This window comes from Uloborus diversus, chromosome 9 (assembly GCF_026930045.1).
Source record: "Uloborus diversus isolate 005 chromosome 9, Udiv.v.3.1, whole genome shotgun sequence".
NCBI classification, from domain to species: domain Eukaryota; kingdom Metazoa; phylum Arthropoda; class Arachnida; order Araneae; family Uloboridae; genus Uloborus; species Uloborus diversus.
Genome location: NC_072739.1, coordinates 56497261 through 56550646, shown reverse-complemented (window position 1 = coordinate 56550646; position 53386 = coordinate 56497261). Strand labels below are relative to the sequence as shown.

The 53386-nt window shown below is 33.3% G+C and overlaps 1 protein-coding gene across 1 annotated transcript; it reads left to right on the top strand.

The window, feature by feature from the left end:
* The first annotated feature begins 31115 nt into the window (after positions 1-31115).
* On the top strand, positions 31116-42482 carry LOC129230232 (DEAD-box helicase Dbp80-like). Its single transcript, XM_054864633.1, has 2 exons — positions 31116-32177; positions 42390-42482. The coding sequence occupies exons 1-2, from the start codon at positions 31116-31118 to the stop codon at positions 42480-42482; spliced, it is 1155 nt and encodes a 384-aa protein (XP_054720608.1).
* The last annotated feature ends 10904 nt before the right edge of the window (positions 42483-53386 follow it).

The following is a 53386-nucleotide window of genomic DNA, read 5'->3' as shown; positions in this document are numbered from 1 at the left end:
ATGTTTAATTGGTAGTTTTTTGGCAATTAAATGGTCTAAATAATTTTTTTAGTGGTTTCAAGTTACATATAAGCCACCTGTAGACATCATTTGACGAGTATCGATAGATTTTACATGTGAATCGGGTTAAAATTCGGCAAAATATAGAATTATGTGGAATACAAGTGTGTTTTCTAGAGTTATACACTCTTCTTATTGTTATTTCTTTTTCGTTGGGGGGGGAGGGGGACAGGTCCGACATTTGAGAGGGTCAGGAGAGGTATTGCCCCTCTCATGCCTTTCGGAAAATAACTGTATTTCTATAAATTTGGCGTAATTTTTGCTGTTTTTCGACGCAACATACTCGTACATTGACTATTTCCTTTTTGCACGTACCCTTCTAGGAAATTTGAAATATCATGACTTGGGGGGGGAGGGGGGGGAGATTTTTCTTTTAAAGCTTAGAGCGAAATTTAATTATTGTTATTATTTTTTTTTTAGGAAGAGGAGTAGTTTTAATTGAATTGTATGCATTCTTTTCTTTAGAAGACGAGAGACCATGTCAGCCTAGTCAGCGATACCTGGAGGGGGGGGGGGGGAGAATTTTTCTGCATTTGTTCCAGTAATAATGCATATTTTAATGAAACTCCATTCCTTCGGGCTCTTTGGGGGAAAGGGAGAATTGCGTGTTTTCTTCAAATTGTCACGAGTATTTTAATCTTTTTTTTTTGTATTCCAAGGCGGGGATTTTTACTTTACTCTACTTGTTTTACATATTTTTTATATCAATATACATAAATATGCACTGAAAATTTCAGTTTGTTCTACTATTTGCAATTCATAGTTCAATTAAATTCTTTTTTTCTTCGGGGGGAGGGGATATTTCTTCTTGCTGCGCGTAGTTTTAAGTAATTGCTCTTTGGGGGGGGGGGACAAGGATATACATATTAGTTTTTTTTCTAGGTTCAATGGGAATTTTATCAATTTCTTCAAGCTAGTTTTTATTCCTATTCGGAATAGAGCTCAATTGGAGTTTAACTTAAATTACGTGTGTGTTCTCGCAGAAGAAAAAATTTAAACTAAAATATCCCAATCAAACTCGCATTAGAATAAGGACAATGTAACCTAACATCCCCCCCCCCCTTCCATTCGAAAAAAAAATGATTTCAATGCAAACAAGCATCACAATCGAGAAAAGTGAAAAATTCTCCTTCCCCAAACAAAAAATTACTTATACCATTAAAAAAAAAAAAAAAAAAAAAAAAAATCCCGCCCGAAGAAAATAATTATAATCAAATTCTTAGAAAGCTTTAAACAGGATTTAAAAAAATGTATCTCCCTCGTCCCATCATTTCAAATTTTTCTGCAAAGGGGGGGGGGTGGTTAAATCATATACAGTCAATGCATATTGCATCGAAAGACAAAAAATTGCGCAAAATTTATAGAAATACAGCAATTTTCCGAAAGCGGGGGAGGGGGGGGCAATGTCTTTCCAGACCCTCTCAAATGGCGGAGCTGTTCCCCTCCACCCAAAGAAAAAGGAATAACAATAAGAAGAGTGTATAACTCTAGAAAACACACTTGTATTCCACATAAGTCTATGTTTTGCCGAATTTTAACCCGATTCACATGTAAAAACTATCGATATTCGTCAAATGATGTCTACAGGTGGCTTATATGTAACTTGAAACCACTAAAAAAAATTATCTAAGCATTTAATTGGCAAGAAACCATCAATTAAACATCGCTCTAACCCTATTTGTTCGAAGATCCTATGTTGTTTCTTCCTTAGCAACGCGCATAGCAACGGCATGATTGGAAACTTCCCCGAGTTTCTGGCAACCCCTGACGTCACCACTAAACGTGTCTTGCAGAACCACGTGGTGTCAATACCCAATCGTAGCTTACCCGATATCCGAATGGTTAATTTGGTTGCTTAGGACATGCGCAGAAGCTATTTCTCGACCTCACCCCTGATGCAATAATGCAAGGCTGAAAAACGTGTTCATGGTCAAAGCAAAGCCAAAGCCTGTTGTTATTAGATTAGCGTAAAGACCAGAGAAGAAATCTTTCGTTAGAAGTCTGATTATTCTCTTACTATTTGATGAAAAAAAGGCACTTAGCAAGTTTTGCAAGGATTTGAGCTCTATTTTTGGAGTTTTCCAGTTGTGATTATTTGAATGAATAACTGCTGAGGTAAGTTTCTATATTTTAATTTTATGTTCTTATGTTCAGTTAGTAAAACTCTTGAATGCAGTGTTTCTCAACGTGGGGGTTTCCCCCACCTCCTTCCAGATCCAGGGGACATTTGCTTTTATCGGGGGGAAATCCAAGGATGAGTTATTAATTGTTTTACTTTCAGGGATTTTCTTGTTTCTTTGCCAACGTTTTCCTAAACTTGTTGTTCTAACATGTAACATGTTGTTAGAACGCTTTTTAAAAGTAAACTGTCCTTTAAGGTTTCGCTACTTGAAAATGCATCAGTTGATAATGGTTTCAGTAAAATGAATTATTTACACCATCGAGGCTTTCGCAGTTTAGGGGTGAGTCATTGTTGAAAAAAATTTTGGAACCACTGCTTTTGACGCTTTGTTTTTTTTGTTCAAGTTAATGAATTGATTTATTATTTACACCATTGTCCTATGAACCTATAATCCTATGATCTTAGTATGAAAGAGTCCTTTTTATCATTTGTGGTTGTAAATCTTAAAACATCCGTAGTACAATATTTTGCTTAATTTATTCAAATTAGAATTTAGAGAATTAAGTGAAATTTATCGTTCTTTATTACGCTGTTTTGATCCTTAACTGTAAGGTATTTATTTAATAATGCTAGAATAATTAGTGTTGCGTAACGAAAGTAAGCTTTTGAACTGTTATATGTAACAATTAATACGGAATCATATGGACTAAACGTTTTCTTACGATCAAATTTGTTTTTTAGCTGCGTAAAAGATAATCAATTTATATTTTGAACTAAAACTTCTCACTTACGAAGCATTTTAATCGTTAGAAATGTTGAAAAAACTTTGTGCAGAAAGGTAAGGAAAACAAAGTTTCCGAGAAGACTGAACTTATATATTTGTTACCACGACTTAGTGTTCTACAATGTCCATAGATGTTAACAAAATTTAGCGAAAAATCATTTGTGTATAAGTACGATTAAAATGTTTTTCGATAATTATCACTACAATTTATTAATCTGAATTTATTACAAAACTGCTTATTTTTTGCGCTTAGAAATAAATTCTTAAAATAAAAGTAACTGCAGGATGCTCAAATCAGTTTGTTGTTCATTTTCTTATATTACTAATATTAGGTTAAAATTACTGATTCTTTCATTATTTATCTATCTATACTATAATAAATTTATTTCATAGAAAAATTATCTTGTAATTTAATTTCTATCAGTGTTAGATACGTATACAAAGATTTATGTAATAGGAAATAGAAATTTATATGCTGTTATTACTAGGGCCTAACTATAGATATTGAGAGACCCTGCAACTTTTCGAGCCCGCCCCCCCCCCCACCCCCCGATGTCTAACCCTTCAATTTTAGCCATCTGGGAGCTAAAATTGAAGGGTTAGACATCGGGGGGTCGCAGGGGACCTAGACCACAACCTAATATTCAGTAATCAGGCCCTGGTTATTACTGTCCAACCACGGATTGTATGGAATTTTCAAGCGTCCAGATAAGACGAAAAGAAGCCAAAATGCCCCCTCATAACTTGTGTAAAGTTTGAGAAAAGTTTAGCCAAACTAAAAAATTTTATTAATAAAAATACACAGCATGACCCATTTCACCCCACCTGACCCTATTTTTATTCTGTGTTAATACATCATGAAAATAACTTATTTTATATTCTTAAAATTATTAGAAATGTAACAATTTTAATTCATATCAAAAGTGCCTAATTAAATAATAACTGTTGTTCTAAAAAAAAGAAAATATCTTATGACTGTGCAGCAACTAATGCATATTTTTTATTTCTGAATTATACAACTGCGAAAAAGTTGCTAACAAGAAAAATAAGGAAAATAGCTAATGCTTAAATTAACTCCATTAAAATGGATAAGAATGTTAAATGAAATATTATATACTAGTGGTACCCGCACGGCTTTGCCCGTAATAGAAAAATTAAAAGGTCTTTTGGTTCGCCTGTATATTTACAAATAGTGTATAGTGAATTTTCTCGCCAATTGGCTTTTACCCATGTTATGGTGTCCTCGTTATCATAATTTCGTATCTCGCCAATTGGCTTGTGCCGATGTTACGGTTTCACGTAATGATAATTTAGTTTTTTTCTCGTCCATCTTATGATATTTTTGTTCTTAAAATTGGAATAAAAAAAGAACCACATCGAATTTTCGAAAAATCGCTTCGAGGTGCACACCCCCATGCTACAAACTATCTTTGAGCCAAATTTCATGAAAATCGGCCGAATGATCTAGGCGCTATGCGCGTCACAGAGATCCAGACATTTTCCGGACATCCAGACAAAGAGACTTTCAGCTTTATTATTAGTAAAGAAAGATAAGTAATGAGAGAAACCTGAAATTTTTAGTCTACATATTGTGATAACAATATAGGACAATAAAGAGTGATTTGAGGTTGTATTTATTGTTTTAAAGACTTTAGTTTACTGATTGAAAACGTCGGATATATATCAAAATATCCTATATATATCAAAATATCAGATATTTTCGATACCTTCGAAAATATCATATTTTCGAACCCTGAGAGTTCTTATCTTTTTACTTTTATTGCTGTAATGATTTTTTATTTTTTCTTCAGTTCCATTTTACTTTACTTTACAACATTATGAATCATTCTTTTTTCTGATGGTAATATTTGTTTGTATATGTTTTTTTTTTCTAAGAGAAATACTCTGAACTTCATGCCCATCAGATTCTTTCTTCTGAATTTTTAAAATTTTAATCTTTAAAAATCACGATTTAAATTGCTCAACCCTGTTATAAAATGGTAGGTTCTTGTTATTAACATTTGAAATATTGATTGAGGCCTTCTAATATTCGGTTCAGTATTTATTTAATTATTATTAAGTTTATTTGTATTTAAATTTTTTTTTAAATTAGTCAAGTAATGCGGGGCAAAGTGAAATAGTTTATTTCGTTTATTCATTCAATTATTCACTAAATTACTACCGCAGTCATTCATTAATTCAGTTACATTCCTTCATATAGTAATTCACTTATTTATTCATTCATTCACTTATTATCTCTTTTATTTTTCTTCATTAATTAATTAATTAAATTATTCATTCAGTGTTTCACAATCTCTTCATTCATTCGTTCAACCTTTTATTTACTGATTCATTTGATCCAAAACATTTTTGTAATCCAATATAAAATATTTCATTTGATAAATATTTAATTTTTTTTATCTTTGCCCCATGAAAAATGTGCATTTTTTTTTGAAAGCGGAAATTTACTATCAAAAATTAAAAATACTGTTTAAATGAAAATTTTATAAAAGATAAAATTTATGTACTAAAATTTTGGAGATACATTTAGATATTTGTTTGTTCTGAAAAAGTCTTATCTATTTCACTCTTTGCCCCACATTCCCCTATATATTTCAATCTCGCCGGCTATTTCATCATCATTCTCTAGCTCTGAATTGCTGAAATATCAAAAAAGTAAACTAGAGATTAAAAAAATCCTAAAATGACTACCGAAAGTTATTCTAGTCTTACCATGAAAAAAACGGGCAAACTCGAAGTGCGCACCGAGCAACCTTAAAACAGGGTTGGCAAAAGAGAAAAGTTATCGCCAAGCATGCACTGCGCTCTTTCCTCCCCCCGAATGTCGAGCGATCTCGATTTCACCGGGGTTGACATATCTCTCGCTTTATCAGTAAAAGTTTTGTTGGCAAAAAGAAATGAAACATAAGTGGAATTTATTTTTAGCTCGTTATCTTGCAATACATGCACATAGGATGTCGTCTTAATTTTGAAAAAAATAAACAAATAAATAAAATACATGCATGTATATTGTTTCTGTAAAAAATAATTAATTGACTTTTATTGCTCTTTTTCCCCATTTTCTTGATTTTGTTCATTTATTTTGACATTTTTCGAAAAATTTAGGAATTTGCAACACTGATGCGTTTTCTTTAACAATTAACAAATTGTATCTCAAGATCAAATTATGTATGGGGGGGGGGTCTGTTCCCTGGACCCTCGAATACCCAGGGCACAAAAGTGACACATTTTGAAAATTAAAAAAAAAGTATTCTAATCATTCATTAAAATCTAAATTTAATGCTATTTTTTGCCACAAAATTCGCAAAGTGTCTGGTGACGTATAAACGGTATCAGCAGTGACACACTATTAAAATTTCGTAGTCTAGGAAAAGACTGTTTGTACTTTAACTATACACCATTAATTTAGACTAAAAAGAAAAAAAAACAGTAAATGCGCATATTTCAGTATTTGCGAATAAATCATTTAAAAGTAGCATTACGTACAACCTTGGTTTTCTCCTAAGCTGACCCCCCCCCCCCCCCTGTCAATTTTGTTTTCGGAAAGCGATATAAGTAAAAGTATGAATGTTTGTGTGCATAACATATAACATTTTTTCCCCCTTGATCTTCACAATATTGAAGGAACATGAAGTTGCTAATCCAGTTCTGAATAATAGAGCAAGGGACAAGCAAGTTGAACTAGAAACAATTATGATGGACCAGGTGAATCATCTAATTCCCCCCAATTCTTGTGTGAACATAAGTGGAATCTACCAAATGTGTTCTACCAAAAAAAAAAAATGCTTTATGCAAAATATTTAGACAATATATAATTAACCATTGAGTGCTGTTCAACTTAGTTTTTAGCCTACTTTCCCAGTAAAAGTTGAAAATAAGAAAAAAGACATGAAAGAAGGCTGGCTTATTTGCATCTGAAAAATATTGCGAAAAACAAAAAAAAAAAAAAAAAAAAAAAAAATTCAAAAATAAATAAGATAATTAAATAAATATTAAAAAATTAAAAATTGAAAAGTAGGGTACTGAGATGTGGGGAAATATCTGTCGGTCTGTCCGCCCCCCCCCCCCCCCCAATAACTTTTGAAGGAATCTGTCTCCCCTAATAACTTTTGAGGGAGTAGTCCGATTCAAACAAACAGATCTCGGCAAGGACACCTCTTTCCTATGTTTCATTTTGTGATTTGAAGTTTTTCGTTCAATTTTAAACAGTTCAAAAAAAATTAACATTAGCGCCTACGGGGAATTTCAAAGCAAATATAAATTCCGAACTTAGAGGCAAATTTGCTTCAAACAAACTTCGCAGGAAAAAGTTTTTGAGGAGCATGTATATAAAATATCTTTTTGATTTGAACAATTTTCCTTTCAATTTTGAACAGTTCAAATCCTTTTTCATAGCGCCCACGGCGAAACTAAAAGTTAATATACATTCCAAACTTAATTGCGGATTTGCTTCAAACAAATTTTGTTGGAAATAGATCTTGATGAACTACTCCCGACTCCGACTCCTAGAATTTTAGGGCAGTCGACTCCGAATCCGACTCCTACACTCGAAAATTAGTCGAGCTCTGACTCCACGACTCCAGCTCCGTGACTTTGGCAAAAATTTCTATACGGAGGGAAAATGACTGACTCCTAATTTCGAAAATTTAAAGTCTTCCTCATCGCCTCTTACTCCTTTATCAAAAAAAAAAAGTCAGACTCCACAAACAATGGCAGAGTTGCGGACTTTAAGGGAGAATGACCGATTCCGAGTCTTTGAATTGAAAACCTTCGACTGCCGAATCTGACTCTTTTACCCCAAAATGAGATTGACTCCGACTCCGCAGCCATGGTTTTTACTCTGAAATAATTATTATCGGTATGATTTGTTTTCATTTTCACGCGAAAGTTAAAAAGTGCTTGGTGGAGAAATTCGGAGTCCTTTATGTTTCTACATAAAAATATGCACAGACGATTTATTTATTTATTTATTGATTTTTTTTTGATAATGCAAATTATTTCTTTAAGCTGTCATTTTGTTGTTTTTATTTATTTATTTATTTTAAAAGTACATTTACTCATTTGTTTAAAAAAAAATTTTGGTAACAGGAGAAAAACAAACGATTTTTCTTTTTTTTTTTATTTGACATAATATATTTATTTTAATGTCGGCGTAATAATGCCGTTTTTATGTATTTATATGCATTAACGACAAAAAGAGTAAAAATGTGCGATTGCATATGCATATGCATTAACATATTATCCGTATTTCTAGTTTCGAATTATGACGAAGTAAAAAAAAAAAAACGAATATTACAGATGTAGGTTTATGTGTCTAATCTTTTATTGTAGGTAACAATAATGTGTGATTAATTAAATTTTACTCATACAAATAGGGAAAATTTCCAAGTACACCATTGTGTTACTTAATTGCCGTTGCTCACGGTAATGGCAATTTTGCATATAATACGAGCTTTTTTCTTCGGAGCATTGTCGTATATTGTAATAATTAGTACCAGATTTTGCTTACTATCAGTACATAATTGGTATCTTAAGTTTAGTTTACAATAATTTGTAAGAGAATGACGAGTACCAGTTATTGTAGTCATTGTCAGGTAAATAATGTTTTGAATATTTGTTTTTCAATCTTTAACGATGTATGTTTATAGAAGAAGACTTTCTTTGTTTTAGAAAATGTCGTACGCAATAGTTATTAATAATAATCCTGACATATATATATTCTTTTAGCTTCTATTATCATAAAATTGTTGAAACGAACATTTGTTACATTTTCTTATTCAAAAATGATATGTATGCTTTGTAGTGTCATATCAGTTTTATCTTCCTTTATTTTTTATCTTAATTTACAATTTTATTGATCGTTCTCCGCAAAACAAGAACACCATTAGAATCATTCGTTTTTTCAGCAATTCTAGAATATAAGTGTAGGCATCAATTTAATTTTAAATTTATGACTTTTATCCTTGGAAGTAAAACAAATAAGAAAAACGTAATACACTCCTACGAGATTTTGTCTTTAAAATAGCTCTTTTTTCGAACTGTCTCGCCAAAGTATTTAAATTTAAAAGTAATTTATAAATAAACATAAACAAACATTCTTTTATACTTTAAAGTAGCAAAATTAATTAAACGAGTTTTAAAAATATTGTATTTTGGCTGAACTAATTCTCAATCATATATTGGCAATTTTTTCTTTGTCCAAGTCATTCTGTTAAGAAATCCTCGCCAAAAAGGGAAAGGGTTACAAAAACGTTCCATGTAGATTTAAGCTTCGACGGGGGGAAACCAATTTTCTGCTTCGCTGATCTTGGTTAGGGAAGAGCTTCCTCCCCACTTTCTCCCCCACTGGTGCGCATCTCAGGTGAGCCCAAAAATACCACCCGCTTTATTGGAGTCTGTTCTCCTGTTCGTAAAATATTCTGCGAACTATCCTTTCAAAAACTGACTGCAACAGGACCATAGAAGAATGGAATGCAATGAATGGAAGAACAGAGCGTTTGATTGTTTAGTCTGTGGTATCGCTGGTTTGACTGTTGAAGACCACCCCTTGTCTTTCACCTCGCGTCTCTAGGAATCTTCTGCATTGAAAAAGGATTAGCACTTATTGCAGACTTGTGATTTTTCAGTATTTTTTGAGAAAGCAACATACTGAATGCATAAAAAAAGAAGAGGCACTGGAAGCAGGGGCGGATCTAGAGGGGGGCCATGGCCCCTCCCAAAGCCTTGTGTTTGTAAGAATTTTTTTAAGGAAAAAAAAGAAAAAAATATTATGAGAATATATATAATAAAATTTAACACATGTATTTTACTGAAAAAGAAGTATAGGTCTTAATTGGGAGATAAACTATATTCCTATCCTCAAAACAAAACTTTTATTTCCAAAATTTTTCTTCATCTTTTACATCATTTCTTGATTCTAACTACAGATACTTGGACCATCTCTAAATGCTTCTGTTCTCAGAGTTTACCTATTGTTCACAAGACCAAAGAGAGCCTAAATTTTCGTTTTTATGGCTTTAATTTCGAAACTAGGAGGAGAACCCCTTTTCCCATGCCCTTTCACAAATGCCGTGATATGTAGCAAAAAATTGCATTTTAAGTCTTTTATTTGGAAAAAATGTCAATTGAAACTAGCTTATCCAGCCCTTATTACTTAACTTGCTTAAAGGGAACTTAAATGATTTTTTTTGGGACTTTAATTACAAACGAGTTTTGATAGGACCCCCTCTCTCCCTATTTTATATCGTGATGATAGTTTTAAAAGGAGGTTTTTAGAAGAGCTCACGAATCTTCCATCCCTTTCTAAAATATGTATAAATATAGTTAAAAATCAAATTTTTGGAGCCTCAAAGGCAAAATACTTTCCGGAAGGAAGGATTCTAAGCACCTTCACACTTCCTTTAATGTAAGCAAACATTACCTAAAGGTGTATTTTTAGGCTGGACAGCTGAAGAGCTAGAAGAGAACCCCTCCTCTTCTAACTTCTCAATGTATAATAACAGAATATTTTGGTTTCTAAGCTTTATTTTCAAAAAGTATTTTGGGGCCAGCGCCCGAAACCTGACCTTTCTCCGTACATCATCAAAAATAGACAAAATGCGTTTTTAGTTTCCTAATTTTCAAAAATTGCTCGGAAATTTAAATTTTGAAACTTTTTTGAGGGACATTTCTAAATCCACCTCCTCACCTAATGTTTCGGTACCCCGAAAACTAAGTTTTTAAAACTTCATTTTAGTAAAATTTCTGGGGAGTTATCAGGGCCTAATTTCCTAATAGACAGAGTAGGCAGTTTCCTAGGGCGGCAAACTTTTCAGGGGCGGCAAATTTGCTATTAGAATACACATTTTTTGAATGTAAATTTCTTGAAAGTAAAATATTAGCATTCTTTCATTTTCCACAGAGACAATTTTTTCTTGTAATTTATTAATGATTACTTTCACACATCTTATGAAAGTCAAATGTTTTTCAATCATGGTATTTGCCGAATCGTCAGCAAAATTTGCCGAATAAAAATGTTCTTGGGAGATCACTGTGATCATTTCATCGGGGCGCCTCAGAATGTGAAACGCCATCATTTCTTCATAAGTTTGACAGTTTGAATCTGGGGAACACTTTTTTACGTTTTTTTGAGTCAAGGATATTTTTCTTCTTTGGGGGGGGGGGGGCAGATTTCAAATTTGCCTAGAGGCGGCATGGAGCTAAATTCGGCCCTGGGGAGTTTGTTCAAAAATTTCGGATGGCCCCTCCCAAAACAATCGGCTGGATCCGCCACTGACTGGAAGTTGAATTCAACATATTCCAGTTAATTTCATGCATCCAATGGACCTTATTCACGGTTTGGCAACGCTCCCATCAGCTGTCCGTCTGCGGGTATTTTGACCAATTACGTAGTGTCAGTAGTGCTAAAGAAACTCGTTTTATTTAAGGATTACTGGATTTCATGCGCATAATGAACATGTTTAGGGCTTAAAAAGACTTACGAATGCATGAAAAATGGCGAGAAACGGGGAAAATAAAAATAGAATTCGAGTTTTCACCATGTTTCTGATAAGGAATCAAAAAGAGGCTTAAACCCATGAAAATACGATAATAAAGAGAATATTTCGTATCAAATGAATCGTTCATCATTCTTTTACAACGTTTCTTAGTTAAAAACGTAAAAAACCTGCCATTTTTAAATAGAAAGAAGAGTTTATAAGCCACACAAAAGCAAGTGTTATTATACGCTGTAGTGCCGGATTTTCGTCTGCTACAGTTCCCACAATGCACTGCAGTGAGGGGTTTTGACCCGCAGTGACGTCAGGTGAATACTGTCCATTAAAATAGTCTACTTACTATATAGATACAAAAATACATAGGAGAGCTTTTAGTTGTAAAACATACTGACAGAGCTGTATTAGTTCACACAGCCAAGCAATTTCAGTATTTTTCATCCTGTTTGGGTCACATGTCTTGTTATTGTAAAAATTGCTTGCTTATAACTTGGCAGAAAAGCTTGGTTAATTTTCCCTCTTGATAACTTTAAAGTAGCTGATAAAAAAGATGCCGGTGCCCTGGGTGTTATTTCCTTCCCTTGTGTTGTAAATCTTTCCTGTACTTGTCCGGAGGCATGGCGCTTTGTGGCTTTGTATAGTCAATGTATGTTTGTGAAGTCGCATACAGCTCTATGTATGTGAAGCTGTTTAGCTTCTGTCACGGGCGGGAAAATTTCTTAGGTCATTGAGGTCAACGGTCTAGGACCCCTCTACACCTTACCAATGATCTAAAGGAATACTAGATTTTAATTTTTGTAATTGATACTGACTGCTATTGAGGTTACAAAGCAGATTTTTAGCGCGTACGGAAAATAGATGTGTGGGTGTGGGAAAACATATTTTTTTTTCTTTTGAAACTCAATTTAAACACAAAAATCCCATTGAAAAATGACAGGGAGTAGCTTTGGTCGACAATAGGGAAGTTTTCAATTTTATTTTTATATGATAGAGTAACATGTATGAACATCATAGGTGAAAAATTTTTGCGATACGATAAGTAGTTTTTTTAATTAATTTTTTAAAGTTCAAGCGCTTGTGACGTCAAATGGCATAGGAAGTGACGTCATGCGCTCTTCCGGTAGGGGAAAAGCCGAAGGTCACGCATTCGACTTCGAAGACGAAACGTAAAAGGCTTAGCTCGCATTTAACTCCTCGCGTTTCTGGAACATAAAATCTCTCATCCTCTCTGAAATATTCGAATATCATCATTGATGTTACATGAGGAAGATTATTTAGATTGTGCTTTAACGAATCCGGTGTCCATTGAATTTCTAAAAAATAAAAATATCAGCGCGCTCAAAATGTCCCTAGCGAAAACAAGGGATCTTCGGCGGAAGGCTGCCCATTCGCGCCCTGTGACGCAGGCTCGTGACGTTTCAGAAGAGCGCTTTTTTGCGTGTGGATTTTCAAAAATTCACTAAAAAGTTGAACAATAGTCTTACCTATTATACAATAACAATTAATAGTTGAACTATTAATTATAAAACAATGAAACACAGAAGGATTATAAAACAATTTGCTTACATTTTCATCAGAAAACTGAGGCCGATTCGCCTTCTTTACCTGGCAGGAAAGTCAACATCGATGTTTGACGTTGCCAGCCGAAGAAGGTCTAACACAATTTCTTTTTCGAAATCAATAAAGACTGTAGAATCAGTGGGGGGGGGGGGGTCTGTTTTTAACCAATTGCAGACAGGTTGTGCTTCTCTGAAATGTTTCTCTCTCCCCTCCCTGTCTCCGCCCACAACGCGAGGCAATACTATTTCTAGGAATTCGTTTGAACACCAGCGTGCAGGGTAGCAATGCTTTACCTTGACCTGTAGATGTCCTGTATCTTTTTCTCCCAAATACAATGAAAGGAGTAAAAGAGCGATCAAGAGGAAATTTCAGGGACCCCGTCTTAACCAAGAATGGTAGTCTCGAATGCTTCTTGATACCATAAAATATCGAAAAAAGAAATATGCTGATTAAGGAGAGAGTGAGCCGCACAATATGTGTTGGCGGGCCGCCAGTTGGATAGCCCTGAATTATAGCATAATTAATTTTGGTGTCAATATCTTAAGAGAAGCTAGCTCTTAACTCTTTGGATGCCCTAAAAATTTAGATGAAATTTGTCAAACAATTTAAAACTTTGTTTTCAGAAAATTTATCGTCAGTTTTTGTTGAAATAATCTTCAATAATAAAAGTGATGACATAATTTTTTTTGTATTAGGAGAAAGAAAATATTAAAGATTGTAGGAAGTCTTTCATCCTTTAAAGTGGCAATTTAACGTAAAGTTTTTGGTCAAAAAGCTATTTATAAAAGAAAAAAAAAGGGTCGTTCAATATGAAAAGAACCCCAGATTCAAGCCCCCGGGGCTGGAAGTAATTTTGTACGAAATTTAAAGAATGCTATGAGGTCTCTCAAATGCAATCCCGCCGCAGACAGAATTTCAAGGGCTCGCATGAAGTGCGCACCAGCGGGGTCGCATGAAGTGCGCACCAGCGGGGGAGGAAGTGGGGAGGAAGCTCTTCCCTAACCCTAGACCAGCAAAGCAAAAAATTTGTTTCCCCCCGTCGGAGCTTAAATCTGCATGGAACGTTTTGGTAACCCCATCTTTCTTTGGCAAGGATTTCTTGACCGAATGACTTGGACAGAGAAAAAGTTGCCAATATGATAGTGAATTAGTTCAGCCTAAATACAATATTTTAAAAATCATTTAATTAATTTTGCTAAAGTTAAAAAAAATTATATTTATTTAAAAAATTACTTTTAAATTTAAATATTTTGGTGAGACAGTTTAAAAAGAGCTATCTCAAAGATAAAATCTCGTAGGAGTTTATTAAGTTTTTCTTATTTTTTTACTTCCAAGGATAAAAGTCATAAATATAAAATTAAATTGATCCCTACACTTATATTTTTAAATTGATGAAAAAACGAATGATTTTAATGGTGGTCTTGTTTTGTGAAGAGAGGTCAATAAAATTGTAAATTAAGCTAAAAAATAAAGGAAGACAAAAATGATATGACACTACAAGCATACATATATTTTTTGAATGAGAAAATTTAACAAATGTTCGTTTCAATAATTTCATTATATTAGAAGATAAAAGAATATGTGTGTCAGGATTATGATTAATAACTATTGCATACGACATTTTCTAAAACAGAGAAAGTCTTTTTCTAGAAACGTACATCGTTAAAGATTAAAGTACAAATATTCAAAATATTATTTACCTGACAATGTGACTGGTCATTCTCATTGTAAACTAAACTTAAGATATTATTATATGCAAAATTGCCATTTCCGTGCGCAACGTAAATTAAGTAACACAATTGTTTACTTAGAAATATTCCCTATTTGTATGAGTAAATTTAATCAGACGTTGTTGTTGCCTACAATAAAATATTTGACACACAAACCTACATCTGTAATATTCGTTTTTTTTTTTACTTCGTCATAGTTCGAATGTCTTATGTGCATATGCAATCGCACATTTTTACTCTTTTTGTCGTTAATGCATAGAAATACATAAAAACGGCACATTTTAAAACAAATGCCTATTACTGCTTTTACCACTTTATTTTATTTATTTATTTATTCATTCATTTATTTATTTATTTATTTATTTATTTATTTGACTTAAATTTAAAAATTAACATTTTGTTCTTCACAAAAGAAAAATCAGATGACCATTAGAAAACTTTCAAAGAAATAAATTACTGATCCTACTGGAAACTAATGAGAAAAGAAAAAATCTTCATAAATCACATTAATTGATAAAGGTGATGCCTAATTAGAGAACATATTGAAGAACACATTGTGATTTATTGTACACTAGAGGTACCCGCACGGCTTTGCCCGTAATAGAAAAATTAAAAGGTCTTTTGGTTCGCCTGTATATTTACAAATAACGTATGGCGAATTTCCTCGCCAATTGGCTTGTACCCGTGTTACTGTTCCACGTTATGATAATTTCGTAATTTACTCGTCCATCTTATGATAATTTTGTTCTTAAAATTGGAATAGAAAAAGAACCACATCGAGTTTTTGAAAAATCGCTTCGAAGTGCACACGACTATGCTACAAACTAACTTTGCCAAATTCCATGAAAATTGTCCGAATTGTCTAGGCGCTATGAGCGTCACAGAGATCCAGTCACCTTACAGACATCCAGACAAGTGATGTTCCGGATATCCGAGGTAAAATAAAGATCCGTATTCGTTACTTTTTTTGACAGATCTTAAACGGATCATTTGTGTTGTATAAATTTTTTAATATTCGAATAAAAGTCTCTTAAATTCCGTTTAAATTAGGTTTTATTCCCCATTTAAATGTTAAGGTATCATTTCAGAAGCCAATTTGTATCCCCCCCCCATTGCAAAAAGGAAGGGGAAATAAGTTTTAAAAGTGGCATCGTAGCTCCTAAACAGATAAACCGATTTTGATAGTTCATTTTTTGTTCAAAAGGTGACTTGATCGAAAGTGTTCTTAGCTTGGCCTCGTTTTTGTAGAACTTTAATTACCGGAAATATTAATTAAAAACCGACTTAACGTTTTTCACAATTAGGGTAGTAAAAATTTACCCGTACGTTAAAAATGTTGACCCTAATTGAAAGAACGAAGTTTTCTGCGTTTGATATTTATTTGAAATTTCCAACTGATATACAGTAGGCGCTATAATCTTGTTAAGTAAATTTTAAATGCAATTCTAAGCCTTTATACGCGTGATTGATAGCGATTTCATAGTCGGAAGATAAGGAGAAAAAGCTCAATGATTTAAAATTTTTACCTGCTGTCAGTTCATATTTGTTAACAAATGTGTGTTCTGACCCGTGAAATTCATCTTAATATGGGGTCGGCTCTCTGAGACATGTTTTGTTTTGTTTTTTTTTTTTAATTTTCAATTTAATATTAGTTTTTGTTATTGATTTGGGGTTTCTGTTATTCTTCATTTTTGTTTTTCTCGGCATTCTTCCAAAAAAGTGAGACTAAATTCTCTATTGTATTTACTGTTTGTAAAGGTGTTCCCGGCTCTGTATTTCGTCGGTCGAACGTCGGAGTAAGTTTGGTGGAATGGGTCAGCGTTGCATTCATGCTGAAATAAAATGCGAAAAACTATTTCTAGTCTGTCAGTAGCAGCTTTACACTCTTGTTCCTGTATCCTACATCTACAGAGCAAGCTAGAAATATTTTTTCACATTCCATCTAAGCATTAATGCAGCGCTGGCCCATTCCTTCGTTTCCCCTCCCTCGATTTTAACGGAGATTTCTTTAAAGAGTAAATCATAGTCTTGATTATATTTTTGCCGCAGTTGACATTTTTTGAAGAAACTGCCATTATTCTGACGGAAATACCTTCCGTAACAAATTTTATACTTGGATAGTTGAATTGGGTAAAAAAAATTGAGATCCGTATCCGTATCCACATATCTTGACACGAATGATCCGTATTCGCGGATCTACTTTTTTAACGATCCGGCACATCACTAATCCAGACATCCTCCGGACATCCAGACAGAGAGACTTTCAGCTTTATTATTAGCAAAGAAAAAGCAATATATGTGCATATCATTTTATTTTTAAATAATAGATTTAATATATTTTTACTGCCTTCCTGACAAAATCTAGAAATAGAAAGGGCGATCATTTTTTACAAACATTGTTACAAGTTTTCCTATGTTGGTGAATAATTAAAAACAACGTGCGGGGGGGGGGGGACCTTCAAAATGCATATGACATAATTCTTGCTGATTCCTATGTAAAATAACCCCCTGAATCCAAATAGTGACATTATCAGCAAATGCAGTGAATATTGTTAATTTTAAAAACACATATGGTTTCCCGATGCTCAAAAATTATTTAACTATAGTTTGCACATCAAATCAATAATGTTAACTAAAAATTAAATTAATAACTTCAGTTAAAATCAATTTATAAATCTTCCCTTATATTAATTCGTTATGCTGTAAAAAGTTGCGGGTATTAAAACTGTTAAAACCAGTTTTCAAACTAGTTCTGTTTAAATTTTTTTATAACTGAAACAATATTAGTTTCAAGTAATTTTATCAACAAAAACCCCTTCTTTGCCAGGATTTATGTAATGTCTTTTTTCTTTTGAGTATAAGAAAAACTAAATTGATCAGCACTCAATGGTTATAAATTGTCTAATTATTTTGCATATTATCTGCTTTTTTTTTTTGGTAGTGGACGACAGGTAATTTTCGCTCCGGCGCTGAAGCGATAGGGATAGAAAGGTTTTAAGCTCAATTTAGACAAAAAAAGAAAAGAATCCAGCTCTTTTTCTTGACACTGATAATGATGTTTAGGGTGGTTTTGGTGTACCAGTGATCGACGTGCGACCTCTAAAAATTCAAAGGTCAGAAAAGTCGCCTATACTTTCACATTTTCAGCTGTTAACAAAGTAACCTTATCTTCTAAATTGTCATTCAAAAATATTCTTAAGACTTGTGAAAGAATGCTTCTTTTGTAAATGGGGGCCTTATCAATACCACCAAGGGGGAGGTAGCTTTATTCAATAGTATTGCTTAGAGATTAAGATGGGGAACGCTTCTAAAAGACAGATGCAAATGCATGAAACTCTTTGTAAAAACATTTCCAGGAAGCAACGTATAGTTTCAGAGTACAAAGGTTTTTGCAAGCAAGCTCTAAAAAAGTGAGGGTGTCATGTTTTCTTTCTTTTAACTGTCGGAACTGTGACAAAAAGCTTTGATTCTGTGATATTTGCAAGTTCCTAAACTTTTCCAAAAATGTCAAATTAAATAAACGAAATCAAGAAAAGGAAAAAATGAGGAAAACATAGCAATAAAAGTCAATTAATAAATTTTTACAGAAGTGATATACATTTTTTTTTTTTTTTTTTTTTCAAAATTAAGCCGACATCCAATATGCATGTATTGCATCGTAACGAGCTTAAAAGATATTCTACTTATGTTTAGGTTTGCTAGACTTCTATACTGTTCAACCGGGACACCGAAATCCCCCCCCCCCCCCCGGTGTTGCGAGTATTCAAAAGGATACCACCCCTGGCTGGCTTTTAGAATATTTTACAGGGCAGTTCGTTCTCAATGCCATGAGCAAATGATCACTAATTATGAACCTAAAACAATGGGTAATAAGAAATGACACTAGCAGAATAAATTAAAAAATTTTGCCCCTTGTATGTTAATATTTATAAGATACTAGGTGCGTTGCCCGGCTTTGCACGGCCTACCTTGAAAAGCACCATTGCGTCAAGTGAAGTATCTTCAATAACCAGGATTAAATGAAAGAAAAAACACCTTCATGCAAAATTTTCTCAACTAACAATGACGACAGATACTAAAATACTTTTAAGAAATTAAAATAAAATGAGAAAGATGGATCTAAAAGGTGGCGTCGCGTTTGTGGGCGATGGATATTTGACAGGTGTCAACCTCTCCAGATAAGCAGACGTCCTGGTGAGCTATGGGCAGGAGCACTGAGGGGAGGTATATGCATGTGGAATGGTTGCATATAGATACAAGTTTATTTCATATATCTGTCTCCCACCCCCAAATCTACTGTCAACTCCTCACGTTTTCCATTTATTTGTTGGAAGTTTGGAAGCGGAGGAAGGAATGCACTTCAAGTTTGTTCTGGTTCATTCTTAGAATTCTAAAGAAAGGGAAGGGATACTATATAAAAAAGAGAACATGTGACTAATCTCAACTAACGAACATATGTAGTTTAGCTATTTCTGTTTTATTTTTTTTTCTCAAGCAAGAGTAAAAATGTCTTAAAGTAAAAATGAAATAAATAAAATAAATGAACAAAAAAAAAAAAAAAAAAGATTAAAAGGAAAAAAAAAAAACAGATTTAAAAAAAAAAAACAGCAAAAAAATTCCAAAAAAAGAAAAAATGAATTTTTTTAAACACGCCAGCAGTAATGCTACGAAAACTGGTCTAGAACTGAATCCTACTTCTTTCCTGTTTACGAACTAGCGAACTAAACGAACTAAAGGAAATGTATACATCAATACATAAATTGTTTTAAGAAGCTTTTTAAAGCAATATTTGGAAATTCAAGCACTTTTCCTTCAATATGTAAGCGCACAAACCTAAAATAATCCTTACACTAAGATTCTGTATAACGTTAGGAATGGCAGAATCTCATCAATCTGCTGCATGTCCAAGTGTTAATCAGGTAGGTAATCTACCCGAATATTTGGAATGATCGAGTATCAATAAAATATTCAACAGGCGAAAAGTTCTAGGGTTCAAACATTGAATAACAAGCAAGCTTTATCTTACGTTGGGAATTCTATGAATTAAAATAAATAAATTAATTAAAATCCTTTATTGGCATTTCTCTTTCAGCGTATTCAAAATTTTATTAGCAGTTTCAGTATTTTTAATTTTCTTCAGTATCCTTTTATTTTCATGTAACATTTTTTCTATTTGATGTCCAAAACATTGAATAATATTAAAAAAAAAAACACACACACACACACACACATCACCTTAGGCCAAATTTATCATTTATCCATTGATGTTTTAGAGTCTTTTTTTAGGGAAGCTCGAAATACATTCAAATTTTCCAAACAATAATCATTTTTATCAACAAATTGTATTAAAAGTTTCCTATGCTATTGTTTCAAGTTGATTCTGTGGATAGTTGCAAATAACTGAGATGAAGTTTATTCTATAACCTTTACACATCAATGATCAAATTGTCAGGCATTATTGGGCTAATATAACAATAACAATAATAAAATTCTTTGTTATAATTTTCTTTTCGAGTCGAAACATTTTCATTAGTTTCATATCTGAAATTCAATATTTTGCACGAACACAATTCTTTCTTTTTTCATTATTTTTCTTTTATTTGCATGTACTTTCTTTTCCCCTTAATTATTTGATTTTTTTACTCTAACACCAAAAATTTTTAAGACAAATTTTGTCTGAACCTAACCACTCTTGCCAATCAAGAGTAGGACAAAATTAAATTAAAAAAGACGTTTCGAGAGAAATAATGTCGGGTCCAATAGTTATAAATGCTTCTAAGTTCAGAAATTACAGGAGAAAGAAACACCAAAATAAACGCACATTTTTCAATCTCTAATCATCACTTTCAATTTACTTATGGGAAACTCCGTAGAAAAGAGGAAAAAGTATCAAAATTGTAAATTAATTTTTTCCTCACAAATTTGTTATCAATGAAAAGATAATTGTCTAAAGTGCATGAAAATGACAAAAAATTGCAGCAAAACTCAAAATTAGAGTTGTTAGGCTTCAAATCATTTCGTTATAACCATATTCTTATGAGTAACTTTTTTATGCTACTTAAGAATAGCTGTTTGGTTTAACATTGTGGCACTTTTCAATTATTTTCTTAAATATGCTATTATGAGCTCTAGAAGATTTATATGGGTGATTTTCAAATGTATTGACACATTACGTTCGGTAAAATTTGAAACTTTTTGTTATAAACATTAGAACTTTCCTAGGATTAAATTAGTTATAGCTTTCTAGCTAGTTGATTATTAGTGAGTTAATTTGCTTAGATTCCAAAATTCTTTCTTAGATTCCAAAATAGAATTCCAAAAAACTTCTTGGCAAGTCACCGTTTTTCTCCTGTTACTTTATGAACCACTAGCTGCATTGCCCGGCTTTGCACGGTTAACCTCGAAAATAAAAGTTATGTCAAGTGACACATGTTCAACAATCAGACATCAATTAGAGAAGGGAAAAAAGTAATGTAAAATTTCCTGTCAAAATAATCATTCTTAAAGATACGAAACAGCAAATCAATAAATTAAGCGCAACTTCTCATAAATACAACTAAAGTTCTTGATTAGCTTCTAATGGCAGTACAAAAAAAAAAAAAAAAAAAAAAAATAAATAAATCGCCGAATAATAATCAAAAGTGGAAATTTTTACCTCCAAAACAAAAAACAAATTTTATTTAGTCATAGCCGAGAAAAGAAAAGTGGCAACGTTCTGAACGCTAATTTAAAATGAGATCGCGCAAATGATAGTTTTCCCGATATGAAATTCTGTTCCATTAAGCTTTAAAATGCTTTTAAATTTTTTCCCGGTGATTTTACAGTCTTTGTTTTTTTATGAAATGCGAAGAAATTATTTCAATTTCAAGGGTATTTTTTGTGGGGTTCGAATCGCGCCAAATGCGAACTGATCGGATAATTATTTCGGGTTAGAAAGAGCGCCATTTACGGGCCTTAAAATTAAAATTTGAACGGTTCGGGACTTTTTTGGCGTTCGACCCCCCCCCCCCTCCTCCCGTACGTTCCTTCTCGTGTGCCCAAGGACCTCACTGCCAAATTTGGTCGCTATCCGACGTAAACTGCATTTGTATAGGGAACATACATACACAGATACACACACATTTAATACATTCTCTGTCTCATTTATATACAACAAATGACCAAAAAGTGTTGGCTCCCAAAAGTGTTCGTATACACTTTAAAATTTTTTAGTAAAATCAAAATAACGCGAAACTGAATTCGAATATGAAGTTCAATATTTTTTTCACATCATTCCTATGTCATTCTAAACAAAATCCTGGAGATTTTTGAAAATATTGACGGATCTCCTTTTTGAAATGGGTCAAAAAACGAAGAGACAAAGAAATGATACGATACAAAAGTCATCGTACACTCAAATACATGATGGGGGTTTTTTTCTTTCATTTAATCCCAGTTATTGAAGATACTTCACTTGACGCAATAGTTTTTTTCAAGGTAGACCGGGCAAAGCCGGGCAACGCAGCTAGTCCTAAATAAAGGGTAAAGTTCGTGATAAAAGCATACTAAATCAAACAATAAACGTTTTCATTGCAATTACCACTGAACAGATAAAAAATGTCAATACTGAAACCACTCTTAAAAAGTTCATTAATACAGATTAAAGTGTACAATCTCAAGATTCTATAAGCTATTTTCAGACAGACAGACATATTTAGCGCGTCCAGATCGCGGTTAGCAAGATAAAGAGAGCATACTCCTTATTTTACGGCATGTGATAATAGTAATAAATATTGTTGGTCTTGACTCAATATCGTCGGGTCAACCTGCAATCGGTTGGGGACGCTTTTCAGAGTCGTATAGGTTTTTTTTAAATTTTACAAGAGTAATATTTGAGGTCTGACGTTGTATCATCAATAAGCTAAGGAGAATAGACCACTGGAGGGGTGTGCGAAGATTTTGCTTCAATTGGCGAATGATTCTAGCTTTCAATCTAGTGAATTGAAAATATTTAGAAATATGCATCATACAACAGACAGCTTAACAAATATTTTAACCACGTGTCTTCCCTTCGAGATATGCAAATTATTTTGAATTTTTGCAGGGGAGGGGGGAGATAAAGCGCGTGAACTAAATGAAATTTTATCGAAAAACCACAAAATCACGCCAACTTACATGTAAAAACCTTAGTTTTTTAAAGTAGGGGGGGGGGATTAAAAATTCGAAGTATTGTAGTGTATTAGGTATGTAGCCACTTTGTAATGTACCACTCGTATTTAATGCATTATGTATACAATTCTCCAAATTCAGGCCTCTTGCCAGAACAGAAAAAAATAACTCACAGGCTTGGAATTTTGCGCAGTAGTTTGTGTAAGGAAGTTACAAAACTACCGCACCAAAGCTTAAAGTTCAGCGGAATTAAAAATATTTCGTAAATTTTCTCTTTCTTTGATATTTTTCTAAAAATCTGAAAATTTCAAGTCACTCAGAGTCACGAAATTTTGCACAGTAATTAGTGTTAGGGGGGTCACAAATTTTCCGTACTAAGACTAAGTGCTTTGAAGAATTCCGATTTTTTCAGTCCACTCTAATGTATAAGTATTGAAAGAAAAGAAAGGGCCCAGTTCATCTATTTTAACTCGGAAAATTTTAAACTTTTATGGATAAATTTTGTGCAAATTCTACGTCTGACACCGCAGAATTGCCTCTAATTTAGTTTGATTTAGTATTTTTTTAAAGTTATTAATTAACTTTATTTTTATTGGAAAATAAGCTTATTTTAATTATTTTTTTCGATTAACTTTCTTAATTACTTCTACGGAAAGAAACTACTAGAAAAAAAGTGCTTGCATCATCGACTTCGACTTTCACTTGCTTCTTTTGAAAACTACAGAAACATGAACCTCCTTGACATACAAGTTCCAGGAAAAGAACAATGCTTACTTGCCTTGCCACCTGGTATTGCAATCTATACAAAGGGGTGTTTTGCTGCATAGTTAGATAAGGGGTTTATCACCTTTCCACTCTGTTTTTAAGGGGTTTAGGGTAATCTTACAGCCCATTCTACATGTATACACAGTCCCTAAACTCTTATCGGGGGAAAGACATCATGTGTCGGATTAGGGTATAACAACTCCGCCTCCTCAGAGTGATTGACCGCAATCGCTACTACTTCGTAGTAGCAATTGCGGTCCATCACTCCGAGGAGGCGGAGTTGTTATACTTTTAATCCGACACATGATGTCTTATACCCCAGATAATAGCTCAGGGACGTAGCTAAACTCAAATGGCGAGTAAATCAAGCAATTCGTCGCCCCTCTGGAAGGGACCAGCAGGAATTCAAGTAAACATAGAAGGCTGAATGTGGTATAAAATAAAATCCTGCTAAATATCCGTGTGACATTGCTTTCCGTTGTGCTTTCCCCTAAATTCAAGGAAACAGCAGATGTGCAGTTCGCTATTTTAGCACGTATTGTCATTGTCCAATGTCCATTCCTAATCCCCTTTCATTTACGGTGACAGGTCGCGAAAGATAAGGGACGAACAACGTATGGGTAGAACCTTTTCTTTTACTTCATCTTTATCAGTACTCAGCGTTCAATCACATTTGCTTGAAAATTGTTTGACTTGTTACCTTAAATGGCGTATCAAAAGCACCAAGGTGTTGTGTTGTTTAGCTTCTTGTTTGCTTTTAGTATATAAGGCAAAATAAGTGGGAGATAAAGTGATAGATGTCAACGTTGCTTCCATTTTTCGTCTTCTACCGTTTCGACCTCCAAGAAAAACAAAGTAGCGTCACTGGCCTAAACCCGACCGTTTACAATGGGGAATGCAGGTGTCTGGCATGGTTTTCCCACTAAACTATTAGTAAGGTGGAATGACTGCTGCAGATTCCCCCTTTTGTTAAAGACGCGGTCCAGTTTTGAAACGGGTTCTTGAAAGTACTTGAAAGGTGACAGCAGTGTAGACGGCAAAACATAGCGTCTCTATTCTATAGGAGCCATTCAAAACTTTTGCTGATTTCATCCGAATTAGTTTATAATTAATATGCTAGTTTAGTATTTTATGACGTGAAGCCTGATCCATTTTTTATGAAAAGAAAGAAGAATCGTCTGTAAAATTCGGTTTTTGAGGAGTGAAAAAGCCTCTTTTTCATTTTTTCTTAAGTTTAAGCATTGATTAAGTTTACGTTATTCTTCATGAAGACCTACTAGAATCAGCCTGTTTTTTTTTTCTGGGCTTCTAGTATGCATAGCTATATTCATTCCCTATTTTATTCACTCAACTATTTTTTCTCATATATTAATTAATTAATGTACTCATTTACTCGTATATTGTTTCATTTTCTTTTTATTTATTCATTCGTTCTTTTACCTACAGAAACATTTGATCGAAATTTTCTGTAATAATTAAATAAAGAATACTTTATTCGAAAAAAAATGTTATTTTTCACTTTGCCAAATGGAAAAAAAAAAGGTGAAAATTTCGCACCTTCTTTTGAAAATACAAATTTACTGCCAAAAATTAAAAAATCAAGTTTTAATGGAAGTTTTATTATAAAATATATTGTTCTTTCTTTATGTAGTGTAATTTTGGGAACAAATATTCAATCTGTTCATTTTGAAAACACCTCAGGCATCTTAACTATTTCACTTTGCCTCACATTCCCTTACTATGAAAGATGGAGAAAGTTATAGACACATAAAAAATGTGCATCATTGTGCATCATCGTATATAAGAATGTATACAATTTTTAATCAAATGATATTTGATAATAACTAATGTTTTGTTGAATCAAAAATAAATAATTCAAAGCCAAAGTTGAAAACTGTGTGATGTAATCATGTAAAGTTAGAAGGAATAGAAAAAAAAAACTGCAAAAAAAAAAAAAAATCATCAAAAGCTGAGGTGAGGCTACCCCCCCGTAACATAAACTTAGAACATGATCCTTTTCCATTTCATTCATTTTTACAAACTTTGTAAATTATTTGTTTTGTAAACTTTCACACTACATGTTAAAGTAACGTCATAGCAGAAAATTACATTTTGTAAAAACATTTTTTTTTTTTTTGTTAACAAATGATTTCATCATAGTTTCTTGTTGAAGGTATGCCTAAAAAAATCATTTTGAAGAATATTTTTTCCGCCGATTAATTGGCAGTACTTGGCCGTTATAAATAGTCGGCACATTGGCCGATTATTTGGCGCATCCCTAATATATGGTCAACCTGATTTTTCTCTGACATATCTTCACTCTACAGAATCCCAATTTAGTGTCCAAGTTTAATTTTTAAAATATTGTGAAATTTTAAGTGAAATCTTTTGAATGTCGAATAAATGTTTGTAATTTCTATCTTGTATATGAAAAATTAATTTTGTGGAAACAGAAAATTCGCTAATATTGTCCTTGGTGATACACTGAGATAGATGAATTTAAAAACTTTCTTTTGTGAATACCGCTATTCAATATTTGTTTCACTTATTGTTCAAGTATAAAAGTTCATTTTCACTATTACAGAGTATGTTACACATTTTTTTAACAACAGTGCATAAAATGCATAAAACATCATTTTCCTATTCTAAATATATTGAAAAATTTTAGAAAAAGATCGGACTTTTGATTAGTGCTTCGTATAAACTATTTTAGGACTCTATTTTAGTATTTTGAACTATATTGAAACAGTTTTAAAATGGCTTACTAAAAAGAAGTAAAATATTTTATTTCAGTTAAAACATAAACTTATTTTATGTTTATTTATCAAGCCAAACAGAATGAAAACTTTTTGACACTGTAAATAACTTGCCTTGTAATAATTCAACTAGTTTTACAAAACTCTTTCGGTAATATTTTCTGTAGATTCTTTCTTTCAAGGATTCTGAATTTTTCAGTCCGTTTTTTTTACAAACTTATTTTATAATTATGTATTTAAATATCTTCTCAAAACATAAACATGAAAACTTTATTAATGTTCCTCCCTTTTCATTTTTTATTTAAGGTGTTGAAATAATGATTCGAAAGGGAAAAAATGGAATAAATTGGTTCATTAAACAAATAGTTTGTTATGAAATCAAGATGCATTTTTGTGCGAACCTAAGAGGGATTTTATTTTAAATACTGGAGGTGTTCCATATTAATAAACTCCTCGGTATCTTGAGCAAAGCAGATTCCCCTTGTGGTCTAGACCCCTGTCAAACGGTGAGGAGGAATGAGAGCCTTTTTCGGACCGCGTTTTCTCCCTCGGCAGTCATTCCACCTTGCTTATAGTTCAATGGGTTTTCTAGAATTCAGAAAGAGAAGGGGATGTCAAATCAGTTTCCATAAAAATATATAATGCCTGTGACCACAACTCAAAATTATCTACTAACTAGGGTTTGGCGAGGTTTACCGTCCTGTTTAAAACCCAACTGTCCAAAACTTCATTTTTAGAGAAATTGTATTTTGTGAGAAAATATGTAAAAACAGAATAAAATGTGTCAAATTAATGTTTTGTTTTATTGAATATTTTTATTCAATGTGTCAAACATAAATATGTACGCAACATATTTATACAGCTGATTCTAATCTATTTACGAAGAAATTGAACTCTTTGTTAAAGATTTCAATTTGTACGCATGAGTTTTTTTTTCTTCATAATTGTAACCAAAATTTTCGGCCCGTGTTCAAATGAAAAATTTCAAAATATAGAGCTATAATTGACAATTTTTGAACTGAAACAAAAAAATATATACTTGAGAGTCTTTTACAGCTTTGTGTAGATTTTCTTCTCTTGCCTATGATAGCATTTCATAAAAGGGTTGTAGTTTTGGCCGGACAAAACTGATTTTATCCAAGCCACTGGCTAAAACCGGCCAAAACTGGATTTAACCACCATAGAACTGGCCAAAACGAAATTACGTGAAAATACACTTCTAATTTGTATGTATGTGAGAGATGTGTGTTTTACAACTAATAAATCTGTTAGTTGTAAGTTGTTTAATTAAGCATAACAATTTTAGTTAATTAAATATAATATTAGTGAAGTAATTTACATTATTATAACAATAGTAGTGAACAAATTTCAACTTTCTTCAAAATTAATAACTGAAATTGCTCACACTAAAACAAAAGACATAAGGAATACAAAACAGCCTGTAACGTAAATATAGTAACTCTTCAGTAGTGTTGCCTTTTAATTTTGAAAAGTTTTCCCCTTGCGCCTTTAGTTTTGTTTTTAAGAAATGCCTATATGTTTCTAAGAGAAGTTTTTTTTTTTCTCTCTCTCTCTCATTTATTCTTCAAAATTACTTGAAATACTTTGTACGCTTGTGTGTGAGAATTAAAACCTATCTATTCAGCTTAAAATGTTTCACTCTATTATTTTTTTAATGTTACTTCATATTTTTCATGTAAACCTTATTTTCTAAACATGCTGTAATTTCTACAAACTGTAAAACTTACTATTTAGATAATGAAAGGTGATTGATTATGGTTTGCTTTGCATTTCTTTTTAATAATTTATTATTTGGTTTTCATTTAAAATTTCATAATTATCTAAGTGGCCAAAACTGGATAAAACTGATTTTGTCCCTGCCGGTTTTAAACCACCACTGGCCGGAACTCTTACATGACTCTTGTTTCATGATCTAAAAGTAATGTACCACCAAATTATTGGAAAAATGCCAATAATTTATTTCTCAAAATTGTCAAGCTATTAATTTTTTTTTTTTACTTTTTGTAATTACAAAATGTATTATATAAAAAAGATGAATTTAAAATAAGAGTATATTTAATCATCAGTCTATTGCTGTTTAATTTATGATTTAAAGAAAATAATTTTTGTTCAAATATCACGTAAAACTTATGTGCAGAAATTATTTAAAAAAAATTAGTTTTTTTTTTTTTTGCACATAAATATTGCACATTTATTAACATTCTTTGAGTTTTTAATGGGATTGAAATTAGCGTCTTGATAGTGCTGAGAATTTCTTTTCATAACACTACTAACTGTTACACAATGAAGTTTTTATGCAATAGAGTTTTGGATATTATCTTTCCGAATATTTATTCTTTTTTTTAAAAATGAATCTTGCGGAGAAAAATATTATCAAATATTTTTTCATGATATTTGGAAGCAATTTCTATAATTGCCTTTCCTGTTTCTTTGGTGTCTCGCACTCTTTTTGTCTCCTGGCTTCTGATTGGTTGTCTCTTGCCTTGCTTTGAGGCCGGAGCGTACATGCTGTTCGCTGATTGGTTGTTTGTTGTCATGTTCCTGTATTCTTATTGGTTGGCTCTCTTTGGTATAAATACCGGTGTCCACCTGGTTTTTTGTCAGTTCTCTCGCAACTTCTGGTTGTGTTGGTGAGCTTTTTGCACTGATGAAGAGGCTCCATTGTAGCCTTGAAATAGCTATATGCTGCATTTTCTCGAATATTTGTGCTTTATTTACGTTGTTTTTTCACCTTAATCATTATCAAATACTTATTAATTAAAACTTATTGATATTTACATTTATGCCTAACAAATATTGCAATAAATACGAATTGATTAGTTTAACTTCAACTTAGTTTTGGACACTTTCGGACACTTCAGGGACGTTTGGACGCTAAAAACTGCCTGTCCTATCTTAAGCCGGTTTTGGACGTGTAAAATCCAACCCTGCTACAAACTCATTATAGTACATGATATGAGCATGGATTCCAAAAAACTTTCCCCCTTAATCGAGGGGGGTGGGGGGTTGTATGTTGTGTTGTAGTAAAAAGCAGGCACGCGTAAATTGAAGAAACGTTCGATTGCTCATTCTCCTCGGAGGCATTCGCGCCAAAAACTAATGAGCTCAAGTTGACGTAGGGGCGTATATCTGTACCAAATGTCATTTAATTTCAAGCAGTAGTTTTTGCTGTAGAGCGACCACAAAAAAGCGGTCACACACATGCAGGCAGACATAGATTTTCCGAAAATGGTCAAAATAGACTCAGCAAGCCTCAAGAAATTTCCTTTGAGAGATAACGGAGGCACGATACATCGGTGCGATGAGAGCGGAGTTATGATAACATGGTCACTTCGTGGGAAGAGTTTCCACCAATCTTGCGAAGAGACGGAATAAAGTAGCTGATGGATTGGTTTCCATTTTGATTCACGTTTTAATGCGAATTTCAGAAGCGTGCAACAACATCCAAGTTTAAATTAACTACCAGTTGAGATTCAGTAATGTAATAGAATGTTTTGAATCAAAATGTATGACAAGATATTTAGCGAGGAGCTAAGGATCTTGGAATACCTCGGTGCAACTTCCGGCTTCAATTTCTTAGTACGGCGGAGCCTCCCTACGTACATTTCTTAACTCTATGGGTTTATACACCACCTCCAATATAATTTTATGTAGGAGGATGTGGTTTATATGCGTTTACAGCTTCTCGTTCCGAGGTTGGAATTCCTAATCTGACTGGACTAAATGCAAAAGTCAAAACATAGGCAAAATCTCTCAACTTGGATAAATATAATAACCTTTACACAGCGATATACTTAAACGCAGTATAACAGGATTCGACAATGTAAGCCAGGGGTATTCCCATAGGGCAGCGGTCGGCAACCTAAGTTAACTGACGATCGACTTTCTAAGTTGGTAAGCACAAAGACCGACTGGTTGGAAGGGGACAGGCGATATAGATTTAAACGGCTGTGTTGCACACACGGTTGAGTTGAGACTGTGCTGACTACAAATTTTAGGTTAACTGTTATCAAAACAGACTTTAATATTCATGAAATAGTTGCTTTAAATTGCTAAATGACGTTATGTGAGCAAAATTAACTTGGAGCCGCTATATATACAGGGGCTTTACATTAACTCACATCAAATTATTTTCAGACAACTATATTGCTTGTTTTAAAATTGATGGAATAACGACTACAAAACTATTACAGTGAAAAAAAAGTTTGTAAATTTTTCAAATGACCAGCGATTTCGACTGAACCTAAAGCTGCAGAGCTGCAGAAAAAAGCACTGACTCAGGGGGTTTTAGACCTTTCAACTGTAACTAAAATGCTTTGATTAAACTTAATTTTGTTCCAGAAAATAATGTTTATGAATGGTACTCTGAGTGAAAGCAAAATCCAAATTATTGTCACGATCGACTGAATATAGGCTGGAGATCGAACCACATTTTCCCACAAGTATAGCCTTAATTCTGTATATTTATTAACATTTAATAAATCAACGCCTTTTGAACGCCTCATGATCGCATACACATATTGTGCATAATGGATTACTGTGAATATACCCTCAGAAAAATTGGTGGGTACATCATTGGTATAAGCAAATTAGTTAATCAGTAAGAGTGTTATGTGTAAACGTATTCAAACCGTGATATTTAATTATATTTCAGAAATGACTTTATATGAAAACCAAGATTGGGGTTTGGAGGCCGAGCTACAGATTTCATCAATGATTGGAAATTCTGCCGCTGAAAAATCGTTCCTTCAAAAAGTCCTCGGAACGCATCTCCGTAGCACTACAAATGAAGTCGAAATCGAACGGCAAAAGAAAGGTTCTCCTCTGCATTCAGTGAAGTCTTTTGAACAGCTCAGGTTGACGCCAGAACTATTGCGAGGAGTGTATTCTATGGGGTTTAACTATCCTTCTAAAATTCAAGAAATCAGCTTGCCCACCCTTCTCGCCAACCCTCCTGTGAATATGATCGCTCAGGCCCAGAACGGTACTGGCAAAACGGCTGCTTTCGTTCTAGCTGCTTTGAGCAGAGTCAACGAAAACTTAGACTTCCCCCAAGTTTTGATCCTGTCTCCCACATACGAGCTTGCCTTACAGATAGGCGAAGTTGCAAAGAAGATGGCCCAGTTTTGTACCGGAATTCGATTTAGGTATGTGGTCAAGGGAGAGAATCTCGAAAGAGGGCAATCTCTAACAGAACATATCCTAATCGGAACCCCGGGTAAGGTTTACGATTGGTCCAGGCGACGTAGTTTCTTCGACATAACCAAAATTCACACATTTGTGCTGGACGAGGCGGACGTGATGATATCTACCCAAGGACATCAAGACGAGTGCATCCGCATTCACAAAATGTTGTCTTCTGTCTGCCAGATGCTGTTCTTCTCTGCCACATATACCTCCGAAGTCATGGAATTTGCGGAATTCATCGTCACCGATCCCATAATCATTCGTCTTCGGAAAGAGGAAGAATCTCTGGACAACGTGAAACAGTATTACATCGTCTGCAAATCGGAGGTGGATAAATATCGTTTTCTGTCCAACATTTACGGTGTGGTTTCCATTGGCCAGGCCATCATCTTCTGCCGCAGAAAAGTCACCGCCGTTTGGCTCGGGGACAAGCTTCGTGGGGATGGACATTCGGTAGCATATCTCTCTGGAGATTTGGAAGTGTCACAGAGAGAGGCCATTCTGAGTCGCTTTCGGGAAGGAAAAGAAAAGGTAAGTTCAGAGTATATTAAGTTTTTATGCAAATGTATCTTTACAAAAGGGCAAAAATGTAGAAAAAGAGTAAATGTTGGAATACAATTTTGATAATAGAGGAATTACCACAGTCGCAGAACTAAAGGTGATAATCATTTCATTACATAAACATCGACAAAGTGGAAAATCATTCACCTATTCTCTGCCACAAGAAAAAAAAAATAGACCACTGTCGGAAGTGTGTGAAGTCGTTGAAAGTCTTGTAAATGTTATATGTCAGTCCTTCTAACACTATTTACAAACAATCTGTACAATTCCTAAAATATCCACAGCGTTAAAGCGAAACGGACAAAGCACCTCAAACACATGGTAAATACGTATTCACAATTCAAATACACAATAGCAGGCACTGCAGCCGCTGGCCAATGACTGATGAAAGAGGTATAACAAAGACCCACCCACTTTCACCTGTCCAATCAGACAGCTGCCTTATCCTCACCAAATCGCAATATTTTACTGTTTAACCTCTTAGGCTAGTTTCATACACCACCACAAAGTGACGCATGCAAGCTCTAGATCTGCGAATTCACACAAATTCGATGAAACAACAAAATCACAGTTCCAAACAGCACATAGACAAAAGAAAATAGCTTAAGAAATCACAGCTAAGAAACTGAACTGAACTATTACAAGAAGCGCAAAACAATTATGATGTGTTGTTTACTGTTTTGTTTTTGTTTTCCAAATTTAATGCATTCTTAAAATTCGAAGAAATTTCGTATAAACTGTGAAATTTTAATGATTTGCTATTATTATTATGTCGCTTTTACGCCACCACGCACCAGTTATGTAAGCTATCTTTGTATGAGTTTTAGAGCAAGAAGGAACATTAAATTTTGAGCATCAATCAATAGTGAGGGTAACGGCACCAGTAACAGACATGCTTAAGACATCGCTCTCATGCTAACTCAATTTTCTGCGCCTTTTAATGTATTTAGACTTTTTAAACTAATTTTCTCTTATGCAACTATCTCATCTAACGTTTGGTTGCTTCTGGATCCTCTGAATTAGTTAATTCTATTTTTATTTGCTCAATTTCGAAAAAGGTCCGACCCCCAGTAACAGACAACGACAATTCTGATGATACCCAGGAACAGACAGAATGAGTAATAGACAGAATTCCCCTTATCTGTTTAAAACTTGCAAAAGTTCTTTAGTTTTTAGATCTAAAATTTTATTAAATTGAAATGAATGTGAAACACCGGCAGACCGCGTGGTAGCTGTTCATAACCTTCCACCACTGCCTTAAAAATACCAACTGGCTCATAAAATTCACTCTGACAACACTAGATGGTTGCATCGTATTCATGGGCCACAGCAACATCAGTTTTTCCCGCCTAAAATTCTTATTATTAAAATCGAAACTTATAACTGAGGAGTAATTAATCAAAAGGGAACATAGTCACTTTTGAGAAAAAATCATTTTATGACATTTTCTAAATTTTTCAGATGACATTTATCAAATCACTTACTCTCAAGAAGTCCGAACGCGGAAAACCCTATTTTATTTAATGGTAAATTGTGGCTTTTTGATCAAAAGGTAACCAATCCTTCCTCTGCACGTTTTATTTTGAATAAAAGGGGACATATCCTGAAAGAATCTGTACACTGTAAAAAAATTCCGAAACGTTACTGGTTATTCCCGTGGAACGTTTCGGGATTTCACATGTTTTCACCTATTTCCTCGTAAAATCAAATATCTTCACAAAAACGTTTTCTGAATTGCTACAAGTTACACGAATGCAGACTTTCCACTGTTGGGAAAAACATTTTTACTACCAGTTTTAAAATTGAAAGAGCGTGTCTATTAAGTGTATCGGCCTATTAAGTTCGATTGTGGCCCATCCTGAGTGACTAAGCTCTCAATGTGAGCGAATGAGTCACTGGATAGCTGCAGGAATTGCTTGGTTCTTACTTGCAATTCTCGCATAGTTTTGGTCTTGGTTGTTCTAATGCTTCTGGAGCGTTCTTGGTAAACCAGGAAGGTTCTAATCAATTGTATTAAACCTACTTAATATTTCTAGAAGGCTTTCGAAACATGACAGGCTTTAACGGAAGAGATTTCCCAATTGTTCAGAAAGTTTCATGGAAAATTTCAGAAATGTTACTGACTTTTAGCGGAAAACATGTTGCTGACAGAACTTGGACATATCAGCTGCTTATTTTTTTCCAGGAACGTTTCTGAATCGTTTTCACAGTGTAGTACGAAGACTTTTAGATCCAAAAGAACACATGTCCAAAATTCTCAAGTTTTAATCCACTACTTTTAGGTTCTTGTACTCCGATAAGAGAATATGAGAAGGTGAAATATTAGGGTTTGGTGAAATTGGAATTGTTAAAAAGGGCACATATCCAAAATTAAAATGGCGATATTTCCTTGTTTTTATTTTTGATCACAAACGTTTCGTACTCTGGGCCATGATTTGCTGTGCTTTCGTGCTCAATTCTGTACCTAGAGGAGTTGATAAAACTATTTTGTTCTTACCCTAATTCGGTTTTCTCACCTCCTGAACATTTTTAGAAAATGGAAATGTTCCCTTTTGATAAATTAGTTCTCAACTGTCTGTTACTGGATCCTTGTATGTAACTGGTGCCGTAACTCTTTCAGTTGTGTCACTTTCCTTGCCGGGGTGCCCCGAAAAGTAAGGTAATTTTTGGAGGAAAAAAAATAAAATAACGGGTTAAACGCCAAATTTAGGCAAATAACAACAAATTAAGCACATAAAAAGAACTCTAAAAAGCTTTGCAGTTATCTTAATATTTTGTTAAGTTTAGTAATTTACTCTTTATGAACGAGGAAGGTTAAGAATGTTTTCGTCACTTGATGATTTGTTTCTTATGCAACAAGTTTGTACTACCAGTAACAAGTGCTACTTTTGTTTTAACCTACTGCAAATCTGTAGCGATGGATCTGGTTCAGAATTTTTCAGCTTGAAATTTAAAATTTGCTTACGAAATTCAGCACGTTGTTTCTACGTCATAACTAACGTTGCAACAATTTCATAGGCTGCTGCGACACCGTTATTCGATTTTATTAGAAACTAGGGAGTTCCTTCCCCTGTTCACTATCGCTCACCAACCCCCGAAGATTGCAATCTTATTTGGTTCGCAAAGATTTAAATCGTCATATTTAAAGAATCAGATTAAAAACGCGTTGCAAGTTCCGTTTGGAACAAAAATCACCACTTTCACGGGTTTTAAACTAACTTGCAGAGCTATAGGTGCTAAGGGCTTCTGAGCATTGCAAAACGGCAGTTTTGTGCGTTTGAAAAGTCGTTTTCAAAGTGGTGGTCTCTAGTAATATATTTTGCTTTTTATCTAAGGACTTAATAGAGTTGCGCCTAGGATTTTCCGTTTAAATAGAAACCCTTATATATGTTGTTCTAATTAATTGAGAAAGTTAAAACAAGCTTTGATGCAGAAAAAAAATCTTTCGAACGACATGGAATGTTAAGGGGTGTGGGTAATTTTTCACCCATTTAATAAGCAATTAACGTGAAAGTTTGGCTTAAAAATTAATTAAAAAAAACTAATTCGAAATTTAAAATAAAAAACCCCAGGTGCAAACCCCCGGTGCTCAAAGTAATTTTGTACCAAATTTCAAGGCTGTAGGTGCTATGGAGTCTCCTGGACGCAGGCCCGCCACAAACTTCCTTTAACAATTTCTTTGGCGTCACTTTTTTTTAAAAATATATAGAGACAACTATCTCTGCCTGCATTCCAAACGTGCCGACTTTTCTAGAATCTTACAATTGTTTGAACATGAAGAAAAGGGGAAGATAGTTTGCAATCAAGAATTTAGTGTAAATATTCAATGGCAGTCCGTACATCATGGAAATGATTGATAAACTTGCTTTTCAGACTCATCTTTTCTTGAAAGTTTGGATTCCTTACAAGTGTAAAACGCGTGGATAGTTGCCAACTCTCCCGATTCGTTCGGGCCCGAGATCTCCCAAAATATTTCCGTGTTCGGCAAATTCGAGATACATAATTGCAAATACAGCAATTTTAAACGACCAAATATCCCTTTTTCAATAGATGTACAGTCATAAAAAAAAAAAAAAAAAACGAAACACTCGATCGTATTCAAAGACTAATGACACTAGAGGCACGTGTAAAGTGTTATTGTTTTAGGAATAAAAAGTTCTACATCATTATGTTAAAAAATTGTTAAAGGATCGTCTTCATATTAAAACGAGCATCAACTTCAGATTTTTCAATGAGAACCCCCCTTTTTTATCACATGTTTGTGATCAGCATGCTTTTTTAACTTCGTATACGAAATTTTGTTGAATTCGATCCAGCCGTTACTTCAGAATCGAGTTTTGAAAAATTCCTCTCGTAATGTTAAAACGTAATGTGATATTTTTGCTCATAGGGCAGTTCTCAAAAGGTGGGAACAAAAAAGTTAACTTTGAGCAATTTCAAAAATTTTCGAATTTGACATCAATTTTGATTTTATTCTATAGTATGCATACCTAGAACACAATATATGAACATGAAAAGACAGCAGGTATTTGTAAAAATTGTTAATTAGCAAAATAATCAGCAGTCTGTAGGTAACAGATTTTGGACATTGTTTTCCCTGTAGGTAACGGATTTTGGACATCATCATAACGTAAGTTTCACCATTTTTGACAATTGTTAATCTGATTTTTAACTTTTCCAATGAAAATTTTAATTACTACTTTTTAAATTTTGCAATTTAATAATAAGGAGGATATTAATGAAATACTTGAATGGCTATACATGCTGCTCCTTACATAGTATAATAAAGTTTTGGAATGATTTTGAAGAAATTGATGCAAGGTTAAAAAAAAGCTTCAAATTAAAAATAATACAATTGTAAAAAGTGACATCAGTTTTAATAATGAATATTTTTTCTAATGTCATAAGAATTAAAATGATGTCTAAAAAAATTATTGAAGAAAGAAATTCGTATTTCTATTTGGAGATCGTTAAATTATGTTTCCAAAAGAAAGAAGAGAAAAAGAATTCTGAAATAATAAAAGCGGAAAAAAAAAAAAAAAAAATGCTAGCGCAGGTGATAAAGTCGCCAAAACTGGTACAGCTGACGATAAAATACATTTGTCAAATTGGAATTCCCCTCTGGTAACCTTTAGCTTATCGTATACTGTGTTGTCGCCAACGGAGGTTTGCTTGGCGATTTTAGCGCAAAATGGCTTTCGGTTCGATCATAAGCAGCCATGTTTCTACTGTAATTTATGTATTGTTCAATGTGTAACATATTAATTATGCAAAATACCAATGGATTAAAGAAGATAACATTATAATAACGTTTTTTATTGAGGTTAGAAGACAGTAGATCATCAAAAATTATGAATAAATGGACAGAATTATCGGCGTCAAAATCGTAACGCCATTTGGACATCTCACATGTACGTTTAAAAAAAATTATTTTTCTTCTAAGATACTGCATAAAAGCTTATGAAAACACTTTTAGACAATTAAAAATTGATTCCGAGGCTCGATAAACACCTTTAAAATGAAAACATCATATACTTAGTTCTCAAAAAATAGCATTGTAAAGATCGTAAATTTTGGACATGCATCAAATTTCAAACTTACTATTTTCTAAAATCGTTTACAAAGTGAATAATCTGTCTTTACTTTTGTTATTTGTGTAAAATATTAACAAAAAATTATTCAGTGTAAGATTCATACCTTTAAATTTTTTTTGAAACGTATGAAAATAATTTAAAAAAAATTTTCTTTAATGGTACATTTGCTCAGTTAACGTTTTGGTATGTCCAAAATTGCGCCTTTTAGCAAAGAAAATATTTTTTTAAGGGCATTTAAAGAGCATTTTTTCCATAATTTATGTCAATTCTTGTCTCTATACAGTATTATAATTTAACTCAAAAATTTTTGAGTTAATTAAAATGAAAGTTATTTGGTGTTGAAGCTTCAAAGTTGAGGTCTGTGTTTGCTCCCACCTTTTGAGAACTGCCCCATAACACAAAAACTAGATTAGGCACGGCAAAGATTGTTTTTTTATATCAAAATATGAATCGACCCAATAATAAAAACATCCTTTTCACCACCAAAAATGTATATTTAATTTTTTTTATGAATTATTATAATATTTTTTGAAAAAAATATGATCTGAAATCATATTAAATTTTAACAGAGAAACAATCTAGAAGAGCTCTTATGAGGGAATCCAAAATTTGAGCTCAAAATATTCAGTAGTTTTCGCGCTATGCTTAAAAATTCATTTTTTCCCACTTTAGGGGACCGTATACTTTTGTAAAACAGAAATTATGAAAGTTAGTTTCTTCGTAAAAAAAGAAAAAAAAAATTGTTCAACAAAATAAGCAAACCAATTATAACGTTGTTTTTCTACATTAGAGTTAAGTCTATGAATTTTTTAAATGTATAAATCAGGGTTGGGTTTTGGACTGTCCAAAACTGGTTTAGGACAGGACAGGTGGTTTTTACCGTCCAAAACTGTCCAAAAGTGTCCGAAACTGTCCAAAACTATGCTAAAGCTAAAGGGGTGTAATCTAATCAATTTGTATTTACTACAATATTTGTAATGCATTAAATATAAATATTAATGAGGTTTAATTGTGATGAGTATTTGATAATACTTTTCTCCAAAATATTCATTTAAAAAATATTTTAATTAAAATAAAATGCCAAAAACTCTATTTCATAAAAACTTCCTTTCGTAACAGTTGGTACAGTCATGAAAGGAAATTCACATTACTACCAAGACAACTAATTTTAGTTACATTTATAACTCAAAAGAATGTTATTAAATTGTACAATATTTTTTAAAAAGCTTCATTTTTTCAATGGTTTTTGCAAATAAATTTTGCGTGATATTTTAATGAAAATTATTTTTTAAATCTTAGATTAAAGAACAAGAAATTAATGATTAAACACAACTTATATTTAAAAACTTGTGCTATTCTTTTTTTAGTTCATATTTTTAATATAATACATTCTGTATTTACAAAAAATTGTCATTTATTGCATTTAAGTCAATTATTGCACTATATTTTGAGTACTTTCTTTCGACACATGCATAAATGTCAAAAAATCTGGTTTATGGAAACAAAAAAATTTAATTTCTACGTAACTAGATTAAAATCTGCTGTATATATAAGCTATATATATATATATATTTATGCTTGAATGTTCACATTAAATAAATATATTAAATAGTCAAAAAAAAAAAAAAAAAACATAATTTTGACACATTTTGTTCTGTTTTTGATATTTTTTCACAAAATATGGTTTTTCAAAAAATAGTTTTGGACCCTTTTGGACACAAGGGTTTTGAACCAGATGGTAAAAACCTTGCCAACCCTGCTTTCATTTGCACACATGCACAAATATAAGTAAATTTGGTTACCATTATCAAAAAATAATAATAACAATAAATAAATAAAAAAATAAAATAAACTCATGCATACAAATTTAAATTTTAATCAAGAATTCAACTTCTGTAACTAGATTAAAATCAGCGACATAAATAAGTTGATGTTCACATTGAATAAATGTTCAATATAAAACTTTACTTTGATGTATTTTATTGTTTTTGATTTTTTCTCACAAAATACAATTTCTCTAAAAATATAGTTTTGGACACTTTCGGACAGTTTTGGACACAAGGGTTTTGGACAGGACGGTAAAAACCAGGGTTTTTACCGTGGTTTTTACCATAGTGTCCAAAACCTTGCCAACCCTGGTATAAATGTATTCGCTGTCTCTGCAGAAGAACAACACAATATTGCAACCTTCAGTTTTTTGTGGATATCGGTCAAACGTCAATGTGTAAATAATGCGAAACACTACTTCATCGTCTAATAAAAGAATATTCTATAGAACTTTTAAAATTAAAAGCTACACTTAAAATACTTTTGTCTTTTTTTTCTTTCTGCGTTTAGCCATTGCCTTTTGTAAAACAATAACTCAGAAAAAATATTAACATGGACAACTTTTTCATAGAAACATACAATAAAACCTCGTTTTCCTTGCTAGTCATGTTGCAATAAGCGGTGTAGAATTAATGACCCTTCCCGGTGATAATTTGCTAAAGGGAAAAATTATTACCTCGTCTAAATCGGGAAAACGCACTCGAAAAATAGCCGACAACGTGAAATTTCCTCTTTAAACAGTATCCAGATAGGCCAATAAGTAATATTTTCTTTTAGATAAGTTTTCTGGTTTTTAGGGTTTTTTTTTTTCTTTTTGGTAAAATGTTTGAATAATTTTCAATGTTTTAAGATCTAGGAGAGGAAATGTCAGTCGCAGTAGTGGGCCGCGTGCCTTGAGCCCGTATTCTGAACGAAAGTAGTAGTTGTGGCTAATTGTAAACTTCTTTTTTTTTTTTTTTTGACTTCGTCAAATATTTAACAAAACATTAATTTGGGTGTTAGATTAAGTTGAGTTTTTGTCTATTCTTAATTACAGTTTAAATATTATTTTTCTACTTACTTTCTCTGTCATTGTCCGTGCATTTCACATTAAAATCATTCTCGCAAGACAAAGATAAAATTTCAAATTATTTTCTTCTTTTTTGAATAACATGGAAAAATATCGAAAAAGAAAGAAAGTTATAATAAATTAGTGTTATCTACTACTAAATGCCTATCTTATTATATGCATATTTTTCAGAATCCAATATCTGAACATTCGTCTCCAACTTTATGATACTGGAAGTAGTTCTCCTTTCTGATCTTATTCTTTTAGCACACAACGGGCCACGTAGACCAGCTTCGCGGGCCCGAATGCAACCCGTGTCTTCACTGCGATTTAGCTATCCCACTCGAAGGCTGCTGTTGGTCCGAATAATGAGCACAACAGCCTTGATAGAGGTTTAACCGATCAATGAAGCAGGTGTCATGTCATTGAAGCTGAAAGTGCCTAAAAACTGGTGGATGAAGAAAATTTATCTCACCACTGAGAGGCCGTAAACATACAGCAGATAAATTTACTTTACCTACCAGTTTGTTCGCACTCTCAGCTTCAATGAACTGACTTCTGCATCCCTCCCGCTTGATTCCGAATCCAATATGCGAAATCCACAGCAAGCTCGAAATCGTAACTTTCTGGATCGATTGAATCGCCTGTCGGGTGTGTTGCGGTAGTTGTGCGGCAGCCTAAGGCTCGATGCTACGGGAAATGTTCGTTTACAAGTATATGGCGCGCGAAACAAAATTAAATAATGCTATGCTTTATTTGCAAGAGCAAAATTATGAAATCAGAGAAATGATAAGAAATCTGATTTTGGTTCACCTTGGTTTAAGATAAAATAACTTTCGTCTTTTTAAATTACGGGTTGGACAATCTCGTTGCTAACAACAGCATTGGGAAAGTACTTTCCTAAATTGCTTTTAAGAAACATTACATGTTTAATTAAAACCGCCAATTGTGTTATGCTTTTTAAATAATACCACACATTATGATCTTCTGCATCAAATTTAGATTTTAAACAAATTCTCGTTTTTTGATTACAAAAAAGCCGCTAGAACAATTACTGTGTTTGTCCACTGTGTTAATTCAAATAATCAAATTTTTCCCAAATAAAGTTCGAGCAAGAACGGTTTGCTCATTAACGGGTATTTGTATTCTCCTGTTTCTGTTTTATTTTTTTAGATTAATGCTTCGTTCATTTTATGTATTTAGGGCAAATTTTCACGGAATAAATGGACCTTGCTTCGCTCGAGTATCCAATCTATTTAACGCAGCGTCTTCCCACGTTGTGCGGTACATTTTTTTACATTTTTGTATGCGATGGCCCAAACTTCTGCTAATGTTCTGCGAAATTAAAAACGCGCAATTATATCAAAGACTTTCTATTTATTCCAAAATAAACCTGTAAGATAGGTGAAATACATTTATCAAACATATTCACATCATGACTCTAGGTATAAGGTTGGATATTTACATTTCTTTGAGGCTTGAATGATTATATAAGCAATCTAACAGGGGCGGCTCGTCGCTATGGGCAGGGTGGGCCCGGCCCACCCAAAAAATTGTAATTGATAAAATACATTATTAACAAAAATATCGTTTTGTGTTTCAGTTAAAAAAGTGAAAAGTAAGGCGCACAACAGATTTCAAACATCTAGCCCACCCCCCTCTCCGCATATCTCTAAACATAACCAGAAAGTTTTTAAATCCCATTAATTTTAGCGCTGTGCACAGTTTTGGGAGCTGCGGGCTCGCGTGAAGCTGCCCCCGAAACTAAGAGTCACGCCTCTGCCCTTAGCCAATCGCAATGACTGAATCAGAAAGTGAAAAACGGCGGGTGATAACACCCGAAGGAATTCATTGCAACTCAAGGGTGGGCAAAATTCGCCGAGCCCAAACGAAATCGTAGTTGTCTATAGCGGTTTGGAGGGAAGAGTGGAGGTCAGCGGAGAGAAACGTCGCTCACTAGAATGTAAAAGGGCAGAGAATCGGCTGCCCATGCCCATGTGTCAGGGAAAACCTTTTATCATACCGTTCCGCTTCTGTTTTTTTCTTCTTTTTTTTTTTGTATTAATTTTTTTCCTTTTCAACAGCTATTACTATATATATATATATATATATATATATATATATATATATATATATATATATAAGGCATGGAGATTGCCGGTTTCATGAGATTCCGTACATTTGTTTTACAACGCATGCATAATTTTTTTAGTTATTTGTTTGTTTTTGGAGTTAGAGATGCTTATTCTCAAAATTTCTGTGTAAGGACTTTCTTTTCGAATAGTAGAGCAGCCCGGTGTCTGACGCACCGGCGAAAAAAAAAAAAAAAAAATAAAAGGCTGATCCTCAGATTTTTTTGGTCGTCCACGCAAAAAATAAAAAAATAGGAGAAGAAAGGAAACTTCATATTACCTAATGATAATATTATCCAACACTTGATCTTTTACGTCAGTTTTAAGATTAATTTTCGTAATTTTCTATGATTTCTCAGTAGCTTTTTTAAAAATTGTGTCCATTTTTTTGACCATAGTTACTTCTTGTCTTAATATTTAAATACTTGTGAAGCAGTTATTTAATAGAGTTTTATTTATATATTTACTTATTCATTTATTATTATTATTACTTCGTAAAAAGGAAGGGGGGGGGGGAACTTCAGCCGTTCGTAATTTTTTTTTTTTTTTCATTAGTTTTTAATGGTTCGCGAACATTTTTTTTTACAAGTTAACAAGAAAACAGCACAAGTCCGCGTGAATTTTTTTGAAAAGCTTTTGCAGGCCCGCATGTCAAAAAAGGTCGAGAGACACTGTAGAAATTACATTACTCTTTTTCATCAGATCGCAGTTCTATTGGTACGTACCTTAGCTTTCTTTTCTATCATATAGGATAGGTATAGTTTTGACATTAATTAAAATATTTAAGATCCTTTCAAGCTAATGTGCCTATAACTAGTCGATTAAATATTTTTTTAAGGGTATAGGTGTGACCGTAATTAATTTTTCAACCACTCTTACTCAAAATTATTATTTAATAATGATGATAAAACATAAGTTAAATTTGAAAGTCGATTAGTAAAAAATGCAGCAATAGAAATATTATGTTTATTTCTTTTATTTCATTTACTTATTTTTGTTGTTGTTCAGACGGACCTTTTAGATGCTATTTATCAGTTATCCATGTTTTAATTTTAAAGTTGCTTGAATTGTTATGTCAAGATACGTATACTGTAATTAAAGTATATTTTTTTTAATATTGTTGAATACCTTTTTATGCCTGTCCTGAAAATAATTTAATTCACCAAGCAAAACCATTTTTCACGGGGGTGTTTTTAGTGGTAAGGGGTCTTTCTCTTTTTGAGAGTCTGGTTCCTTAATGTTTCACGGTGTGCCACCCCTCTTGGAGGGAGGGGAATGGCACAGTTAATGAGATTAATATTTTTATTACAACATATTATTGTTATTACTGCTGTTAATATTATTATCAATTCGATCGCTTAAGGGAAGCCGAGAGTTTCATTTAAAATATGCAGGGTGTTCCGTTTTAATCAATAAGACCTTCATTTTCGCAACTGTTTGTTCAAGGTGCATACTTCCAATTGCAGAAATGTTCAAAATCAGATGCTGAGTTAAGATACTAAAAGTTTAAAGCGAAAAAAAAAAGAGTCAAAAACTAAAAATAACTTTTTATACTGACCCTAGGTCTCCTAACTTACATTTAGAGAAATAATCTCAATTGAAATATATTACTAACAGAAACAATTTGACATTTATGCGAGCAAAACTCAAGGAGATATTCGAGTTTAAAGTTTTAAGGGACCAGATAGAAATGAGATAGGAACTTATCGTCCTTTCAGAAGAATGATAGGTTGTCAAAGTTAAAAAACAAAGTATTTATGTTTTTTAATGCTATTCAAAAACAAATGCAAATTTTATGCTGTGATACGCGAAAACACTACAAAACATTGATCAATTTGAAAAACCAGATTTGCACACAAAAATTTTAAGCCTTTTTAAACTGCTATATTTTCCCTCAAAAGGTATTATTGACAGTGAGTGTGAAGTGGTGTAAGTCACGAAACGCTGCGTTTCATATCTGGGTGAACATTGGTCGTACTAATGTCAAACTTTTTGTGTTGGAATTACATTTTAATGGTGATGACTTCCCTGAATATAAGTTGGAGAACCTAGGGTCCGTATAAAAAAAATTGAATTTTGTATCATATGACTCATTCTTATTTTTGCTTCAAACTTTCAATTCCTTAACCTTGCACCTGATTTTGAACATTTTTGCAATTAGAAGTATGCATCTTGGACAAACAGTTGCAAATAAGAAGGTCTTGTTGGTTAAAACGAAACACCCTGTATAATCTATGTACACACAAATCTGTTTTTGTGCGGTCTTTCTTTTTGTACAATTTTTTTGTGTGATTTCTTTTTCCCGCGATATATGAAAATTTCAATCAGATTGGGACTCAATTGACGAAATTATTTATGAAACAGACAAAATGTTTTTTAAAATGAACGAAGTTATCTTTAAAACGAACAATTTGTTTTTATGAGGTTCTTATCCACCGCACAAAAACAGGTTTGGGAGTATTAAATCAAGTGGTATAATTTTGTAGGGCTATCTGAAGTTTGTATTAACTGATTTAAGTATCATTTTATGTTCCTCAGCATTAGTTTACCAACCATTGTTTTCATCATTTTATCTGTGTAAACATATAATATAAGGGTCATTCTCCAGAAAACGTAACTTTTGAACGCAAATATTTTTCAATTTCGAAACCTTTTGTTTTCTTTTTTTTTTCATTCTTACAAGAAAGTGTTACCTTCTAGAAATAACCATAAACAATGGCCCAGCTAAGTTCCAATTATTTTACTCATAAATAACAAAAATAAAATTCATAAATTTTCATATTATGACATACTATGTATATGTTCACGTTACACAAATTGTACTTAGTAGATTAATGGGAGTATACCCTCAGGAAAATTGATGGGAACATCACTGCTTTTAAATAAACAAGTTATTAAGCAACAAAAACAGTCACACAAGGTGTATGACACGCCACAAAGGTTGTGAACCAAAAATTTTCTAAAAAAAAAAAAATTAAAAAATTGTTGTCAGGTTTAAATAGATATATTTTTGATGACATTAAAAATCATCGTTAAATGAATTGTTCCCTAAAGTTTTTACTGTAAAAGCCGTGTGACAGAAAAGTTATACTTTTTGAAGAATGACCCATAAACATAACTGCGGGCCCACCCACTAAATTAAGGCACGAGCCGCCACTGTGTATAAATATATATATATATTAATTTGACTTTTTGGCATCTTGAATTCAAATTATGTTTTTCGCAATCACGAGCGTGTATGTTTGTGTAGGCGCATGTGCGTGGGTGCGTGTGTGTGTATGTATGCATGTGTGTGCGTGTTGTGTCTGCAGTACTGTGTGTGCAGGCGTTCGTGTGTGTGTTTGTAGACATATGTGTTTGTGTGCAGGCATAAGTGTGTGTATGTGTGTAGGAGTGTGTGTTTGTGTCTGTGTGCAGGCATGAGTGTGTAGGCGTGTGTGTGTATGGGTATGTGTGTAGGACATGGACGCAACCTGGAGACGGTTTTCGCAAGAGGAGCAGCATCGTGAGGCCGGTCGATGCGACGGTGGTGCTGGCGGGAAAATAAAATTAGCGTAACGCCAAAAACAGTCAAATGAGAACAATAAGCAATCGTAATTGCTCAATAAAAAAATTAAAAAACCCTCAAATGAATGAAATTACTCTAGAAATATTTAAAAGAGCATAATTCGGAGAAGATAGCCATACTTTATTTACATTAACTAAATCAAATTTACTTTTAGCATCTCACTCGAACAAAATATTTTGTGAGAATCTTCTTTCAAAACAACCCTTAAAAATTTCATTTCGTTTATTACTTCAGCGCAACAGTTTATTCTTTTGTGTATCAACTTGACTCACGTTGAGTATAGTTAATAAATTTCGAGAAGAAATTTAAGATATTATTGTTGCGAATACATTATCTCTACAAAGGTTTGAAATCATTATTTAATAGGAAAATAGTGCTTGCATCCGATGAAATTTTGATTTGGTACGTAACCCTCGTAACAAAAAATATAAAATAACAAATATAACAAAAATCAAAATGTAAAATGTGTCTAAACTATAACCGGTCTAGCCTATTAAGTTATCCTTTAAGTATGGATTTTATTATACTGTACAATTTTCAAGAAAGAAACAAAAGCAAATCTCTCACGAAGGTTTTCATCAGATTTTGAATATCCCGTAAAGTTTGTCTACTGTTGTATTTTTGAAACTATACAGTTTTGAAAACTGGGAAGGGGGGGGGGAGGAGGAATTGGTCTCTATCTATTGTTTTGAAAAAAAATCGATTAAAGGCAGTCCCTGAGCTCCATCCCTTATCCTACTGTCAATAAATATAACCTATAATCGTGTTTTTAGGACTTCAATTTCAACAACTTTCCGCTGAGACCCCTGCACCCAGGACCGGATTCATTTTGGACCCCCTACAACAAAATTTGTAGGGCCTCAGAGGCCAGCAGTGTATATTTGTAACGTTAATAAGTCTTAGAGTGCTAGACTCTTTCAGTTTTTTCTTCAATTTCTTGGGCTGCAAAAAGACCAGGTGCACCTCCGCACTACGGGGTCTGCGGGTGCGCAGATCCGGACCTGCCTGCAGCTGCACCTTTGTGCCCCCTAACATCATCAAAGAAAGTCTAAAACTGCGTTTTTAAAACTACGAGTTTAAAATTTTTCCTGGGGGAGAACCCCCGGACCAGACCCCCCTTTCTCCTTATTTTTCCTATCCAATTAAAGGTTCTCTTTCTCCTCTCTCTTTTTTTTCTGGCCAAATGAAAAAAACTCCCACCCCTAAGATTTTTTTTCTCTCTGGTTGCGTCACTGAATGATGTGCATTGAAAAACAGGGGAAAGCTGGGATTTTGCTAGATGGTCTGAAATCGGGGTTCGGATCTCACACCCTGCACTACCTAAATTACCAAAAAACAAAGACAAAATTTTTCGCAGTAAACTTTTTTTGTCAGAAATATCGTTGTTTTTAATTTTTAAATAAGAATAATCTCCCTCCCCCCCAAAGCTTGTTGATTCAAAAAAATATGATTTTTTTCATTGTAAATATAGGAAATCATATCACTTTCATTGTGTCAATTAAAGGGGGCCTCCGGATAGGTTGCGCCTGGGGCCCCAAAATCGCATGATCCGCCACTGCACAAAAGCATGATTAACTAAATGATTACAATTGTGGACAATATCTGTATTGATGGGAATTTTTTTACGGTTATAAAAAATGAATAAAATTGTAATTTTTAGACGTATTTTCATAGCGGTCTAATTCAAGGCTGTAGTTCATAGAAACTAAGATATTTTCGTAGCAGTTGGCAGCTCTGATTATACGCTACAGTGGATTATCTGTGCTTTTTTTCTGTAAAGTTGTTTTTTTTTGCATAGCTTGAATTTTCTTCTTACTCGATTCAGGCTGTGTAAAATAAACAACCATACAGTCTTGGTAGAAGCAGTCTCCATTTGCAACTGTTTGCTCCTTTGTCTAATTAGCATAGTAATTAGTGTACCACAATCACGATTTCAAGAAGAAATCATTATTTTCTAGATTAATTTTGCACAAGAAAAAAAGCAAAGAAGACAGGGCAATAATGGCAAATAGGAAAATATTTGGAAGAAACAGAAATAAACTGTGTGTGTGTGTGTGTGTGTTTTTTTTTTAAGATCCTTTTTTTCAAACATTAACGTTAGTTTAAAAAATATTTTCTGCAGAGTCAAAAGTTTTCTATGAACACCGTTCGTGGGTTCACCTATATTATTCAAAACTGGCGGACAGTTAAAAGTCCAATGCTTAGGTTGGTGAATGTGTGTGTTAAGATTCTCAAAAGTCACAAAATTAGGGTTTATGGTTCTTAACTTCCTCCCTTCAGTCAGTACACCTGTTTTAAGATTAATTTCCACAAAATAGATAAGTTTTGCAAAGAGAATAACGTGTGTTTTAGAGTTAAACCAGGAATCATATGGTTGCAAAACATTTTTCATTGTATTCAAAGTAACTCTCACATAAAATTTTAATAACAATATAATTTGACAAAAATGGCTAATAAAACACCACAGTCAAGAACATATTTTCAAAGGAATATATGCTTCATGCATAAACTGCATAAATAATCATAAAACTTAGTGGTCTAAATTTTAACCAAAGTTTTGACAAATTGATACAACATAAATTGATTTATGATTACCTGTAGCATTTCAGAAAACTTATCTAAGCAATGTGGAACATTGTTTCGGAAATCATACGTCTTTGATAATACATTTGTTCCAGCACAATTTATGAGGAGATCCAGTTTTTTGAATTTATCTGTTGTTACATTCAGGGCATTTTGCACATCTTTCTCAGAAGTCACCTAAAAAAATAAAAAATGTATTGGGAGATTAAAGAGTAAATTTTCTTTTTTTCTAAACAAAAATTACTGAAAGTTTAAAATATAATTTCAGAAAATAATATTTATGTTAGACAAGAAAACAAAATTAGTAGTCAGCAGCCACATTTTGCTAGTAAAAATTAGTTTGACAACAGCGATTTTACATACAGAGGCCCTTTTTGACACCCGAGTTTCCATTAACGGCAAGGCAGAAATAAACAAAAGCAGCAACAAGTAGCCACCGCAAACTATCTTAATAATTTTTACATAAAGACAGGCGCATTGCCTTAGTACCTTTTGGACATTTACACGTAATAGCTAACAATCCAACTTTCATTTACCACTTGATAACAGCCTTTTCTCTCCATTAAGGTTAACATAATTTCTAAATCATACACTCTGCCACTTAATAATAACTTCTCAACCATGATCTAAATGGTGCCAGCATTACAGGAGCTGTCAACCAAAAGTGATAAATTTGGGATCACACAATCGTATATCTATTCTACACTCTAGCCTCAGCATCAGAAACAGCCCCACACAATGACAAATGCTGAATTTTATAGAAAATCTGCAGACTATTTCTTGGTTATGGTGAAATGAAACTAAAGCGTTTAAAGATAAAAAACTTACATTTCAACAAACAAACATTTTAAACATTGGGGGGGGGGGGGGAACATTTTAAGTAGCATGTAATTGTGGTTTTTAAGCCTAGCATCTGGTTGTTACACATTTCTTAAGGCTGATTTACATTTTACGATTGGTCTAATGTCTTCAAGATTATTTTTTAGTTTTTTTTAATCTGCATTGCTAGCAGACAGTTGAAAAAAATTCTACTGCTAGTGTTCTAGCTTATTTTACTTATAATATTTAATTCACATCGAAATATATATTATTAATGTCACCCTGTTAGATTAATAAATACATAAATAATTAAAAAACAAAACAGTGTAACCAACCGTCGTTACAAAAGTTGAGCTGACAGATTTGAAAGAAATTTTAATTTTTGATCAATTTCTTCGATCTTCAAAGAAAGAGAGAGAGAAAGATAGAAATTATAAATTCAAAAATTGAGGATGAAGCATTTTAATCAACTGATATATGTACAACATTTGTTTTTCTTCTTTTTGAAGCATAGAAATTTTATTTTATAGTACTCACATTTGTAGGAACAAATACAGTGTTATCTCCAAGTCTAGAGCATACTTCTTGTCCCTTAGATGTTTTTAAATCACATATAATAACTTTTGCACCTTGTTTTGCAAATCGCTCAACAGTAGCAAGTCCAAATCCAGACGCTCCACCAGTAATCAAAGTCACCAGTCCCTTTAAATAAAAAAACAATATAAAATATTTCCATAAAGCGTAAAACAATCAAATAAAGAACTTATTCTACACCAAAACTATTCTTGATACAGTGTTTATAGGAAAGTTTTCTACCCTCTTTTTCAGAACACTCTTTTACTCCATCTTTTGTTGTATAAGGAGGAAGAGATAGGAGTGCTAGCCATATCCTGGTTTGAAGGAATTTTTAAATTGAAGTAAAAAGTTAGTTTTTGGTTTAAAAAAAGGGGGGGGGTATGAGCATCCATTCGGAACTTTTCTCAAAATTGAAATAATTTTAGGCTACCTGTGATGACCTTGAGATTGGGTTCCTCTCAAAAATGTTACGAAACTGAAGCTTTAGATATGAGATTTTAAGCCAAGGGCTCAGTAAGGGAATGGGGAAGTTTTGAGAAATCTCCTCGGAAATTTTTCAAGCCTGAAACACAATTTTCATTCTCTTTTCGAGGAGAAAGAACTGCAAAACGATTTTTTTTCTTCAAAACTCAAGATAATTTCAGACTATCTTTGGGAAGGAAGAGTTTGGAGACTAAGGACCAAACATAACAGAGGTTTTCGATATTCAAGTTTTTAAAAAACTTATCTGCAATTTCGGGTTATCTTTAAAAGCCTTAGGGGGATCCATCCAAAAGTTTTAAAAAAATCAAAAACTAAAAGATGCAATTTCAGACCCTCATTGATAGTAATGTTAGGGAAAGGGAAGTGGTTTGATACCCCCTCCTTCCCCCCAGAAGTGTTTTGAAAGTGATGTCCTAAAAACACATTTTAGTTATCTTTAACGATGCTGTAAAAACATCAGGATTCGCGAGCTGCTCCAGAAATTTTGTGACAATGAAGTTGCAACTTTATATTAAAACTTTTTGAAAGGAGATGAGGCGGTAGGGAGGTCTGTCTCTCTTGGACACTTCTCAAAATCAAAGGCTTAAAATTTCATTTTTAAGCTATGTTAGTGTAATATTAAGGGAAGGAAGAAGTCTGAAAGCTCTCTCCCTAAGATCTTTTGGCACTGAGGAGCTAAAATACAATTTTGTTTTCGGAAATGTAGCAGAATTTAGAAGCAGTAATTTAGCTCTTCTCTAGACTTGTTCAGAAATAGAAGTTGTAAAAATGCAATTTTTAGTTGTCTTTGGTGAGGCTGTGAGGATAGGGTGCTCTCACATGAAAATTTTCTGTAAAGGAAGATCCAAATGCGGAATTTGAGGATGCTTTTGGTTTCGTTGAGGCACAATCCCTTTTCGGTTTCGTGCTTGGAGCCAAACTTGAATTTATTGCCCTCTGAAGTTGCTACAAAGACACAGACCCCAAGTTTCCCCTATAAATTGGCCAATGGGATACACCTATTCTTTCATAACACAACTGGTGAAAGTTGCAGGTTTCCTCTAGTTCGGAAGGTCCAGCTGCTCTCCCTTCTCGTAAGATATTTTTTTGGTGAGAGAAGTTCAGAAATTATCTTTTTGTTTTTTTAAAATTTGGTTTTGGGAGGAACTAGCCCCATAGGCGGATATAGAACCGAGTTCCTGGGGGGGGGGGATTTTTTTTTGAGCAATATTAGTTATAATTAACGCTGGATTTAGACTTAATGTGGCACTAAGCAATTTCAGGTTTTTGGTCTTTTTTGTAGAACGGACAACTTCTCTGCCAGGGGCAAAAAAGGCCACTTTTTAAAGCCCTCCTCCCCACTATGCTTTATACATATAGTACATGATGGGAATTGATGTCCTTTTTAAGTAGATTATAGAATATACCCAATTTTTGTGGTTCCCCCCCCCCCCCTCTGAGAAATTTTTGTAAAATAGATGTAAAATTCGGCATTTTGAAGCTTTATAAGGGGTAATTGGAACTATAAAAATAGCAAAATACTCTTTTACAAATTATGATAATCCACAACAAAAATTGTTTTTAGATTGACAAATCAATGACAGCAGTCCTCAGAGAGAGAGAGAGAGAAAAAACTATAGATTTCTCATTGCGACTTTTTTTTTTCAATTACAAGCAGTGCAGAAAACAAAAAAGAATAGAGGGAGTGTTTTTTTTCCCCCATGCTGAACAGATTAACAATATGCAGTAGAAGTAATATAGAACCAAGCAATACAAGAGAATTTCCAAAAATACTGCACTGCATTTGGGATTAAATAAATAGAAAGGTATGAAACATGTGAGTCACAAAAATTTATCTCAAGTAATATGTTACAAAAATGTGAGAACCATGAGTATTACATTTGAATTGATTATTGCAGAAAGGGCATAAGTCTTTTTTTTTTTCACAATTGAGTTAGCTGTGGTTTTCCCATATATTTGCATGTAGAGACATCGACTAGTGTAGCAGGGAAGTCAATCCTTGTACAACAAAGCACTTTACTTAGGGGTTACATTTTTTGTTTAGTGCAGAAAGGGCATAAGTCCCGAACATATGCCATTTCTGCACTAAACTCGAAGGAAGAAATAGTAAAAGCAATGGCAAGATCATAGAAGAACTAGATTTTTTGGCACAGTGAAGTAAAAGCAAATAACTCCTTTCATCTAGCATAATTTCGGTAATGGTAGGTTCGTCAGTTCGGGGGATTAGGGAAGGGGGGAGGATTTAAAATCACGGAATCGGAATGAAATTCACTAATTTCTCAGGGGTTTTATAAACATCACTCTAGGAACTGCGAAAAAACTGTATGCTTTCAGTGAGATATACGCTGGTCAAAATAAGAACAACACTGCAGGAGACTTTTTCTAGAAATAACGTTGAATAAATTTAGCAAGATTGCTAACGACTTTCTTCTGAGAGGACATTCGTTTGTCCTTTGCGAGTGGGATTTTGGGACAGTAAAGCGAATGTTTAACAGATATGACAGATTATAACCATGTGAAATCCAATCTCTTATAAATGAAATCTTGAA

Coding starts and splice junctions, on each gene's coding strand:
- LOC129230232 (XM_054864633.1), top strand. CDS start 31,116: ATGACTTTATATGAAAACCAAGATTGGGGTTTGGAGGCCGAGCTACAG. Junction 32,178..42,389: donor TTCGGGAAGGAAAAGAAAAG/GTAAGTTCAGAG, acceptor CATTAATTTTAG/CGCTGTGCACAGTTTTGGGA.